A 72089-nucleotide genomic window follows, 5' to 3' on the forward strand; every position below is an offset into this window, starting at 1 on the left:
ACGATGCTGATGTTCCTCCCGGTTTTGCTCCCAAACTTGGTGCCACTATGTATTCTGGAAAATCCGGTAATGTTGCTTCAAATGCCACGAAAGGTAACTGTGATGCTAATAATGCGTCTTCTGGTTTTCTTCTTAAACGCTTGAAAACTGTTCCTTCTGGAAATTCTGCTCAAGATGGTTTCAAAGATAATGAAAATATTGATGCTGAAGCTCCTACAAGATGTAAGAATTTGTCCGACCAAAGTTCTTCAGCCTCTACCGCAGATTACGAAAATGCTAAAAGGATATCACCACAGGCAAAACTGGTTGGAAAAGATACGGTTGAACCATTGCTTTTGGAGGAAGATACTGAAGATGCAAATGGGAGCAAAGAAGCAAGGATGTCTAGTGAGAGAGTAAGCCTATCTGCGACTCAAGGTGAAAGCTATAATTGTGTATCTGGAATGAATGTAAAGGATCTTGAAGAGAGAATCAAAAGACTGAAGACAGTGATTAAAAAATTAAAGATAGAAAAATTTGGTCACCGTTGAAAAATTTAGCTGATCAAACGAAAACCTTACTACAAGGTAACATGTATTACTTCTTATACATACAAAATTGCATGACATCAATGTTCAGAAAAACAAGTACAACATGATACCATAGGATGTTAGTTAGCACTGGTACATGGTATTGGACAGATTTCACAGCATTACAGGGCCAATGCATATAGACATAATTTAGCATCAATCTGGCTTTTTAGACTGAAAAAACCCTATATATGAATGCTGAAGATGAAAGAAACATCTCTAGATAATGTGTTAATCTATCCATTGCAATGCCATGGTAGATTTTACAGATTCTAAAATGTTCATATTCATTGCACACTGTTAGAATGTATGAGATGCTTAGTAACTTGAGTCAATGTAATGATTGCATGGTTGAATTTTTCTGGTTGTGCTTGTTACTAATTAGAATGCACTCTACTCTTATATCTCTGTCCAAACCAAAACTGGTGTATATGATATGGGTGTCTTTCATATGGAGATTATAGTTTTGGTTTATTTAGACAAATTTCTTCACCAGGACTTCTAAGATAGGAAAATAAGAATATATATATATATATATATACATAAATTACTTCACAGAAGTTCTTTAAATTTTTACCTTTTAATTTTACTATGAATAATTTTAACTTAAAAAGTAACTTTTTAATTTTTTTTAAATTCTTACAAAAAAATTGTTCGAAAGCCAACTTAAATAGCATACAGCATTACTACTTTCATGTTTTTTTACTATAAACATCGTAGGGCCAACTTATCATTGGTACAGAATGGATATTTTACATCTAATTATGAGGTTATGCATGTTACTTTTCCATATCAGATTATGCCTCAAAGTGTGTTAGTATTTTGTTTATTTTTTTAATATCATATTACACATCTCTATGAAACCTTAAGTTCGTAATTAGGTTGGTAACTTAAAGTTTTATCAATTATATATCACTACATTTGAACTATGTAGCATAGACATTGACACGGATATTGATACGGACACGGAGATACGAATAATTTCTAAAATGTTGGACATAGACACACATATCCATATATTATATAATTATGAATTAAATAAATTGACAATAAAGATTTATGTCTACAAACATGTTTCAGATATTTTTAGAACATAAAGATATTTTTCATGACTAGTTAAAAATGATTTATTTCTTATTTTTATAATCATAATAAAAAATTATACAATAATTTTGAGATTTTAGAAAATTAATGTGTTTTTCATTTTTAAAATTGTGTTAGAACTCTACTAAAATTATAAAAGAATTCAACAAATATTTTTTTTTGAATCGGATACTTCACTGTCTTACGAGTTTGACACCGACACGTCGTTAAATAGGAGTGTTCGAGTCTCATAGCATGAGAATTCTATAAAAGTAAAATTAAATTAAAAAAATAGAAGATTAAACCAAAACTCATTCAATTAATAACTAGCTTCCAAAAGAACTAATACAACTTTAATTTTTAAACTAATTATATCATTATGCATAGATTTATTTAGAAGAATTTTTAAACATCATTTAAATATTTCATTGCACCAAATGAAGCATAGAAGAATGTTTACCGGTCCTCATGATATTCTATTAAAGAAATGAACCACCAACCCAAAAATGATTAAATCTCATTATTTCTAGCTTTCAAATGATGGGAAAAAAATAAAGGTGAGAGTATTTTGGTTATTTGGTGTTTGTGGTATTTATATAAATGGTGTGCAAATTTCCAACTGCTGAACATGCCAAATAATAGGTGAATGTAACTTCTCAATGAAGTCATGAACTTTGTATCTTGCTGAGATAAGTTTTGCACTTAATAACATCTTTAGCCATCTATTTCAGTAAAATTACCATTAAAAGATGATGTGCTGTTTAAATCATAAGCTCTTTCGTTCCAAAATGCAATTAATGATATTGAAGAATTGGATACAAACGACCTACTTCACTTTCCTATAAATACTGACAGAAAGTGGCAAAATTACAAACTCAAATATCACCATCATCAACTCATGTTTGTGCTACTTCGTGATCTATCAACTCACTATCAATTAAGGCCTTTCTTTTTCGTGTTGCCTTGAAGATAAAAAAAAATAGACCCCACAAATTTCCACTTCTGAAATTCTGAAGCAACTATATCAAATTAACAAGGGTCAGAGTAAAACAAGCATAAACAATATTTGTTGTCACAAAGAAGCAAGATAAAGAACTATTCATTACATTGTCAGATTTTTTGACAATTTTGATTACAGTTGATGAACAAAAAAAGTAACTATGCATCGACTGATAAGATGTATTATTTCAGTCTTTGTTAAACGTTAAATTTTTACAAGAAAAGTGTCTGATTCAATGATAAGTTTTACATAAATCTCCAAATTTGTACTTGCTTGGAACAAAGTACATTAAACCAAACTCCATCTTCAAGATATATGAGCCACAATCTCAATAGTCTTATAGTTATCAGCTAGCTATTCATCCCAAGAAATTGGGTAAATGTGGAAAGTATGTAAAAGTGTGTTGTATTGCAAAACAGATGTGATATTTCATAGACAAGGGATTGAGAAGTGTATACACTATCAAACAAATTTAACCTTGCTGTGTCTACTTGGTAAAAGAGTTTCATTTCCTTTCATACAACATGGGGGAGAAATGTTTTTGTGACTGTATTCAAGCTGAAATGCTTTTGAGAATTCTTCAAGCAAGGATTTATGTGTAATATGAATAAGACTAGCATCATCCAGATGATGCAAACCAGGTCTTCCATGACCAACACATGGCTTACCCTCTCTCACCAACTCCTTAATGCTTCCTACTTGACGGTCTCGAATTCCGCATGGGATGATCCATTTGAAGGGAGACAAATCTGTTGTGACATTAAGTGCCAACCCATGATAGGTTATCCAGCTACACACTCTAATACCAACAGCTGCTAGTTTCTCATTTCCTGTAATGCATTATTACTAAGGTAAAAGAAAAATGATTTGAATCATGACAAACTCACAAACATAATAAAATGTGTTGTATAATCTTATTTCACAGCAGCAAGTCTCATCCTTATTGCTATAAAACTACTTATCTTCTCTTTCATGAACATTTGTGAGCTGAAATATATAATCTAAACCCCAGAAAAAAGCATTCAGAGACAGGAACATCTAAAATGTTAAATATGATCGAGATTCTCAAATTAGAAATAAAAAATAATCCAACATCCTTTAAAATATGCAGAGAGTATCAATAATACTAAAAGTGTAATGTCTATAATGTTGATTTAATTTGGAGATTTATGTATGAAACTAAAACTTGTCATCTCAAATAATTTCCTCAAATGTCACATGAAATGAACACAAACGTTATAGCTAAGAGAGAAAGATCATATTTGAAAATACTTTGATTAAAACAAGATAAAGCCAAGGCAGTACAATTATTATCTGTTAATGTGTAATAACCAAGATAATTCTAAATCAGGGCAAGTGGTGCGGAAAAAAATATACCAAACTACAAGGGTTATATCAATAGGATTTAGAGGTTTACCAACCCAAACACCAGTTAAACCTTCCACCATAGAAGCCTGAATTGAAAATGTTGAAGAAAGAACACGAATGACAACCTCTTCAAGAGTCCTTAGGTACCAATGAAGATCCATCTTGTGCTTTCGGAGGTTGATAATTGGGTACATAACTAGCTGTAATGCAAAATGCAATTATGTTACGAACTGCTGTGCAAAATAACTCAAAATAGGAAGTTTCCAAACTGTAGCAAGTGATTTAGTGCAAGCACCTGACCCGGGCCATGGTATGTAACCTCTCCACCACGCTCAGTCCGATAAATATTAAAAGGAGCATTTTTCATGTCAAACTTGACGTTCTCCACAGTACTAGCAGTGCCTAACGTATAAACAGGAGGGTGTTGTAGAATAATAAGGGTGTCATTACAATCTCCTTCCTTTGTAATCTGTGACCTCTTGTCCCTGACAATTTCTTTTTGCCAAGACCATGCCACTTCATAAGGGACTTGCTCCTGGTGCAAATCAAAGAGATCACAACTGCAAATTTAGTTTAATGGTTAGATTTTTCAGAGTTAGGAAGAGAGATGTTAATGGAAAGGGAAGAGAAGAACAATGCAACTTACATCCTTCTGTGGCCATTGATTACAAGCGAGGTGAATTTGGATGGTTTGGAATATAGGAGTGCCTTGTGCAGATCAAAGTAGGGCCCTAGAGGTAGAGAAGGATATGCTGGTGTTATTGATGGGACTGTGCTGAAACAATATGCACCTAACAAAATCATGTCTAATTTGCTATAACTAAGAACATTGCCACCTGAGTTCACAAAATATGAGCCTGCAAACAGAACATGAAAAGGGAGGGGGAGAATCTTTTAAAACGCCCTTCTGCATATGATAAACGTACTAATTTAGGATTTTTTAAAATTAGTTCATAGTATTTCCCAACACAAAAGATTAAAAAGTCAGATATATCAATATCAATGACTCATAATTTAAGTTTAGAATAGAAAGGACTTCCCCTCTCACATATCTAATTGATTCATCAAACGTAACTTTTGTATTTTCAACTAAAACAGAACTAATAAAAGTAAACACAAAGCACCAAATCAGTCATCAAGGTACATGCCACCAAAATATGAAAGTGTCATTTGATGTAAGTGTTCCCACTTTCTAGCTGAGACATTAATCAAGAACCAAAGAAACTGATCCTATTTGTTAAATCTTATGAGACAAGAAGTCATTTCCAACAAGATCAACAGTAACAGGTCCGATGGTAAAAAGAGTCTATGCCTCATTAATATATGAATCAAGTGGAGGAGAGGAGGACCCACAAGGAAAACCCTAATGGGAAACTCCATAGTTGGTAAGTTGATTTTGCACAACTATGACTCGAAACGCTTCCATGGTAAGAATTAAGGAAGGCGATCTTAAGGGTCGTGCTTATATATGCTATAACAGTTCATGACACAAATGAAACCAAACTAATTATGACACAAAATACTTCACAAATTGACAATTGAAGCAGTAGAAATTTATGCATTGTTGTCTAGACGCTTAAGACTCATAATGGATGCTATATGGCACACTACTTCAAAACAAAGTGCAGAAGAACATCCCTCAGATTTCATTTCTCCACAGGGAATTCAGTCCACTACTATATTATAAATCATTATAGGAAATTCGATTCATGACAATAAAGAGCAATCGTGGTCACCCAACTTATGTGATTCATATATTTAGAAAGCAATGGAAACAAATCCAAAGTACAAAACAGAAAAAAAAAAAAAAAAAAAACAGATTAGGCCATCGAGAGAAGCATCCACTTTGTAAACCCCAACCCTCACCTACAAATCCAAAGTACCAAACCAAAAAACAACACATTATACTCCCCATAGAAAACAAAAAAAAGTAAAAGCGACATCGAGCTTGATTATAAGGGTCAATATTCCTATATCCCCAATGCATAGTGCCCTCCACACCAAAACCACTTGTGACCCAGTTAATTTTTCACTATTCAGAAACTTTAATTAAAACAACCCTATTGAAAACAAAACAAAAATTGAACCTTCTAGCTTACAATACACAAGAACCCAAACACAACAAAAACAATCAATAACAACAAAAGTCTTATTCAAAGGGCACAACATACAAACGATAAAATAATCACACATTAACAGAAATTCTCGATGTATCAAAAGAAATTCGCAATACATCAAAACAGAGAGTATGGGTAACATACCAATCCCCGTGTCCCTCTTAGAAGCGGCACAATACAAGTATATGTAAATGGTTTGGTTAGTATTTATAGATTCACACAGCAAGGGGCATAATTTCTTTACTTTCCAATTTAGTCCCTGAACATTTATATAATGAAACTTCAGTCCCAGTCGACTCGGGCGTTGGACTTAGTGTTCACCTATTGTGTCGGTGGAAATATCAATGCACTGTTAGAGTTAAAAGAAAACTACCCATAAACTCAAAAACAGAGTTCTCTTGAGAAAGGTGCCATTTTTTTGTTGTTTTTCTGAATCCCAATCATGGAAAAACAGAAGACAGTGATGGGTTTCATTCTTTTGCTTTTTGTTGTGGGTGTGCGTGCTTGGACTGGTGAAATCCATGGAAGAGTTGTTTGTGATGTTTGTGGGGATTCTTCTCTTGGACCTGAAGACCATGTGGTTGAAGGTTTTCCTCTCACTCTCTCTTCAATAGGCGTTTTGTTTCAATTTTTGTCGTTTTGATGAGTTTCTGAAATGGTGTTTTCCTTTTTATGATGAAAGTTGTTTGCTTTTTGCTGTTGTAAATAAACCATATCACTCTCCACCGATTGTTTAACTGGGTTGAAAATTTGAGCTGTGCGTGTTGTTATCAGTGGTGTAGTTATTTGTTAGCGTTTTAACCGTTTAGCCCTTCAAATTTTTTTGTTTGATTTTCTGGTTGTTTGACCCTGTTGAGTAAATTTGTCATAGCAAAAGAATACCAAGGTTTCAAATTGCGGTAGCAGTTGAAGTTTTGTTGTGATCTTTGATATTGTAGGAAATTGCGGACAAATATGGTTACAATTGCAGTAACGGCTGACCCAAAATCCATATAGTTGCAGTCAAAATTTTGGTTGCGGATACTGTTTTTGAAACCAGGCATAGACTATGCACTGTATTGTTTAGTCATTATTAGCCAGTTAGACCTGGTGACACATTGGATTGATTGAACAAGGAAGATGTTTTCAGGATTTGTTTGTTGACATTTGATGATGATGATGATTACAATGACTGATGAATTGTTTGTTTGTATTTTGTTTTTACTAATCAACAGAAGGAGAATGAGATGACCCTGATTGGTATGATCAAAGTATTTGCAGATATTCATAAGAATGCATTGCCCTATTAGCCTCTGTTGGGAGTGAAATTATTTTTCTTTCTTCAATCCCAAGTAGAATTTGGTATCTGAAATATTTGTGTTCCTGACCCAGTCGGATATATTGATTTTTCCATGATAGTATGACTAGTTGAAAAGATGTTTCGTGACATTCTCTTCATTCTGCTCACTTTGCCTTTCCATTTCTTGAAGTTTATTTGTATCAATGACTATTAATGTCTAATCCTTGTGAAGATTTCTATTTTTCTTTCTTACCCTTTCATCGTTTCATGTATTGTGTTAGTTGATTTATGCTTGCGGGTATCTTGTATGTTCAAAGCTCCTTAACATTATTTTTGTTATGACCAGCTCCCTTTATTAGTAGGTTGCTATCAGCGTGTCTCAAACTAAAGCTCAAAAATAATTGAACATCTCTTTGCTATTCATTTTCTATGATAACCATATTTTACTCCCTAACATTTTTGTTCACATCCTTGTGACATAAACAAGGATTAAAGTAGTTTGAAGTGTTATTCAAAAGATTTTGGTTAAGAGAGATATAAGAGATGCAGGTGTTCGACTAAATTCCTGGAGTCCTTGCTAGTGCCTCCATGAGAGAATTAGTATTGCTGTCCTGGGAGTATTTTAGAGTAATGAAGACCAAACTCATAGGAATAAACTCCTAGCTGTCTTTCTATGTTTTTGTAGGAGATAAGTGTCTCTTAAACCCCTTCTCTTAGTTCCAGCCTAATTTAATGTTGTCTCTATCAGAAACAAGCCTTCTTTCTTATTCTGTTGTGTCTGGTTTTTTAAGTAATCCCATTTTCAGATTTAACCTTTGGTGATGATTCATAGTTTCAACTTTCATATCATTCCATTCTATCGGGTGGTGGTTTAGTTTCGAAATGTAACAATCATACAAAAAACTGAACGAAGGAGATGTCCCTGCTCTCATCTTGCCATCCTCTACAATTGCTATGAAGCTGAAGTATATTCATGCACATTCCTCTCATTGCTTGGAAGCTTACACTTTCATGTTCTATTTCCCTTTCTTATGGGTGTTCTTTTCACCATTTTCTAACGGTACTACTTAACTATCGCTCAGGAGTATTTAATCTTGCAACGTGGTTGATGTTGATTCACACAGGATTCCTTTTGCTAGTGCATTTTGAAAATCTTGCTGCAACTCAAAAATCACAGTGCAATTTCCATATATCAATTTTAACTCTAAAAAACACACTGTTAGACTATTATCTCCTTTTCTTAACAAAAGATAATTGACTTTATTGCTCTAATGTAGGTGCTGAGGTTGCTGTTCTTTGCATCACCAGGTCTGGAGAAGTTCTAAACTATCAGGCATTCACAGACGCCAAGGGGATATACACAGTGGCCGAGACAATGCCGGAGAGTGATCGTTGGGATGCGTGTCTAGCTCGACCAATCAGTAGTTTCCATGAGCAGTGCACTCAACTTGGTGAGGGCAGCTTGGGAGTCAAATTCAGTTACAATCACCCATCAGGATATTCACACAATGTCAGGACCTTTGTGTATCGACCCACCAGTGTTCCAACTTACTGCATATGATATATATGGTCTTGCTCTGAATCTGAGAGTGCTTATGCTTTGGTTGAACTAGTTCAAAACTAATGAGTATATAAACATATTCTCTTTATACTATACATGTAGGTGAAAGTGGTGTTCCTAGAGCCTAGACATAGTAAGCATGAGACGTTTGAGTAATTGTAAATGGTAATATTATAGATAGCAAAGCAAAATCATAGTAAATGGTACTGTCATTGAACTGTGCTATGAATCTCATGGCTTAAATGCATATTTATTCACAAAGTTTATATAACTGGTTTGTTTTAAACATTATGTATGAAGAAGATTTTGTTGGATGAGGTAAAATTCCTCTGATTGATATGAGAAAATAAACCAAGTAATAACTATGTTTATAAAGAGACACAGCCATGCATGTTGATAAAGTATATTAAATTTATAAAATTTCACAAAATTCAAAAAGAATTAATATTAAGTAATGCAAGTTATGTTAGGGTGTATCATATGTTAATTAATACATCTGAGTTTCTCTATAAGCATTTTTAGAAGTGAAAAATAAGGAATAATAAATAATTTTCTTATAGATTAAAATTAATTTGTGCCCAAGTTAAAAATTAAAATGTTAAGAAATAATAGGAAAAGCTTTTCTACATTAATCTTAGTTTATGAAAAAAATTATTGATATTCTTCTCTTCTATAAGTGTTTAGGAAGAAATTTGTCCAAATAAAATTTAAAACATAAATAAGTAGATGCTGATGGATTACATATAACAAAATAGAATAATGTATTATACTAGTCAATTTAATTACAAAAAGTATATATAAATCATTATATTAGTGAATTTAATTACAAAAATTATATATCTAGCATGTAGATAAACACATTGTAGAGAGAGATGGTAAAATTAGCATGGTTTATTCCAATAAGCCAAATAAAAACAATTGTGTTAGTCTAGCTTGATATATTTCTTAAATAAACTAAAAAAATGGACTTAGGCTAAGCCTGCCCCCAAGCTAACATAACCAATCTTTTTTGCCTAATTTACAAGAAAATAATTTTTAAAAGATAAAACTTGTTTTTTTTTTAAAGTAACATACTTGCTTTCTAAGTAAGTTATACAACTAAAATTAATTTCAATATTTAGTAATTTGATTTATAAACTTTAATACATGTATTTGAAAAGAACCTGTCAACATGAGAACAAAATGTAAAAAATAATTAATTTAAAATAAATTATATGAGAAATTTAATTATTTTTAGTATGTGTGTAGCATATAATTATTTAGACAAGTGAAAAATTACATAAATAATTTTTTATAAATTATATATGTTTTAAAAACTTTAAAATTAGAAAAAAATTTAAACAAGAAAATAAAAAAAAGGAAATAAAACATATTGTAGAAAAGGAATGGAATGTATCGGATCTAATTGAATGGATTGAATTGTAAAAAATATAGTAATTTTAAAAGATAAGTTTATGTAATATATCATTTGAGAGAACACAAATATTTGAAGAAATAATTATTTTAAAATACAACTAGCTAAAGGAAATAATTTTGTTAGAAAAATGTAAATAAAATAAATTTATGAAGAAGAAGAAAAGAGAAAGAATTGTAAAAATATGGTAATGGTTTAAAATGAAATGCACTACAATAAAATCATTAAATAGAAATCAACTTTAAAGATAAAAAATAATTAGTTGTTATATTGATAAATTAAATACTATTATAATTACTACAAAAATTATTAGTATTTAAATTGATTTTTATTATTGATAAATAATTTTTAAATTGATATCTAATTAGCTGTGAAGATTTTAACTACCAAGTTCTAAAATCTTTGTAACTAATTAGATTCCAATTTAGAAGCTATTTATCAATAATAGAAACTAATTTAGATATCAATAATGTTTGTATTATCTAATTTAGTCAATATAACAACTAATTATTTTTTGTTTCTAAAATTAATTTCTATTTAATGATTTTCTAGTTGTGATAATTTAAGAAAAAAATGTATAAATATAAAAATTATTTTAAAATAATGATGAGAAAGGAAAATATATTTAATAATACTATTTATGGGAGAAAAAGTAAGAGAAATTTATATAAGTTAATTTAGCATGAATAAATAATTTTGAGCTAAGTTAAAAATAGTAATTTCAAAAAATAATTGAGAATAATATCAAATTATGTAGTATTTTTTTAGAAAAAAAAGCTTTAAATTTTAATAAATTATTGAATGTAAAAAATGTTTTATACAATTTTAAAAAAAGTGTAAATGTGAAATACTGAATAACAAAATTATCATGGTGGACCTGTTTAATTCAAATGATATTATTATTATTAATAAAGTAAGAAATAGAATTTGAATTTGAGTATAAGTGAGTAGATAATTTTGGAATTAAATTCATGAGAAGTGTATAATCAAATGACTTATTATTGATTGTAATGAAATATTAGTAACATAATTAATTATAGAAAGTTAAGGTAATAGTTTTTTTTTTGTGACTAGGAGTCTGACCATAGGAGCATCGCTTTGATCGACCTTCTTTGAATATATCCATTTTAGTTATAATTCTTTATGATTTTGGACATCTTTTGGAACTTCTTCTTATTGTTGAATTGGGGCAAAGTTTGTTGACCAATAATCTTTATGTCTAAGCTCCCTAAAAGAGTAATGGAGAAGGTAATGGTGATGTGTTTACATGAGTGAGGGAGGGCAAAGATTTGTTGTGGGTAAACCTCTTAGAAGTTGGGTGTAAGATTGTATATCGGCTTCCCAATCTCTTAAATACGTGTTGTTTAAATCAAATAATTGTGGTGTGGGTTGTGTTTGTGAGTGTTGATGTTAGTGAAGAAGAACTTTTTCTTTGTGTGGTTGTGAAGTTGAGTGTAATGAATTGAAGAAATACCTTTGTGGTAGGTATGTCTATCTCAGTGTCAGACAAAGTTATTGTTAGAATGGATGGTTTTAAACTAGAGGGGGGTGAATGGTTTAAAAAGGGTTCTCGCAAACTTTTAAGCCAAGAATGAAATTACTTCAAGAAACAATTGATAAGGAATCCAGTTTGTCAAATCAACAAGCAATCAAACCTAGATCACTTACAACACAACCAAGAAAGTGACCTTGATCCCCTCAAGACACACACTTCTCTTGGCCAACACACCAACACTAAGAATGCTGATCTTGATCCCCTCAAGAACACACAACACTTCTCAGCAAACACACAAACAAACTTGTTCTACAGAATACAAGGACTACACTTGTTACAGAAGCAAATCTGAAATCAATACAAGCAGAAATCCTATCTCACACTCTTTGATCAATCACAAACTCTAAGCAATCTCAACTCTTTGAAAAACTCAAAAACTTGTATTCAAAAGATTGTTACTCAAATATGTTTTTTTGAATTTATTCAAAGATATTGTTTGTTATCAAATCTTAACAAACTTATTTATTGCATTTAATGATTGGTCAAAGCATTTAAAGACTGGAGCGTAAACAGTTAAAGCATTTAAAGCTCAGTCAAAGCTAAAACAGTTTTTCTGTTATGGTACCAAAACAAACAATCAGTTGTTTCCTCGAATCAATCGGTTGTTTTGGTTTTAACAGCTTAACCATTTGAAAAACAGTTTTCAACCTTTTCTCAAAACATCTAAGTATAAAACAATCGGTTGTTTCGACAAAACAATCGGTTGTTTTTCACTTAGCTTGAAAAACACTTTTTCTTTTAAAAGATTGAGAATGTCTATGCTTTGGATTCAATCTAGAGTGGATTACAAAACTCAAACTACCCCTGATCCTAACTAAGACAGCTCAGCAACAACAAGCACAACCAAGCCTTCAACATCCTTCAAAGGGTTTGGATTCTTCAAAGCTTGAACACCACTTGGTTCAACAGTTATGTTTGTGTTTTATGTCGATGAGCACATCTAAATCTTCCTCATCTTGAAGTTGAGTTGTAGTGTAGTACGCATTTTCGCCAACAATTTGAATAAGGTATTTGCACATGATTGTGGAAAGTTCTTCATGTGGTCCTCGACTGCATTTCTATAAGAGTTCTCTTTGAATGCCTAAAATATCATTCCTATGTGAATCCCCACCATCACGACTTTCACTTTGGAAGAAAACCCTAATTTATGACAACTTGTAAATTAAAACATGATTATGAACGCATGCATTTATGTTCACATATAGATCTTATCACATCATGATTCTCACACATATTCATACAATCAAGAAGAAATAGGCACTTACCTTGATCCATGAGTGATCCTACTTTAGCAGTTACTTTATCTCCTTTTTCCCAATCTATCTCTTGGCAATTACGTTATTGTCACACACTTTCTTGATGGCTAACAGTGACACAACTATTATTTGCAGAGACAAAACCTTATTGTCCTTAAATCTCAATCTCCATCAGATGTAGGTTTTCATTAGGTATCATCATATATATATTCTCACGTTAACCAATGGGCCCTTTATTCTATTATTATTATTAAATCATATTCGGTCCCTAAGCCCAAACCCTATGTCATATGAGTCACTTTATAGAAATCAATTTACATAATTTCTTACATTCTCCCACTTGACTCATATGAGTTATAATACTTTCATGATTTAATAATTACATGAATGTGCATTTAAAAGGCCTTACGTAAATTGGTTCTATCATCCATCAAAATCAAGTATATATAAATAATAAGAGTCATGGCGGTTACATGTCATTTCAATCAACACATTTCCTTTCATGTACTACTATATCATTTTTTCTCCTTAATATGACTTTATAGTGAAAAAATCCATAATAGGTTCAAACATAATGTCATTTTTCATCAATAACAACATAATTTGTTTTCCACAACATAATTTACATGCATATACATAAAGTAGAAAACATAAATTTCATAAACTTTATTTACCAATGAGCTCAGAGTGTCAAATAAGCATTAATAACAACATTCATCATTCACTAGTAGACATAATGCCCATATTTACAAAATGACCAGTAAATGTTTTGGGTGGTAACCCTTTTGTTAAAGGGTCAGCAATCATAAGATCAGTGTTAATATATTCTATTGACACTCTATGTTTCTGAACTTCTTCTTTAATGACAAAGTATTTCAATTTCATATGTTTAGCACCTTTGGAATTCTTGTCGTTTTTAGAAAAGAAGACAGATGCGGAGTTATCACAATAAATTCTCAGCAGCTTGGCAATACTGTCAACAATTCCAAGTCCTGAAACAAATTTTCACAACCAATTAGCCTGAACTGTGACCTCAAAGCATGCCACAAATTCAGCCTCCATGGTGGATGCAACAATGAATGACTGCTTCGCACTTTTCCATGAAATTGCTCCTCTGGCTAAAAGATACACATAACCAAATGTAGACTTCCGTGTATCTAGACAGCCAGCAAAATCTGAATCTATATATCCAATCACCTCAAGATGATCAGATCTTTTATAAGTAAGCATGTGATCTTTCATTCCTTCTAAGTATCTTAAAACTTTCTTTGCAGTTTTCCAATGATCCAATCCTGGATTACTCTAGTATCTACCAAGCATACCAACTACAAAACTAATATCTGGTCATGTACAAGTTTGAGCATACATTAAACTCTCAACAATAGATGCATAAGGTATATTCTCCATTTGTTTCCGTTCTAAATCATTCTTTGGACATTGCATGAGACTAAATTTGTCTCCTTTCTATATTGGAATAGGAGATGAACATTTATCCATTTTGAATCTCTCTAAGACTTTATTAATATATCCTTTCTGAGACAAACCTAACAGTCCTTGTGATCTATCACGGAATATTTCAAATTCCTATCACATAGTATGCCTCACCCATATCTTTCATCTCAAAGTTATTAGAGAGAAACTTTTTAGTCTCACTTAATAGACCAAGATCATTAGTTGCAAGCAAGATATCATCAACATACAGAATCAGGAATATAAACTTGCTCCCACTGACCTTTAGATATATACACCGATCAATGATGTTTTCCTTAAATCCAAAGGACACAATAGTATCATTGAACTTAAGATACCATTGTCTAGAAACATGTTTAAGCCCGTATATTGATTTCTTAAGTTTACACACCATGTGTTCCTTTCCTTCTTCAATGAACCCCACTGGTTGGTCCATATAAACATCCTCTTCTAAATCCCCATTCAAAAAGGCAGTTTTGACATCCATCTGATGCAACTCAAGATCATGATGAGCTACTAATGCCATGATAATTCTAAAGGAATCTTTCTTAGAAACAGGTGAAAATGTTTCCTTATAATCAATGTCATCCTTTTGAGTAAAACCTTTGGCAACAAGTCTGGGCTTGTAACGTTCGATATTGCCATGAGAGTCACGTTTAGTCTTAAAGACTTATTTACACCCGACTCTCTTGCATCCTTCTCGCAATTCTATAAGGTTCCATACATTATTCTGTGTCATTGATTTAAGCTCATCTTTCATGGCATCTAACTACTTATCAGAATTATCATTATTTATGGCGTCTGAAAATGAAACTGCATCATTATCAATACTTAAGTCATTTTCTGACTCTTGTAGATAAACCACATAATCATTCGAAATAGCAGACCTTCTCTCTCTTTGAGATCTTCTTAATTCTATTTCTTGTGGTTGTTCTACTACAGGTTCATTGTTAACCCCGTGATCATTAATTTGTTGTTTTTCATCATCGTTGAGTGATTCAACTACATTAGGAACAACAATACTTGAAGTTGAAGTACTAGTTAAAGGAACTTATACTCTAACTTCCTTTAATCTCCACATTTTGTGAAGTATCACTCCCACTGGTTTCACCATTTTCAATGAATCGTGCATTTCCAGATTCAATAATTCTTGTGTTATAGGTAGGACAGTAAAACATATACCCTTTTGACTTTGTTGGATAACCAATGAAATATCCACTGATTGTTCTTGCATCCAATTTCTTTTCTTGCGGATTGTATATTCTAACTTCTGCCTAACATCCCCAAACATGCAGGTGTCTCAAACTGGGTTTCCTTCCTGTCCACAATTCAAAAGGTGTCTTTTGAATTGCCTTACTAGGAACCCTGTTCAACAGATACATGACAGTTTTTAAAGCATACATCCACAATGAAACGGGAACAGTTAACTTACTTAACATGCTCTTAACCATATCCATTAAGGTTCGATTACGCCTTTCTGAAACACCATTTTGTTGTGGTGTACCTACATTGAGTATTGAGCACAAATATCACGTCTCTCACGGAACTTAGCAAATGGACCAGGGTGTTTTCCACTTTCATTATACTTTCCATGATATTCACCACCTCTATATGACTTGACAATTTTCACCTTTCTGTCTAATTGCCTTTTCACTTCATTTATATAAACTTCCAACGCATTCACTGCTTGCGATTTTTCATGCAGTAAATAGACATAACCATAACGTGAATAATCATCAATAAAGATGATAAAATACATTTTTTTATTGAAAGAATTTACATCAAAAGGTCCACAAATATCAGTGTGTATAATTTCAAGGAGCTGAGTACTTCTTGTGGCTCCCTTCTTTGTGTGTTTTGTTTGTTTTCCTTTAATACAATCCACACATACATTTAGATCAGTAAAATCTAAACTTGGAAGAATTTCATTCTTTACCAATCTCTCCATCCTTTCTTTGGAAATATGTCCCAAACGTTTGTGCCACAGAAAAGCAGAACATTCATTCACTAAACTACGTTTAGTGTCAACATTATGATGCAAGGTCATAAGAGTTTCAGCATATAAATTATCAAGATTCAATCTATATAATCCATCATAAAGAGTACCAAATCCAATCAAATAGGTACGCTGATATAAACTGAAACATCCATTCCCAAATTTAAAAGAGTATCCGGCAACATCAAGTTTAGACAATGAAACTAAATTCCTAGATATACTAGGTACATAAAAAGTATCCATCAGTGTCGAGGATTAAACGATAAGTCTCGACTGCTTCCATTGGAACCTTCTCTCTATTCCCCATGAAGACAAACTTTTCATTTGGCTTTATGGTTCGAGTTGAAAGGAATCCATGCATCATATTAGAAACATGAGTTGTGCATCCAAAATCAATCCACCAAGAATTATGTAGAACTTCAGTTAAGTTTGATTCAAAACATACATAATAAGCATTATGTTTACCCTTATTTTCAAACCAAGCCTTACGTTTTAGAAAATCCTTTTGGAAATGTCCAGATTTCTTGCATAAATGACATTTGTCATTCTTCTTCTGGAGCTTAGTAGAGGACTCATTTATCTTTAGTGGTCCTTTACCCTTTCCATGTTTCTTGAAGACTTTCTTTCCAGCTCCCTGATTGTTCACATAGTGTATGGAGTGGTTTCCATGATTCTTTAGTCTAGTCTCTTCCTAAACTAACATTTTATGCAATTCATGCATATTCCACTTATCTTTCATAGTGTTATAGTTCATCTGGAAAGGACCATACTCAGACGGTTAAGAGTTCAAAATGAACTGCACGAGAAAATTATCATCCACTGAATTCTTTTGCATTCTCGGTTTGGGGAAGAGCAGACTTAATATTGTTTGCTATGCTCATTCGTATAAACATTAGGCTAAGTCTGTTTGACTTTTCCCAAGCCATATATTGAGCTTTCTCCTTATTGTTACTATCATCAGTAATAGCAGCATGTTTCTCGATTCGAATGACCAAATCAATATCCAATACACCTAAGTGAAATTGGACTTTTTCACTTCAGTCAGAAAAATTTAGACCATTAAAGACTGGAGCAGACGTAGCTTGCAAATGTAAGGCTACAGGAACAGATACTGCAATCACACATGCTTAACATTAATATTTCGAGTCATAAACTAAACATACAATACAGATTTAGAAACACATTCTATGTATATTAATGTTCTCCTTTGGCAGATTCATTAATACACAAAACATAATGATGCTAATAGTATTAACTTTATTTGGCAAGATATATGCATTAACTAGAAACATTTGTTATCTTTGGATATACAAGCAAAACTAATAACGCATACTCACTACCAACAACCATATATATTAATTATAAGGACAACTAATCAACCTTTGGGTGATCTGAAAATGTCTTATAATAATGAATTTCCATTTACCCATATTTAAATAATTTAACATCCATTCTATAGGTAATTGAAATAAAATTTATCAGTAATCTAGAATTAAATAAAACTTAAAGATTTGATCACTTTGGTTATTAACAAATCTATCATACAAATAATTCCAAAAATAATATCATTAATTGAAATAAAATTCATCCATAATTTGGAATTAAATACAACTTAAAGATTTGATCACTTTGGTGATTAACAAATCTATCATACAAATAATTCCAAAATTTCAATTTAAAATTGAAAACATAAAGCAGAAAAATTAATTTTCTATTCCTCACTTTCAATCAATTAACTAAACTTTAATTTAATGCAAATTGAATTACATTATAACATAATAAAAATTAATTTTAAAAAAATGATGATGTAATGTTAAATTCAAAATTTGAACCAAATTACTACCCCACATATTATTCAATTAAAGGTGCAACCAAACGTAAGGTGCAGGGAAAAATTAATTGACGTAATTCATTAATTAAATTCAATAGTCTTTTCATTAATATATATTATAATATAATTCCGTTTCAAATTTATCATGAAATCCTAATCCGAAAACTGGATCCCCACTCAATGAACCAACAACAGCGCCTTTAAGGATCATGTGGCCAAAGTTCTGTCTATGGTGGTGCACAACGACATTGTTCTTCTGATCACCCTCATCACAACCACCGGTGACCCTAAGCCATGAACCACCGTGTCGTTAAGGGTCCAGGAACCTTCATGTCACAGCCACAAACCACCGCACATAAAGACCTACTACACGAACGCAAAGTGTCGCACCAGCACCATGCTACGCGAACCACCGCATCGCATCAGGGTTTATAAAACACGAACTGTCGTGCTTGGGTTTCGATCTTGATCCTTAACGCCGAACCAGGTCGCGGTCAACCACGTCATCGCTGCAGGCATAACCAGCAACGGATATGGACGAGCAGCGACGGCTTGCGGTTCCGTTAATGGGTTCGTAGAGTGTTAACACCGTTAATGGCGTTGGGTGTTAACACCATTATAGGCACTTACCTTGATCCATGAGTGATCCTACTTTAGCTGTTACTTTATCTCCTTTGTCCCAATCTATCTCTTGGCAATTACATTATTGTCACACACTTTCTTGATGGCTAATAGTGAGATAACTATTATTAGCAGAGACAGAACCCTATTTTCCTTAATTCCCAATCTCCATCAGGTGTAGGTTTTATTTAGGTATCATCATATATATATATATATATATATATATATATATATATATATATATATATATATATATATATTCTCACGTTAACCAATGGGCACTTTATTATATTATTACTATTAAATCATATTCGGCCCCAAAGCCCAAACTCTATGTCATGTGAGTCACTTTATAGAAATCAATTTACATAATTTCTTACATAACTAACAATCTTACAATCATCGTAGACCATTACTCGAATTGAAGAAGTCATTTGAAATGAAAAGGAAGATAACTTTTGTAATTATTAAAGAATAAAGAGAATTCAAAGAAAGTAGGAAGTATGAGTAACTTGTGTGGGAAGTTATTGTAATTTATGTCTTATTTGTAAGCAAAATTGGCACGAGAGTTTAGACGATCTTGTGAGTGACATGACAGTTTAGACATTTATGTCCAATTTTGCCCTGATTTATTCCATTTAAAATCCATTTATTTAAATCTGGTTTTTTTTCTAATCCATATTTTATGGATTTTTCAAATCAGAAATCCATTTTGATTAAACGGATTTTAAAAATTGGAAAATCATAATTTCCAATCCAATTTTTTTTTCTCTCTCTCTCTGATACCCTTCCTTCTGTTTCATTCCCCTTTTTGCTGCAACCCTAATCACCGTCGTCACCTCTTCAACGACGCCTCTTCAATTCGTCTGATCACCGTCGTCACCTCTTCAATTCGTCTGATCACCGTCGGCGCCTCTTCAGTTCATCCTATCACCGTCGGCATCTTCTTTTCGTCCATCCACCGTCGTCGTGTTCAATCACCTCCTCCTTATCCAGGTTCGTCCTCCTCGAACACTTATTTGGTTGCACATTATAATAAAAAGGGCATGAACTGCCTTAATGGAGAAGTTGGTACTAAGAGAAATGGAGGTGAGGTATATGGAAGTGAGGTGGGTCTGGTTTAGTTGTAGGTGATGCTGGTAAAGGAATAGGGGTTTTGGTTGGGGAGCAGAGATGGGTTGGGGAGAGAGGCTTTGAAGCTAAGTAGTTGTTGAGAAGGGTCTTCGGTAGGAAACCCTTACTGTATTTGCATTTGATTTTTGTTTATTATTAATTGGTGCAAATTGGTTATGCAAGTTGGCATTTGTGCACACTCTTTTTTGGCATTTGAAAGTCCAGAGTTGTGTTGTATGTATATTATAGACTGTAAATTGAATGGGAAAGCTTCACATTAAGTTATGCCAGTAGGTATTAGGCACACTACAAAATGACTCATTGTTGTCTGAAATTGAAGTTGAAAGATAACAACGCAAAATGATGCAACTTGGTTATGTAATTTTCTTGACCTAGATAATTTTTAAGACATACATGTCCTTAAAATGCGTTGAATGTATGTTGTAGATTAGTCATGTTGGTAGTACATTGGATGCAGCAACATATTATCCTCAGAGTTGCCTTTTGCAGTCTAGTTTTAGTTTATTTCTTTTGAACATATATTTTAGTTCATTTTGACATCTCAAATGAAGGGTTGTACTGTAGAATTTTACTTGGTTGATTCATATTCTACAAGCAATGCACAAAGATAGCAAGTATTGAATTTGTTTGTTGTTGTTCTTTTTTAAGGAATTAATTATAATTATTATGGTTTCAGTTCCTGAAGTTATGGTTCCTGATTTGGATTTGACCTTGCCAATGAATGGAGGCAGTGAATCAACCATTCCAAGCAACCATCATTGATGAATCTGCCTCAACAGGAACTAACCTCTCCTTCACTCCCTCTTCAGCCAAACCAAATCCTCTGCCTTTTCACAACCATTGTCCTGTTCAGATATCCATCATTGGTGGGTTTTGGCAGGTACTTTGCTGCTTGGAAGGGTTCATTTGATTAGTTGCTTGTTAAACATGTGAGATGATCTGTGATCGTGGTCTGGTTTGTAGTCTCAATGAAAATTATGTTGTGAATGATTAGGTGACAGAATTATCTGATTTGATTTTGTTATTGATTTCTTTGCTGGTTTTTATTCTTTTTGTTCTTATTTGTTGACAAGGTTAGCTTCAAGAATTGGATTTCAATATGTTATTTGACCACATAAATTTATATATTGGAGGTTTATTCTGTCTCTAGTATTTTTTTTTTTAATGCTTCCAATTTTTCTTCTTGCAAGATTGATTTTAGAATGATATGAACAAAATTAACTAGTTTCAAACTTTTCAAAAATAGTCGTTATAATTTTTGGTATTATTAAATTATTATTTTATTATATAATATTATTTTTTTTACATATTATTATATTAATATTATGTTAGTTTTTTAAAAAAAATATAGATTTAATTAAAATCCAATTAATTTATTATTATATTAATATTATGTTAGTTATTTAGAAAATATAAATTTAGATTTAAAATCCAATTAATTTGTTTTATAAAAATATGGATTTGGATTTGATTTGGATTGGATTTGGTTTTATAAAAATCCAAATTGGTTTTATAAAAAATAAGGATTTGGATTCCAAATTACTTTCATAAAAAAATATGGATTTGGATTTAAAATCCAATCCACATATTTGGATTTGGATTGGATATTCCAAAATCCAATCCATGACCACCCTTACTATAAGATAAGTTGAACTGAAGTATAAACCCTCAAATGTGAATGGTAATCGGCCATTGAAATGGAAACTTGCTACAAATGAGTTAGTATTGTCCAAAGCAGTTAACATCGTCATGTATCACAATGTTAAGGTACAAAGAAATAATTATGTTTTCTAATTGTACATTAAAGGGATGACTAACATTAACTCGAGAGCTAGTAAATTTATAGATCATCTGTAGGTTTTGGCTGTGCAGGATTGAACGTCACACTGAATGAGACTTGTTATGCATTGATGACATTTTCTTCCTTTTGTAGAGTGACATAGGACATTTATAATTATGCCAACTTTTAATGAAAGGTGAAAATTAAATCCCTGCAAACAAGTGCATAGAATTGAACGTCACACTAAAGAAGACCTAGTATGCATTCATGACCTCTACTACCTTTTGCAGAGCGATGCAACACATTGAGCAGTGCATTAGCTTTTAACAAAAGGTATAACCCACAAATTAGTGCATAGGATTAAACCTCACACTGAACAAGACCTACATGCATCCATGACCTCTTCTTCCTTTTGCAGAGTGACATAACACATTGAGTAGTATGCCATTTTAACATAAGGTGAAGATTAAATCTCCAAAAATGAATGCACAATATTGAACGTCACACTGAATAAGATTTGACATGCATTCATGACTCCTTCTACCTTTCGCAGACGCAACACATTGATAAGTGCACCATCTTTTAACAAAAGGTCAGGATGAAATCCCTGCAAATGAATGCACATGATTGAACGTCACACTGAACGATACCTGACATGCATTCATGACTCCTTTTGCCTTTCATAGAGTGATGAAACATATTGATAAGTGTGCCAACTTTTAACAAACAATGGAGATTAAATCCCCCTTGATGAATGCATAAGATTGAACGTAACACTGGACGAGACTTGACATGCATTATGACCCCTTCTACCACTCCAAAAACAACCATGTGGTAACCTCCTACTTCCACATTCTTCTATATATTGGTCAAATGTTCATGTTACACCCTCAATACATGATAAACAAAACTTTCAATCGAACCTAAATTTGCAAAGTAAAATCTTCATTCTTCACAACTTCCTTCAATCACAATAAAATGTTGTTATGGAAGCAGTAGGAACACATATTTGCCTACATCACTTTCATGGTAGATTAATTTAATGTATTGTCTTAGTTGTTTAAAGCTTTGACATTTGAAAGTTTGGCTAATTTTGTTTGCACAATTAGGACCTGAAAGGAAGCATTATATTGGCATATTGTTATCCAATACCTGAGTCGTACCCTCTAGTAGTTCTCATACTAAAGAAAACAATGTTTGGTGAAATTACAAAACTCAGGCATCTCAAGGGTGATCACGATTTGGTGACAACATTGGTGGAAAGGTAGAGACCAAAGACACATACATTCATCTCCCAACTGGAGAATGCACAATAACCATACAAGATGTAGGACTGAGAGTGGATGGAACCCCTATGATTGGACCAACTTGTTTGAGTGGAAGAAATGTGTGCTACATTTTTTAGCATAACTCAAAGGGGGGAGTCACTAGCTGGATCTATGATAAAATTAAAGTGACTAAGAGAAAACATGTTACCACTCAAATAACAACCATATAGAGGAACCATGTCCATGCTAGGACATAAAAACATAAGGATAAATTGGTGGGGTGTTAATGTATGAAAAAATAGGTAACAAATACTTATACTTCATGTACTTGTAAATTTTAATGAATCTTTGCATAACCTTACACTATAGTTAAGTTTCTTCTTAATTAACTATTATGTACATGGAAATGTATAGGATCACCCATACTGTTAAATTTACTCATTATACAAAATGTCCAATTTATTTACATTAATAAACCTCATTATAATAGTCATAAATTATAAAACTAAAATACAACAATGTTACTTTGAAAATTATTAACCTTCAACTTCATTTATAATTTTTTTTCATATTTTTTAATTTATATTTACTTAAAATGTTTGTATTTTAAAATAATTATTTGTTCAAGTATTCATTTCTCAAAATTAATATATTACATACACTTATTTTTATAAACTATTATATCTTTTAACAATTGAATAAATTCAATTATATCACATACTCAATTATATCACATACGCTGCGTTACTTTGTTACAGCTCTTTATTTTCAAAAATATTATTTTTTTACCTTATCTCTAAATTCTTTATTTTTGTTCACAAAATTTTCTTGTTTAAATTTTTTGCTAATTTTAAAGTCTTTAAAATATATCTATTTATAAAAAATCATTTCTGTCCTTTTTTACTTGTCTAAATAATTATATCTTACACACATACTAAATATAATTAATTTTCTGAAATTATTTATTTTAAATTCATTAAATTTTACAATTTTTTTCAAAGTTTCGCCCTTTCATATTATTTTAAATTGAAAAATGGAAAAAAAATAACCACTCAGAATTTGGCTTCCTAGGAATCGAATTTTGGGTGGCATTCCCGTTAAATTTAACTAATGATAGATAAGTTGGAATTTGGCTCTCTGAGGACCCAATTCTGACCTTATAGGAAATTCGTGCTATTGATGTAATGACAAGGCACAATATGATATCCGTGAAAATAAAATTGGGAAGCATGTTATGTCAGTTGAAAATTTCTATTGTTGAGAGATATCTTCACATAAGGAAAATTTTACGTTTTTTTTAAGCAAAGATTAAATTAATTAAAGAGAAAATTTGAGAGGTGACCCAATCCTTTTACAATTGTTAAAATAAATTAAAAAAAAACAACCAAAAGCATCTCAACAAACTGAAAAACTTATAAGGACCAATGCTTTTTAGAGCAACAACTCTGCATTTTTCAGCAGTATAGAAAAAACAAAATAAAACATAATGTGCAACAAATCTGCATATTTCCAGCACAATATACTTTAAATTGCTTTCCTCACATATTCACTTCCAAAACCATTCCCATAAAGACCTCTAGTGATGGTCAAAAAACCCTTCAAAGCTGCTAAGACAATCTGCATTGCTTTCACTTGCACTAACATCAACTATTTTGCTGCAAAAGGTATCTCAATCTACACTTATTCTACACTTGCTAGGAAAAGCTTTACTCTGATTTTGCCTTGTTGCTTCCATCCTAAGTTGCAGATCCCACAGTCCTTTTGTTGTCTCATACACGTCTCTTTCTGCTGCATCCTTTTTTAACCAAATGATATTTGTTTTCCACAACCGTTGTCGCCATCACAAGGAGTTCTAACACACCCAGTGATGCTACACCACAACCTGCACATAGAACAAAAACCTTCCACGCCTCTCAACCAGCACAAGAAAATTAAAAATAAACACTTGGAATGCATAAAAACCTTGTAATGTTTTTACGCCTGAGTTAAAGCATAGAGACAAAGAGCATACATTATAGTCATTCAGACACACAAATATAAACGAGTACATTTTATGCGAGCAAATTTATTTAGTTGCATGGTAATGCAAATTACGGAAGACAACAATCAGTCAAAAAAAGAAAAGAAAATGACATTCCTTACTTTATATTTCATCCAAGCCCAAGACTGGACTTGAGTCATGGATAAGATTTCCTCTACATCAACCTTTGCTTGACTAAAAATAGACCTATTTCTATACTTTCAAAAATTTCACGTAACTGAGGAAAAGTTTTACTCATATAGTGTTTCTATCTATATCATTTATAAGACAAATTATGATTTAAAACTTAATAACTTAAGCAAACAACATATAAAAAGTTCGCTCATATTTTACATAAGAGTGTTATTTTTTTTTTAATGACAAAACTTCTACTTATAAACATTTTGAATAAGAGTCTTGTGACTTGGATGCAAAATGCAAATCTTATATTATTGTGTGAAAGTTATAAAAGAGGTTAGTAGTCTTTTGGTTAATATATATTTGTTGCATTCAACTTGTTCACTAAACATCTCTTTTTGGTATTGACAATGTAATTGTAGGAAAGTTGCTGTATTATGTAAGATGTTTTATTGAGATGTATGAATGTGTTGTTAATAAATTTTGTTTTAAACCTTGTATCTACTGTTAGATTAGCATCGTCCAAAAATCTATTGTTAAGTAGATAATCTAAAGACTTAAAAAAATCAAAGTTGTTTTCCCTTAATCAACTAATTATTCTGTTAAATAAACATACATATTCAACACAAAATATTTTGTTTATTAAAACTTGATATTATTTGTTATCATCTCATAAAGTTTTAGTTATTCTAATTGATAAGATTAGATTTTTATTAATAAACTATTAAGATAAGTATTATGAAAGTGGATTTTAAGCCTAACAAACACAAACACTCGTTAGGATAGACTCAAAATGACTCTGATACCATATTACAAAGTAGACTTTAAGCCTAACTCAATCCCATAAAACCGACTCATAGAGTTGAGGTTTGCACCCACTTATATACAATGAAAGACTCTAATCTCTAGTCGATGTGGGATCTCCAACAATAAGATTGATTAAATTAAATTAAATTACATCATCCGGATTTAACAATATATTTTAATAAAATCCTAAATCCATTTAAATCACGTGTTAAACAGATTTTTAAAATTAACAATAATTTTTTTAATTTGATTTAATCTATTGAAAAATATATATCCATCCATTAAAACCTATTCTACGAACTTTCTCCCAATGTATAATCAAATTATTATTTTAGAGTTCTTCTAACATTTATTTATTTTTTCTTGCATTTAGTCATGTCTTAAACTTGTTCACATTTTAACTTTGCCTTTGTCAATAAATTTTGGAAACATTAGTCCTCCTGTTTTTTTTATACAACATATCAATAAAATTGACATTATAGTACCGGTAAGAAAGTATTAATACCTTTAAAATAATTAAAACTAAAATATATCACATTAACATTATAGATAATTTGAAAAAAAAAAGCATTTAATTTTTTTTGGAAAATTAATACCTTTAAATAAAGTAGCCAATTTAGCTAACTTTTCTAATTAATGGAGTGTTACAAAATATTAAAAATAAAATTTTAATAAATATTGGAATTCATCTACTTGTCCCTAGCTTGTCTTATAAAAAGAGCATTCATTCAACAAAATTTAACATATATGGAAATCTTAACTATTTTTATTTAAATTTAAATTTGATATAAAAAATATTATATACTTTTAATATTATTTATGTTTAAATTTAAGATAAATGCATATTTTTTTAATATGTAATTTTACCATTATTTAAATTATTTAACTTATTAATTTAATTTTCTATTACAACCTTGCTTCTTCTTCATACATTTATTCCTCTTCATTCTTTCTTTCTCATTCCCACCTCAGTTCTTCCAATGGCGAACCGCGACACAGGTTCGGTCCACTCTCAGCGACCCGACTCACGCGGACGGTTCGGCCGGTTCGGCGGCAAGTACGTCCCTGAAACCCTTATGTTCGCCCTCACCGAACTCGAATCCGCGTTCCACTCCGTCGCTTCCGACGAACATTTTCAGGTTCTCTTCTCTCTCTCATTTCAATTCCCAATCCCCACTTCGTATTTCTCTGAACCTTCAAAATGGTATCTCCCAAAACCGATAAAGTTTTCGTCTTTCGCAGAATGAGCTTGCGGAGATTCTGCGGGACTATGTGGGTCGCGAGAGCCCACTCTACTTCGCGGAGAGGCTCACGCGCCACTACGCGCGTGACGGCGAAGGGCCTGAGGTGTATCTGAAGAGGGAGGATCTGAACCACACGGGCGCGCACAAGATCAATAATGCGGTTGCTCAGGCTTTGCTGACGAAGAGGTTGGGGAAGAGAAGGGTCATTGCTGAGACTGGTGCTGGGCAGCATGGGGTGGCCACTGCCACTGTGTGTGCGAGGTTTGGGTTGGAGTGTGTGGTATATATGGGGGCGAGGGATATGGAGAGACAAGCTCTTAATGTGTTTAGAATGCGGCTTCTTGGTGCTGAGGTGTGTTGTCTAATGGCTACTTGGTTGTTCTAAGCTTGTTCTTGTGTTTTCTTTTGGTGGGGAATGGAAATGATTAATGAGAATGTTTATGAGAAAACGATCCTATGTTGGTAACTTTGGTACTAGCACTTCCCTATCTTATAGGTTGATGTTTTAATACCATCCTTGGTTGAGTCTAGTAGATGGGGCTAGTGCCCTGCAACGTGGGGAACAAAGAGAGAGACGTTCACCTTTGGGGGTGTTTATTTGTACTTTGATTTTCTGTTTCCACTTTTTAATTACAAAACTGCCATTTTAACTTGTTTCATGTTTTCAAAGATTTGTATAGGAAACAAAAATGGAAAAGTTGTTTAAATTGATCCCTGCACAAATCTTTGAGAAGAGGAAACCGATTGAAAACTAGATGACAATTTTGTGATTAAAAAGTGAAAACAGGAAACAAAATGGCAAGTGAATGCCTCCTTAATGTGTGAGCGTGTAGAGTATAATTGTGTTTGAATTGAACATAGAAAACTAGAAATAAGGTTGATGTTTTAACTCTTTTTTTAAGAAAAGATACTATTGATGTTTTAAGATTCCAAAATGTTATTACTTGTTTTTTTTACTTGTACACTTGTTTGACAGTTGCTGCAATAGTAATTTAGAATTTATCACAAGTAATGAGATACTGAATAAGAGTATATTAGTTCAAATACAACAATGTTTTACATTCATGTTCCTTAATCTATGTATATTAATCTTAACCATTGATAGATATGGAATGAAGTAGTAGTACTTTGTGAGGATGAATGAATGATTGATTTTCTATGTTTAGCGTTTTGGCTTTTTGTTAGGGTTGTTTGTAGATGGTGTAGGAATGAAAAAATGGTGAGATAGTGTTTTTATGTCAGATGTCAGTTCACATGAATTATAATCCAATCCAATTAGTTGCTTAGTGTTCAAGACTAAGTTTGAAGTTCAAAATGAGCATGGGGAAAGGCATCTTATTGAGGATGCAGGGTTTATCTGATGCAAGACATTTTCTTAATAGTTAAATTTTTAACATAAATTAGGCATTGATAGAGCAGCTACTAGTTTGTCAATGTGTTTTCTCATTAGTTAGGTAATTTTGTTATGTAGGTCAGAGCAGTTCATTCAGGGACTGCTACACTGAAGGATGCCACATCAGAAGCTATAAGGGATTGGGTGACCAATGTGGAGACAACACATTATATTTTGGGTTCTGTTGCCGGGCCACATCCCTATCCAATGATGGTAAGAGAGTTTCAAGCGGTGATTGGTAAAGAAACAAGAAAGCAAGCATTGGAAAAGTGGGGAGGGAAGCCAGATGTTCTTGTAGCATGTGTTGGTGGTGGTTCAAATGCCATGGGACTTTTCCATGAATTTATCGATGATGAAGATGTTAGGCTGATTGGTGTGGAGGCTGCAGGGTTAGGCCTAGATAGTGCTAAGCATGCAGCTACATTAACAAAAGGAGAAATTGGGGTTTTGCATGGAGCTATGAGCTATCTTTTGCAGGATGAAGATGGGCAAATAATTGAGCCTCACTCTATCAGTGCAGGGTAATTCATCTGGTTAGTATTTGTTTACTTTTTCTTTTGTTTATCCAGGTTTTGTTCATTCCAGTTTTCCTTTTCCATTGTATAGGTTGGACTACCCTGGAGTTGGACCAGAACATAGTTTCTTGAAAGATGTAGGGCGTGCTGAATACTATAGTGTTACTGATGAAGAAGCACTGGAAGGTAGGACTATCTTATATTTATTGCCTTGTCAAATGTATAGTGATATATCTTCGGCAGAAAATTAGTCACACTAAAATTTTGTTTGTCATGGTTTTCTATTCTTTGATTTGGTCACTTTTCACTCTCTACAAATCTTCAAATACATAAGGATTTAACTAAAACATAAAATGTGACAAGTGAGAAAGAGAAGACTGCCGTGTCTTGATAAGATAAAGTTGTAACGATTGATCTTAATAACGGTGCAACTATTTTCCAACTTTATCATGATAACATATTGTTGGCTTAGATAGAAATATATGCTAATAATGGCCATTGTTAGCATGTTATGAATCAATTCCAGGTTAACTATTCTTTTCATTATGCCATTACAAAATTCTTCATTTATTGTTTCCCTTATTCATCTGATCTGCTATATAGAGGCAGTAGAGCTATTAGTTCTTATCTTATATTTTCCAAGATCAGAAGCTGAAGTTGCTTTAATCCTTGTATCTTGTTTCTGTGTCTCACGTTGGGGTGTTCTGTAATCTGCAGCCTTTAAGAGAGTATCTCGGCTGGAAGGTATTATTCCAGCTTTGGAGACATCTCATGCTCTTGCTTATTTGGAGAAACTCTGCCCTACCCTTCCGAATGGAACTAAGGTTGTGGTTAATTGCAGTGGCAGAGGGGATAAGGATGTTCAAACTGCTGTCAAGTACTTGAATGTTTGAAAGTAGGGGTCCTGTTCTGCTAGACTGCTGCTGCATTGCTATGACATGATTGAGTCTCCGGCATAGCTCAACAAGTTCTTGGGTGGCTTTCTTTCTTATTGAGATTGCTATGTAGAATTTGAGGCCAATTTCTTGGAAAGAACTGATTTGTGAAAACAATTGATCTTGGAATATTCCACTTTGTGAAAGCCAACATGTGATTTAGAAATTTTGAAAATGTTACAGGGAATTTAGGGATGTTGTTTTTGTTTATTTGTTACAAAAAAAGAAGAAAAAGGAGTGGAGTCATGTAGTAAAAGTATGTATGATAGATGAATAATAGATGTTGTTCAGTTTTGCCAAAATGAAGCATCTACTTATACCTAATTCAGCTTTGTTGTGGTCCATGTTAGATCTACCTATGCCTAATTGGTATCTAGAAACTAATTTGAAGGTTAATGTCTTATTTATTTAATAATCTGTGTCACAGAGAAACAGCTTTGTAAAGTGCAATGGAAGCAGTGAAAACTACCATTGATATATGATATGGAATTTGATTATACAAGGATGGTTGCTCGTGTAAACACATATTGGTTAAAATTGTTTAAGTTGGAAAGGGGAAAAAATTAACGGAGAAAAGATTTCATGTATTAACATGTTGATTCATAAAATTAAATTATACACCCACATTATCAATATTAATATTTGGATGAGTTGTAGTGTATGATGATTTAATTGGCAATTGGCAATATTAATATTTTAATGAATTAATAGGAATGATGTTTAAATTTGTGACACCGACACAATTACAATAAATAATAATGTAATTAATTGGTGTTGTTTAATTTAGTTTTTAAAATAAATTGTTGTTTTTATGTTTTATGTAGAAAAGTAATAAAAATAAAATAAAGAGATAAAAGAATATATCACATTATAGTTATTTATGAAAAAAATGTAAAATGAATATTTAATATATTGAAAAAAATCATTAGGAAGTATAAATATCTTATAAATTTAAAGTAATAATTTCAAACATTATTAATTATAGTTTAACTATTTACTAAATAAAAAATTAATTTTTTAATAAAACTTAAAAAAGTATTATTATAGCTTAAAATATAAACCATGTAATTGAGAATATTTTTAAAAATGGAAAAAATATATTTAAAAAATAAATTAAATTTATAATTAATAGACATTTAATTACTATAAAAGGGTTATTTAATCTAATATACTTCAAATATATATATATATATATATATATATATATATATATATATGCATTTGAAGTATATTAGATTCATCGGTCTTGAGCTCGGTCTCAGCATCGAGTTCCTAAACCTTGTTCTCCAGCATCGAGTTTTTGTGGGTGGTCTCTTCCAAAGTCTTCTTCAGGCGAGCCACTTCAGACGCCATCTCGGTGGCCTGCCGCTCGACTTCGACATCCTGTCCTTAGCAATCTTCCGCTCAGCCTCAGCCCGAGCGAGTCTCTCTTTGTATTCAGTGTTGACCGTGAGAGATTGCTTCAAGTTGCCCGAAGCCTCGGACAACTAATGCTCTAGCCGAAAGACCTCCTCGACATAGCGACACCAGTCTTCACAACCCAGGCGGGTCAGGGCAAGGGCTCGACACATCATTTCAATGCCGCCTTACAACAGGTCCTCTGAGGGCACTGTTAGAATGGTTTCGCAAACTTTTAAGCCAAGAATGAAATTACTTCGAGAAACAAATGATAAAAAATTCAGTTTGCCAAAACACAAAGCAAAAATAGCAGCACCAAAAAAAACAATCGGTTGTTTATACCAGTTTGCAAATATCAAAACTGAAATTAAAGAGATTAAGGATAGAGAGAATGCACACAGATGTTTATACTGGTTCACTCTAAACTCAAAGCTACATCCAGTCTTCTCATAAACCACTGAGGAATACCACTAAGCAATCAAACCTAGAGCACTTACAACACAACCAAGAAAGTGACCTTGATCCCCTCAAGACACACACTTCTCTTGGTCAACACACCAATACTAAGAATGCTGATCTTGATCCCCTCAAGAACACACAACACTTCTCAGCAAACACACAAAGTTCTTTCAATAGATACAAGGATTACACTTGTTACATAATGAATCTGAAATCAATACAAGAGATAATCCTATCTCACACACTTTGATCAAACTCAATCTCTAAGCAATCTCAACTTTTCAAAAACTCAAAAACAGTGAAAAACTCAAATCTGTTTTTCTGTATATATCAAAGTTGTTATTTGTTATCAAATCTTAACAAACTATTAATTGCATTTAAAGATTGGTCAAAGCATAAAAACTGGAGCGTAAACAGTTAGAAAATCATTTAATGCTCAGTCAAAGCACAAACCATTTTTCTGTTATGGTACCAAAACAAACAATCGGTTTCCACGAATCAATCAGTTGTTTTGGTTTTGACAGCAAGTCAACCATAAAAATAGTTTTCAACCTTTTCTAAAAACATCTAAATATAAACACAATCGGTTGTTTCGACAAAACAACAGGTTGTTTCGACAAAACAACAGGTTGTTTTTCACTTAGTTTGAAAAACACTTTTCTTTTAAAAAGATTGAGTATGCCTATGCTTTGGATTCAATCAAGAGTGGATTACAAACACAATCTACCCCAGATCCTATCTAAGACAGCTCAGCAACAACAAACACAACCTAGCCTTCAACATCCTTCAAAGGGTTTTGGATTCTTCAAAGCTTGAACACCACTTGGTTCAATAGGCACCCCCCGAATAAGCTCCCGGGTCAGCTCCGGGAGGCTTATCTTAACCCCTATTGAAAATTGTAAGTCACCCCCAGTACCGACAGGGGTGACATTCAAACCTCCTTAACACGTTCGGGAGTTGACGGGGGGATGAGACACTTAAAATCGTTTGTCGACAGCGAGTCCAAGCAGATCAGCGACTGGAGGGGAGGAGGCGGCACCAGCATCTCCCCAGGAGACCGGGTCATCTTGGCTATGTTGGACGCCTCCCTTGACCTTTTCTTACTTTTGTTGAAGGGGCCAACACCAACAAAGCCTTTGCCAGCAGCCAAAGACTCGATACTTGGTTGTCCCTTGTGACTGACAGCTCTCTCCTTGAAGGAATCCAGCAATCCCTTCGAGCGAGGGGCATCTTGGACCATGATTTCTGAAACAAAAAGAAACATTGTTATTTAGACAAAGCAATTACCGACCGATGATATAACAAAAAACTAGCATACCATAAAAGGCCACCCAACGAGCTAGCTTAGAATAAACAGTCATCAGCCTCTGCGTAGGGAACTTCCTCGGGAGCCCATCGAATAGATAAAGTATCTCTAGCTCCTTAGCACTCCCGGTCGATCGAGGCCACTCTGAAATTTTTAAAGGCTTCCTAGTCCAAGACATGGAAAATCTTGACCGACCGGATGCATAATTGCCCCCATGCAGTCAAAGACCTTGAAAAAATGCTCTTTTTATCTTTTGTACGAGGCAGAGAAAGGGGAAAAATTATATTACCCGACCGATTGATCAATGAGTACCACAGAACAAGTTTGGCCGGGTGGGACGTATAGTAGCTTAAAAAACAAGAGGGAGTGGGGTAAAAACACAAAACATCGCATGTCAAGCAAAAGGTTTGAATGGACGCCCAGGTATTGGGGTGAAGTTGTGTAGGAGCCACGTTGAGCATCTTAAGGATACCCACCGTGAAATCGTCAAAAGGCAACGACACATGCAAGTCAGCGAATAGACAAGCATACATATAGAAGAAGGGTGACTCAGAGGGAGACCAACTGAGACATATGGTCTCGGCTGACGAACACGGCTGGACCTGAAAGAAAGAATGGTTGGCATCCGCCTTTAAAACTCGAAACTTGTCCAGAAACTCAGCAACAGAGGTTGCAGTCGTATAGACGAACATAATCCTGGTTACCCGAGGATCTACTAGTAAATCTCTGGTGGGGAGACAGCCTGCTCGTGAACGCCCGAGCAGTAAACAACACCGCTCTGGTTGTCATCCCTAACTACCTCCTCCGGGGGCAACACTTGGATCTCCCCGACTGATAGAGGTTTGGTCGTGGAAGACTCAGAAGAAGAAGAAGTAGAAGAAGAAGAAGTGAAAGATGATGAACGTATAGGACGAGGGGAGCGAGGAGGACGAGAAGCCAAAGAAGAAGAAGAAGAGGTAGGCCGAGACAAAGAAGACATGACTAACTTACAAAAGCAAAAGCACAACAACCTAAGAGGAAGACAATCGTTCGGTTCTCGAAGCAAATGTCTGAGTAATAGTGAAGTGTCTCGACATTAATGGGACCACTATTTATAGCCTCCAAGCGTCTCGAGAGGCGAAACGTCGCAACCATATCCGTTAGATCTCTTCAATCCAACGGTCCTTGACAGCTCCCGCCCAAAAAACCCATCATCAATGCAGGTTATGTCGCTGTCGACGTCACATCAATCATCGATAACCGCAACCGTCACACCCAAACCAAAAGACCAAACGACTTAGAACTCCTTCAAGACTCTTCGGGTTTAGATACCCTCGAGCCTGAGGGGCAAGTGCACTGGTATGGGCCGAACAACCAACTCCATACCTAGGCTCAGGCGATGGGCCGATCGAAATATGCACGTCCGAGCAGGACGACCAACACTTTCCATCCATTAACGCTCAATTAAGGTCAGTAAAACTAAACCACCATTAAGAACTAGTCAATACACCTCTAAGCAAGGTCCACATCACTAATTCGGCCAAATAAGGTAAACCCATTAAAATAATATAAATAACGCATATTCCAAGAACAAGGTACATCATTAATTATTGTGTTCTGACAACCGAGTGTCGAACGCCCTTTGCTGCTTAGAGTGTCTTCTCTAGGTACCCTCTTATTCGGCATTCTTCCCTGAGATTGAGTGACCAGGTGACCGAAACCTAAAAAAGTAATACGAAGACTAAAGGAGTAAGCTGACCGACCGATAGGAAAAAAGAAGACGAAGCCAGTCAATCGTTCTATAGGTCTCATCTCCCTATCATAAACAATTAATATTATTTATAATTAAGAATTTACCTCTCTAATTAAATTTTTTCTAGTTTTTGAACATCTATAATGCTATTTTTACGTTGTTTATCCAATTTTTGTGAACTCGATATGAATGTGGTAAATGATGATACTACATATGTTATTTGCGGAATTATTTTTAAATTGAGTTTATTGCTAAACAATCAATAAAACTTAAAATTAAATGTATTTTTCATATTTGTATTATATAGTGTGAAATTAATTTTTGTTTATGATTTAAATTTTATATTTTTTTGATATTTGCAGTAAAAAAATTATTAAAATAAATATTTTTGGAATTTTATTTATATAATAAACGAATTTGTAGTATAAATTATATAAGTGGGAAATATTTTAAGATCCTAATTCATAAAAATTAATTTGAAATGTAAATTTTTTTTGACAAAAACTCATTTAAATAATTTTCTTATTAGAAATATTTGAAGAATTTAAAACTTAAACTAAAAACAAATAATTTCATATAAAAGTATAGAAAGAAAAAGATATTTAACTCTAAAATATATTCAATAAACAAATAAAGAATAATTAAAAAGGTATGATAAAGTGGGAGAAGTATAATTTTCCACCAAAAGTCAATACAATTACGTTGACCAGGCCATTTTCAGAAAAATAGTCAAACTGTCACTGTCATTTTCCAGTGGGTCCCTGTTGTAAACGTGGCAAAATCTGGTTCGCTTCATGAACGTGTCAGCCATACAACTAAATTACGGAGATAACCCTGTTACAGCCAACTTCGAGACCGTAATAGAAAGGGATAAAACCGTCAAAAGATAATAACTCCCACCACTGTTGAAACCGTTGCGAGGGAAAACGGAAATGTTTTCTTGTCCCTGCTCCGAAACACAACACTCGAATGAATCAGCACCATCTTCGTCGTGAGAACTGAGAATAGACAAGAAAACACACGCAAAAGGGTTCAGAAGAGTGAGGTTTTGAGTCGACAATGATCCAATGGACGAAGCAGTTGAATGCTGCATTTGGGACTGCCTTCCTTTGGCTGATTTGCTTGATTTACTTCACCCAGGTCTCAATTCTTCACCCTTTGTCTGCTTTTCATTTAAATTTTGAATATTTTTTGGATTTGACGGTGGTTTTATTTTACTTCCCCCTTTTCTTTAAGATCTGAATTCTGATGCTCTCTTTTTGGTTTTGTTAAAATGGGTATTATTGGTCAATTAATTTGTTTTGTCCTTTTTCTGCTGACAAAATTTCTCTGAACCAGGGTTTTTTTTTGTACGTTTTCTGAGAAATGGTTATTTTATAACTTTATCTGCTGATATTAGATTGCTGGAGTGACATGATGATATAACATTATATAAGGGTAATTACTATCTTGCATTTTTGTTTTACCCTTTCAATTGATTTATGCAGGGTTTTAGGTCTTTTGTATGGACAGCGATTTCCTACCAGCTTAAAGATAATCTAAAGTTGTCACCTTCAGCCTCCCAATTTGTGTTTTCAGTAGCATTTTTTCCATGGAGCATTAAACCATTATATGGGTATGGATCATTGTTTTTTTAAATTGATTATTCACACGTAGAAACACCTAACACACAGGGAGATTTGTGCATGCATAGAAAGTAGTAACTACAAAACTAATATATTCTAATCTTAATGTGGATTTTGTAATTTATTTTTCATTTCATTAAAACAAGAACTCCAGGTATTCAAAAAGACAGATATACACATTAAATTGGAAAAAAGTGACACAATGCACAAGAATGCAAGATCCTAAACTCTGGATAAATAAGTAACTTTTTAATTCAGCATGAAAAGTACCTTCATCAGAAATTTTACTATTGTTTTTACGTGACTCTCCAATCTACAGAACTGTGTTGACTGTTAAAAGCTGCAGTTTAATTAGCCTTTGTATATCTTTAACTGTTTGTTTAGTGAATCAATTTTACACTATCTCCTTGCAATCTGATTTGGCTACTGATACACACAGAATAATTTCTGATTGCATTCCAATTAAAGGAAGAAAACGGAGTCCCTACTTAGTGATTGCCACTGTGCTTTCCCTAGTGCCATGGTTGATTTTAGGCTTAAATTCAACCTTGAGGGATTCAACATGGCACCTGATGGTATTGTTGACTGCACAAAACTTGGGCTCAGCCATGGCGGATGTTGTTGTTGATGCAATGATAGCTGAGGCAGTAAGATTTGACCGGTATGTTTGTATCACAGGTTCCCGATTCTCATTTTCTGCTGACAAACTTCATATTGAATAGAGTTCCTACTTATAGAGGTATTGGTAATTCAAAAATATGGGACAACAAATTAACAAAAATGCAGAAACAAAAAGATGCACAGAACATTGGAATTGTAGTTCAAAATTTGTAGCCTATTTGCAATTTTTTCAATCTTCAGAACAAGGATGTAGGATAAAATCAAATACTGTATGACCAATGGTGAACATGTTAATGTCAATGGTGTGCGAGTTGATTCTTAATCACTTAAAAGCAATGAAATTTTGAAAAGCAACAGGGAATGAGTGTTTGCTTTTCATATTTTTTTTGTATACCTCTCTTATTGTTTGCTACCGTGTTCAATTTACAAGACATTGTGAAATATTTTTTGCTCTTTTGCAAGAAATTTTTATATTGATTTGATACTAGCATGTCACCCTTCTCACTAAAACTGAATTATATATATTTTGTTCTTTCTGAGAACATACAAATTTGTAATCTTTCAATATAATGGATTAATGAAGGCTGTTTCCAAGACAGAGTTAATTTTGTAACGTTTGTTCATAACCTTTAACTTAGACATAGTTCAGTTATCAGACCCATAGATAAGGTTTGACCTGGAGGGATTCCCTTTTCTGAACCTTAATGGTGGATATTCTATATTTTGTATTGGTGTCTAACCTTGGGTTTGACTCTCTGGAGTATGATATTTGTTCATGTAATATCTCTGAATGCTTTTCTTACACTCTGATTAAGTGCATGCTTTGTGGGTCAGGGCCTCCTTTGCAGGAGATCTCCAGTCAATATCTTGGTCTTCTATGGCTTTGGGAGGAATATGTGGGAGTTTGTTAGGAGGATATGCATTATCCAATTTACGGATAGATGCTATTTTTCTTCTATTTTGTGTACTACCATGCATACAGTTATTATCATGCTGTTTTGTGGAGGAGAACTCAGTAAATAGCAAAGTTTCACTAGAAGATTCACATATGAATGGTAGTACTCTGGATGAAGGTAGTCCTTTAACCAAAAAGTCCCATAGCAGCACAAGAAGAAGAAAGAAGGGCAAAAAGAATGCAAAAGGAAGATCAGTAAATAGCAGCAAATCAAAGACTTTGAACAAAGAAGACCCCCTGGCATTAAAGTGGTTCCATTCTTTGAAAGAAGCTATTTATGATTTGTGTCGTGCATTTAGACAGCCAATGATTTGGAGGTAACTAATGTAATATTTAAAGTTTTTGTCTGGTGTGAATATTTTCAATTCTGATAGCATACATATAAGATTATGAATGATTCCTTATTGAAGTCACATATTCTCTTTGAGTGTTTTATTTATCTGTATAGTTCGAGTAAACCTGCATCCTGCATCCTCTTACCTCTTCTTAAAGATGGTACTTTGCCTATTAAACATGTTCATCCTAGTTCCTGCAAACATCTAACTACATAGACACGGAAGGTTACTAATGTAAACTGCAGCCTATTGACATGATTATCTCTATCTTTCTTCACATGAAAACCTTTAAATGTTTGAAAGAGGAGTACTAGAAACATATTCTCTAGCACACTTTTTCCATTGACACTACAAACAAAGAGATGTTACCATCAAATCCTTATCTGCAATGGTTCAGAACTGCGAATATATTAGTTTGGCTGAATGATTTGGTGAAAAAACTGAATATTTGATATAACTTTTATCCTAAATCTCTAATATAAGGTACCCTGGACTATATACAGAAATGAATGGTAAAGAATCTATGAAACAGAGAACCTAATAACTCTACAATATTTAATGAACCAAGCAATCTGCACATGGTAACCTGAATTTTTTTTCTATACCAACTAATAATTAAACAGAAAACTAATAAAAACATGTGAGATATTTATGATCTTCATTTTTATACTCCTCTATATGCGTGTTTGTGTGTAAGGCCTTACAGAGTGAAGCTAATTCATTTCATGCATATGCTATAACATGGTCATTGGTTACTAATAATCTTTGTTGTATGTTGGTGAGGACAGGCCTATGTCTTGGTTTTTCCTTGCTCACATTACCATTCCGAATCTTTCAACTGTCATCTTCTACTATGAAACCGAGGTTTTAAAGTTAGAACCATCTTTCCTTGGGACTGCACGGGTTGTTGGTTGGTTGGGACTTATGCTGGGAACCTTCATTTATAATCGTCACCTGAAGTATATGACCCTACGGAAAATCCTCATGTAAGAAACTAAGGATTATTTTTCTTTGGTGGATGGCTATTTTTTGAATATTTAATATACTGATATGGTTTCATCCTCATAACAGGTGTGCCCATATTGGGTTGGCCTTCTTGAATCTTCTGCAAATTGTGGTAGTTTCTAGGAAAAATATTGCCTTTGGTATCTCAGACAAGATTATGGTGCTTTTCGGCTCAGCTCTTGCTGATGGAATCAATCAATTCAAGTTAGTTATTGCTTCTCTTTTTATTTAGTTAAAGATGTAAATGTTTTTCCTGCTGGAATCACAATGATTTGATCCATTTTTTGAGTTACACACTTAGTTTCAATTCCTAACCATAATTTTTTTCTGGAAAAAAATAACTGCAGGTTTATGCCTTTCCTGATCTTATCTGGACAACTATGTCCCCCAGGAATTGAAGGGACTTTATTTGCCCTTTTCATGTCAATAAACAACTTTGGAACCACAGTGGGGTCTTTTGTGGGTGCTGGTTTGGCTTCTGTGTTGAACATTGATTCAGGATCATTTGACAATCTTCTCTTGGGCATCATAGTTCATGCCTTGTGCAATTTCATCCCAGTTGCTTTTCTGTTTCTGATACCAAAGGAAGCTACTGGTTCATCAACATAGATTATGACCATTGGCTTAACTTCATTAGATATTCTAGGACTACCATAGTTGATAGTTTACACATGTAAACGGGAAAGTTGCAGAAGAAATGAGGGTAACATATTAATCTGGTTTATACAAACTTGGATCATAGTGATTTTGTATATACTATGGTACTGCAATTTTGGTCAGCAAGTCCATTTTACATGAAAAATTGGAAAGGTGGTTGGTTGATACTCATACTTGTTATTTTATATGAAAGCTTGTAGATGAATCATGAGTTTGCTTTTGGCTAATAATCAATTGTCAAAATGCTTTTCATCTGAATGCATTTTGCTGAAACATACTATTCATTTTTGTTAAAGTCTCAAAACTCACCTTTGGAATTTAAAAAATATAATTTTGTCCTTAAAATATATACAAATACGAATTTTGTCATTCTAAATTTTCTTGACTGCTTCCATAAAGTTTAACACAAACGACGAATATAATATATAATTGCAATTCAACACTACAATATGTAGGTACTGTTGTGTGAAATAGGTTAAACAGATAAAAAGTTAAAAAAATCAGAAAAATCAAACCTTTTTATATCAGGCAATTTTTTCCTGCACCATATCAGTTCCATCCTGCATCCTATTATTTTTTTAAATTTCCAAAATTACCCTTATTCTGGATTTAAAAATCTGAAATAGTAAATATAATTCAAAAATAAAAATGGTCAGTGTTGAAGTCAAATAAGAGTATTGAGTTTAAGTTTTACATATTTTTACAATATTCTCTTATAACAGTTTTATTTCAACATTTTTAATTTATATATATATATTAATTTTTAAATCAAATATTTATTTCTAAAATTTAAATTTCAAAATAAATATTTGTTTCTTAATTTATAGATCAAATAATGAGATAATAACTAATTAGAAATGACTTTAGATGTAAATATTAAAGAACATATTGCAAAATAATATATTATTTTATTAGATAAATGAATGTTAATAGTCAACACATTATTTTTTGTCAACATAATGAATTATTTTAATTAATACTTAGAATATTCATGCAAATTACAATATCTATTAAACAGGGTATTCATTTAGTAGGGGTCAAGGACTAGTTTTCTAATTTACTAATGTATATATATAATTAAATATTTTAAAATGCATAATTAAATATATTTGTATATAATTAGCGTAATAACTTTTTTTATACATACAGAAGTTAAACTAAAAAAAACACCATTCATATTTAGGGATTAATTTCACTATGGATCATTTCGTCTAAATTAATTTATATAATTTTGACTTTTGTTCTAAAGATAATTATTTTAAAGCTTAAATATGTTTTTAACTTTTATAAAATAAAAATATTTTAATTTTAGTTCTCATATAATATTTTTCTTTGTTACTAATTGTTCTAAAACAAAAAAGTTATTACCTTTATCTATCACATTATCTAATACTTGTTAATTATATATAGATTGAATGATAAATCAAGTTATAATTTTAGTAATGTTGATTATTAATGTGATATAATATAAATATCTGACACTTTTAAAACACGTAAATTATATATTATTTTCATATCTTAAAATGAATGCTAGGACTTAAAATCACTAATTTTAAAATTTAAAAGAATGAAAGATAAAATAAAAAATAAAAAATTATATATTTTACAAAAATCAAAACTAATTACTTCAAATTTTACCGGGATAAAAAATTAAAGATTTTTTTTAAAAATAAAAATCAAAACTCACCTTTATTTTAATATAAAGAAATAAAAACATGTTTAATTGTTATTTTGATTCCTTTCATGATCTTAGAAGATTCGTCACTTCCTTCTAAATTTGATCGAAGAAATCAGTACCCAGAAAAACCAATTTGTGAGAAGCCATAAAATTGGAACCACGATTCGGCGAAAGATAAAGGGAAATGAGAAGAAGGCCTGGAATTGGAGGGTTGCAGACGCATGCTGCTGCGAGGGATCAATTTCGTTTGCTGGGTGAAAATGTCGCAAAGATCAGAACGGATTTGATGAAGGAGCAGCTTGCCACCTTTCGCTCTCAGCTCGAAGATTTCGCTCGCAAACACAAGGTCCCTTTTTCCTTTTGTTTTTTTTACCCCACTTTTTTTACCCTCTTGGTTTTTGCTGTGGACAGTGAAAGCCATCTTGTGGTGCTACGATGAGTTGGTCTTTTATGCTGCATATGATGCTTAGTTTTCATTTTTGTCTCGATATAATTGGTATAGTTTGTATGATTTGTCTTATTTATCATCGAGTTCTTCGTGGATTGTGTGTCAGATTGTTTCATTCTACAGCGCCGTTTTTTATGATGGGGTGTTGGGAAAACTCATTTGGGTTGTTGGAGCTGGATGGTTTAAGTGGAAAAGGAGTTGCTTTTGATGTTTTTAGGTACTTAATGAAGGACAAAACTTGTTCTTCAATTAGGATTACAGTAATCTATGTTGATCTTTAATAGGACCAACAATACTTTGAATTCGTTTTGTAAAATGCATTAAGTTTTTTTAAGTGTCGTTAATAAAAGTTGGGAAATGCTCACAACACATCCTCTAGAAGGGGACATAGGAATAGGATGAATTTGAAATATTTTAGCTATGTTGCTTGCTGATTGATGACTTAGCTGTCGCTGGAATTCTTTTAAAGGGCGTGCTTGACTAATTTGTTAGCCTTGAATATTTTGGGTTGTGGTTACCTAATGAGTACCAATACGTATTGTTCATGGTTTCTAGTGTTGGCCTTATGAAAAATTATCACTTATTTTGCAATTAGATTAAATTTAATGATTCTAATGGTTGATTTTATTTGTTCAGAATGACATACGCAAGAACCCTGCATTCAGATCACAGTTTCATGAGATGTGTGCCAAAGTTGGAGTAGATCCCTTGGCCTCAAACAAGGGTTTCTGGGCAGAGCTGTTAGGAATTGGTGACTTCTATTATGAACTGGGTTAGTGATATATCCTTGTTTCAAATAAGTTTGATATGCATGCATGGAACTTTTATGTACAATTATTCATATTCCATTGTGATAATTAACATATAATATCCGAGAAAAAAAATAAAGGAAAAGAGCAGCAATGCTAGTGTTTGTATTGTCTGAACTATTCAGATAGGAATGCCTGAATTTAGTATTGGAGATTTTATTCCAGTAAATAAGAATAACACTGGGAGGAAGGATAATAGAATTTGTCATCCTATTTACCAAGTTCACTTTTAGGGAAGAAGACTTAGCAATAGGAAGATTTTTAACAAATTTCAAAACTAGCATCTGATATAGGCATAGATATCATACTTAGCACTGCACATGAATACGATACCTTGATTGATCTGAATTATATTTAGCATATGTCCCTTTATGTCTGCTGACAATACCTGATTTTCAGCCTTAACAATGTTTTGATATTTAGTTTGTTTGGCATCCTTAGCTGGTCAGTTATCATCAATATCATATCACACACATATGGGGTGGCAGTTCTCATTTAGTTTTTTGTTAGGTTGTCATGGGACAAGGAGATGCATAATGTAATGGAAACTAACGGATTATCAGAGCCTAAATCACATTTATGTTGTTTCCCATTTTTGGAGGGGATCTCCATTGTTTTTATAGTTTTTGGTGCATAGTGCTGGGTCTGTCAGGCATCTACAGAGGGGGTGTTGGAAAGTGCTACATTACCATCCTCAATTACTAGGGGTGCGGTTTATATATACGTTGGGTAAATTCATCTAATGCCAATTGGTTTTAAGATAGAGTTTATCGCAAGAAATGCTAGTAGAACAGCTGTGGTTTGCAGAAGTAATCTTAATATTATGAAGAAATGCATGCCTGGAAAACTCGATAACTAATCGGACATTTTATTGTTAATTAAATCTATGACTGTCAAAGCTTGGTATTCTATGGATTTTATCCTTTAAGATGTTCCTTATGAACATGGTGGTTACACTCATGGTTATGAAACTCTAGGGCTAACCAATAAATCCTTATGAGTTTACGAGTCTAGTGACAGGTTTAGGGTTTTAGGTTTCGGCGGGTCACAAGTGAACTCGTGTGTAACTCGTTTTTGAGCAAACTCAGGCCAGACTTGGATGAACTCGGTGAATTCGGTACAAACTCGTGAGTCAAAAGTCGAGTGAATGGGGGTGGAAGAAAATCCCAAAATGACCCACACATAGGTTGTTTTGTTTAGTGTCACGATTTAGGTTTCATGTTTCATACTTGGAACTGTTTTGTGTTTTGTGTTCATCGTTGTCATCACCATGCTCTCCTCCCCTTTCACCTTGGCTTGTTGTCATGTTCTGCTGTCACCATTCTTGCCTTGGGTGGTGTTTTCGCCTCACATTTTGTTATCGTAGTGCCATCATGACGTCTTGCCTCATGCCGTCTAGTTGTTGCCTAGCCTTGCCTCGCCATCGCATCTCGTCAACTCCTACTCCTTCAGTTCTGCTTCTGTTTTTGCGTAGGGTTTTGAATTTGGGGTGTGGTGTTTTGTGACTTAATTTAATTAGGGGATTTTTTTCTGTTTGGGTTTTTATTTTTATTTGGGGTTTTATTTTTATTTGGGGGTGTGGCTTCATTTTCATTTTGGGTCTATTTCGATTTGGCTTCATTGCTTTCTTTTGTTTCATCCCTTGGTTATGTCCAAATGCAAGTTTTAAGATGTCTGGAAGTGGTTCAAATTCTACTGATGTCAATGCTGTTACATTCTCATTATTATTTTCTTTTTGTTGAATTTCCATATGAAATAGACTCTTACAATTCTACAAGTCGAGTTTACAAACTTCCCATGAGTTTGTGTAGACTCTCGAGTCTGATAGCCTTGGTTAACTTATGGTTTTATTCACAACACATTTTAATTCACCGTGTTACAAATTTATGATTGTTGAAGTCTTTATCTTTTTAATTTTATATATCGTTACTGATTTATATTTTTAATTAAATCCAACCTGCTTGATTTTACTATTTGCTCAGCATGTATGCTAAGACAAGCTACTTGACTAGACAGGAGTTCAAATAGTGGATATTTGCTTGGCTACTAGAGCCCACAATGGAGGACTGATCAACCTGCAGGAACTCTGCCATCTTCTTCGCCAGAGAAGAAAAAATGACCGTGGAGTTGTTTCAGAGGATGATTGCCTGCGTGCTATTAGTAAGCTGAAGGTGGTTGCCCATAAACTAGCTTATGACTATCACTTTTCGTGAGTTTGATGTAGATAATGTATGCTTCACTCAGGAAATCTTAAATAAATGCCAAAGACAATCTGAAATCAATGTGCTTAAGGTTTCTGTTATCCCATATGTTTGCACATCAGTGCATTTTTCAATGTAAACGTGCTACTAATTTTACAGCATGCCTTCAACTCTTTCCCATTAATTAGTTCTGCTATGGAATGACCATAACTGAGCAGCAATATCTCATTCTTCACAATCCCATTACATTGAATTCTTGATTTCTTTTAACTGTTGTACACCTTACAACATTTGGGAGTTGGGACAAGAGTTTTGATTCTCCCCAAGACTTAAACTCGATGATGGTATGAGCTGAAATCACCAATGCTAATGGTCAAACAGATGTATCAGAAAAGCATAAGAAACGTTATAATATTTGGTTAAATTGGGAAACTGGGATTTTGGGATGTGAAAGGGTTGCTTGTGGGAGGAGTCCTCTTCTTTTGACAATTTTGGACTTGCTTGGAATTATGGCCCTAAGTTGTAAGAATGACCTTCAGTTTTCTGAGAGTAAACTAGGGAAAAGTTTAAGACAAAACTCTTCCTTAAATCTATGAATTGTAAACAGAAGATAAAACAACTATTGTTTATTGATCTTTATGTTTTGAAGTCCTTCATAAATAATAAATAATTTTTGAAAAAAAAAAACTATATTGACAGGATCTTAGCATCTGTGTAGCCACACTATTATTTACTGACTATCCAGTAATGGATCACAGTGCTTATCTAAAGACGCCAGTGTTATAATTAAACGCTTTTTATCTTTATTGTGTCTTTTTCAGTAAAAGATGTCGACTATTCTTATAGTTGGACTAACTAAATTACATATAGTGAACCTAACTTGCATGTATATGTTGTAAGAACATTTGGATTGTGGAGTGAATGTGTGTTTGAGCTGTGTATATTTTCCTTCTTTATAATTTTTTTTCGAATATCTTTGATACACCACTTGTTGAGAGATTTATTACACGTGTCCTTGTGTAGCCCACGGTTTTTCATTCTGATGTGTAATAAAAAATTCAGGTGCTGGGTAGTGGTTTTGAAGTTATTTCTGTTGGAAAGAGAAAACTTGTTCGTTCAGTTCCAACTGAGTTGAACAAAGACCACAACGAAATTCTAGAACTTGCCCAGGTAACAACTATTTCTTCCTTTTTGGATTATGTATGTATTTTTTTTCATTGGATCCTCACGTCTATGACCTTTGTTTAACTTTCAAGGTGTCATCATCAGTCACTAATGTTACTTGTCCCTTTCATGTTTTCTAAGAGCTGTGAGCCTGTGAACTTACTTGATCTTGCGTTTTAATTGCTTGTTGAGGATAAGACTGAATATTTTCAGTGGCTTAGAGTGATAGATCAAATAGGAAGATACCAATCTAGTTGGTTGATGTTCTCTTTTTGGCTTACAAAAAAGCAGGTTGCTTACCGCTTTCAGCTTTAGTCTGTCTGGTAACGTGTAATTATCTGTGGTTTATTATTAATAGAAAAAGAAGTTGTCACTGAGCAAATGTAGGTTTAGTCCCTAACAATATATATATGATCCTTTATTTAAGCTTTCAATCTATGCTTTTAATGGTGAGGGGTACTATGATTTAATTTTAAATTTGTTACCACAGCACAATTCATCATATAATCAAGAAACTTGACGCATGGTGTGTTTTAATTTGATAGACATTAGTTAGAACTTAGATTCCTAGTTTGTGAAGAAAAGACTTCCTCTGTTCACTTATCTAATTTAGCAAAAGTAACCATGCATCATTTTGCTATTTGAACATAACATTTTCTTTATTGCAGGCTCAAGGATTTGTGACAGTCGTTGAAGTAGAAAGACGATTATCTTGGAGTTCTGGCCGAGCCATCGATGCCCTTGATACATTACTTGATGTAAGATAACCAAAAGTTTTACAAGAAAACTCTTTTCCTTTCTCTTAATTGATTGAAACACTCCAATTTCAAATCATATGCAATAATGAAACTCTGTTGGCTGATGCAGGAAGGACTTGCAATGATTGATGATGGACATAGAGATGGTAGACGGAGGTACTGGTTTCCTTGTGTGTCTCCCATCTCATCTTCAATAGCAGTTGATTCCTAATAAATTTAGTGGAAAGGAAACTTTGGTCTGAATTTTAAAGGCCCATGTATGTTTAGATTGTTTCAAAATTGGTATTTATAATTGCTTTTGCTTTCTTGAATTCTGTCCTAAAATGTGATTAATTGTATTTTCATCTAGTGTACACATGTATGTATGGTGATCGGGAACTGGAAATATATACTTCATTTTCTGTAATGGTGCTTGCATAAAGCAGTACAATTATTTGGACTTTGTTCAGTTTCTTTCCCCATTTTTTCCACTTACCAAAATCATGGAAGCATTGATCATGTGCATACCTGTATCCAGTTCCGGCACAAGAATTTGTGACCCACTTATGCATAGAATGTCTGGTTTGCAAACCAGTATGATGATTAGTTTTGTTGAATATACTTTTCGTTTATTCCATGACAAATAGCTTCATGATGTTGTAAACCATTGCAAATTGAAGCTAATGTTTTGCACATGTTTCATAATACATAATAGGTTCCCAGTTAATATTTCATTCCAGGATGTAAATGACATAATAGAATCGATTGAGTTTTTTTTTTTTCTTTCTCTTAAGTTAAATATAAATAATAAATAATTTCACATCAATTGCGATAGTAAATTGATATCATTTAATTTTACTAACCTCAATTCAAAGTAGTTTTACTAGACTTATCATAAAATACAGAGTGAAACAAATTATTGGAAACACATGTATTGTCATCAATTTGTACTTTTAATACAAGTTTTTGAAAATAAAACAAAGTGAAACAGATTACTTCTATAATTAAGAAACTAAGAAACATTAAAACATTCTCAATAACTATCTTAACAACATTGGTTCGACTTGCAACCAGAGAGCAGATGTTAATATAAACTGACATAAAGAAACAGCATAAACATCCCATTGTTTCATATATATAACCTTTCAAACACTATAATTTGAATACAGAGTAAATTACATGAGCCAAAAGCTACACATTCACACATATGTGCAATAAAAGATTTAAAAATTAATGGGAAAGAGAATAAACATCACTGGGCTTGGATTTGAGAAGAAATCTCAATCTCCTCAATCCACTCAGGGGCAGGTTCAGTCCATGACCTAGGCCTAACCCCAGTTTTAAAATACAATACCATTTCCATGACTTCAAACACCTTGTGTTTGTCCAAAAACTCATTCCATACTCCACTCACTATACAGTAGTTGTTGTTATAGGGTGGCCGGTGGTGTGCAGCATGCTGTGACCGTGACACGAGCACACCGGCCTCTTGCAACGCCACCACGAGTGGCGGAAGCCGGCTCTTTGTGCCATGTGCCCATGCATGAAACTGTTGGCTAAACATGATGCAACCTGAACACACTCCAACAAATCCCTGAACAACTGGGTCATGACAAACTAGGACTATAGGAAGCACAGTGAAGGTCACTGCTCGTGCCAATGCATGCAAATTGTTAGCAAATTCACGTCTGGTAATAGTCCAAGGCCATTTGTGATGACCTTGGAAAGCTTCAATTTGAGCTCCAACAATCGGAGTTGAGCCATCACCATAATTGTCAATAGCCCAATGGTAAACCCCAGATCCTAGATCAGCTAAAATGTAACCAACCCAACTTGCTATAATGGGTTCAACCCACATGTTCAAATCCATTGCACCCTTTATAGACTCTCCCAAGGAAACGAGCAAAGTTGTACACCCAAATGTCACCCATGCTCTATGAGACCATGTTGATTGCAAACTAGTGTCATTGTTCATTGGACGATGGTTGTCAATGGTGGTAATGACCCTTGGTACTACCGGCACGAGTCCAGGCTCAATGACCAATGGCTTAACATTGGATTTGGGTGTAGAAGTGGTGTTAGTGGTGGTTGAACAATACACACGAAATGGGTGAAAGGGTGAGCTATTCTTGCAAACTTTATGGTGCAAGTTTGGTGTATACTTGTGTTGGGGTAAGGAATACATTGGAAGTGCTGAGAAATGAAGAAGAATCAAATTGTTAAGTGAGAAAGAGCAAGATATACAAAATTTGGAGTTACTGAACAGAGAGGTTGTGGGAAGAAATGGTGATTTTGTGGAAGTAGGAGAAGGCTAAATAATGTGGTGGGAAAGAAGGAAGCGTGGTGCCATTGAATTCTCAAGGAAAACATTAAATTTGTGTCACATATTTGACCATGGATTTCCCTCTACGTTTCTTGTGAGCCAAAAAGCTTGGTGGAGCAATTTCGAATACTTTGACTAAAATAATTGTTATTTTTTTTGGTGGCCCCTTATTTGAGTAGATGCTGTGGCTAGCACACAAGTGGAAATTTTAAGTGTGTGGAAAATCTACTTGTACACCTTTTTGTCCACTTAAAAACCTTTTTTTGGAGGCTAACGTAGAGATAAAGATAGACGTGAGGATGGGTTTCTTCTACAAATAAAAACTTGTAGAAGCATCTTCTTACAGATAAAGATGTTTCAATGACATTTTACATAATTATTTTTATAATAAAATAAAAGAAAAAAAATTAACTTAAGTTTTAATGAACGCGTAGAAATTCTCCTAAAAAAAAATTCATCTTTAAAAAAAAACTTATAGAGAGAAGTTATCTAAATAAATCTAAGTCTAATCCATACATTACAACATTTTTATTTATTTATTTTATATAACATTTGCTTTAGGTTCAACTTACACACAAATGAAAAGTTTGTTCGTTTATAGAATTCAATATTATAATATTTGCTAGAATTTACAATCTTTGTATGATTAATATAATTTTTTGTCGATTTATTCTCGCTCAATTTTGATTGTTTAGGATTCAAATAAAAAAAAATGATTCTATATTCATAAAATTGTTAAAAATGACTTTCAATCATAAATAAGTAAACATGATTTTTTTTTTCTTGTTAAATATGTGATTTCATTCTTAACATTTTCTTCCAAACATATATTTTTATTTATCATACAATTTAAGTTCCATATATATATATATAGATAAAAAGAATACAGTTTTAGTTATGTATAAATTTTTAAAATTTATTGTGAGGATCAAAACTAATAATTTTTTTTTTTGGCAAGCAAGTATAATTTTGTATTAAAATCATTTTTATAGACAAAGGTACATAGATAGAATGTAAAGTTTCTAAGTATGATCAACTAATTCTTATATGGTCTAAGCTATGGTATATGTGTATTACATCATAAGCTTGTTTCTACCCATGTAGCATTGATACGGATACAGACACGAAGATACGTATAATCTCTAAAATGTAGGACACAGGGACACGAATCTATATATTATATAATTTTGAATTATATAAATTGAAAATAAATATTTATGTGCAAAAGTATGTTTGAGATTCTTTTGGGAGCATGAAGATATTTTTTATGATTGGTTCAAAAAAATTTGTTCCTTATTTTATAATCATAATAAATTTGAGTTTTTAGAAAATTATTGTATTTATACTTTTTAAAATTGTGTTAGAACCGTGCTAGAATTTTAAAAAATCCAACAAATATTTTTTGAATTGAACACTTTACTGATAATGTCCTACGAGTGTCCTACGAATGTTGACACCGATACGTGTGTCCGACATGAATACGCCATTTAAGAGAAGTGTCTGAGCCTCATAGGTTTCTACTTAATTATCTAATTCCTTTTTACACAGCACTTAGGTACATAATTTACATAATTAGCATATTACATACCTCTTTAATCTGTTCTACTCAGTCTTGGAGTCACTATTGCCCCTATCTTTGTTCTTATTATTGAGCATTGTAATGTTGTTACAGTTGAAAATTGTTTTTGAGCATTATATTGATCTTGCCTTTGCTCTTTTTTCAGATTTTTCCTTTCGTCACTTTTCCCTCAATTCATATTTTGTCTTTGGATCAACTTGTTTCCTTGAAAATGTCTTGACCTGGTCTGAGAAATTCATGCTTTGCTTCACTCGTATAATTTTGTTAATGTCATGTTTTCTTCTGCGACAGGGAAGAATAATCCATATATACTCTCTTATTTTCTAAAGAGATAATTATATTCCTTTGTTTTTGTATTTTCCATATAATAGTCACTCACATACACCACTAGATTCTGTTTCTTTCCCTATTCAACATCAAAACTGCAAACTGCTTAAGATAAGGATTAGATAGGTTATGATGTGTAGTTGTATCTCCTATTTTTATTTAATAATTTTTTTCTAGTCTTAATTCTCCTAGTTTTTTAAATGATTTATAAATTTAGACTATCTAGTCTTTAATAAAACAATAAATTGTTATAACAAAATTATCATTAAAAAAAATAAAATAAAAACAATTAACATTACTAGAAAATCATTAAATAAAAACTAATTTTTTTTAAAAAATAATTAGTTATTATATTAAGTAAATTAGATATTATTTTATAGACTACAAAATTATTGGCATCTAAATTAATTTCTAAAAGCAAACTCTACAAAAAAATCCAAATTTTTAGGAATCACAACATACAACATGTATTAAGTCATAGTGGAAAGGGGAAAGTTGAGAGAGGCGGGACTATACATGCAAAAAATATAGTAGAGAAGTATCTTTTGAGCCTGTTGTTCACAGCTAGAAAAATAAATTTTCTAATATAAATGATAATGCTTAACATATTTGAAGAAATATATTTGGAATGTTAGTTGTTATTAACGTCTAATCGTAATGATAAGGAGCTTTTATATAAATATACAAGGAAACAAAAATTAGGAGACTCCTTAATAATTTTATGTGTGGAATCAGTATAAATTATTTTTATACGTATATCAATATCAATCAAATGATAGAATATTATTATGTTAATCAAAATACAAGTGCGACCCGTCAAATGGATGGAAGCTTTGTAAGTCGCGAGTTCAACTGTGTCCCTTTGGTCAGTTTTGGAGGAACAGGCTCACAACCTCGAGCTTTGTTGGACGTTAATGTTAGTCGTGAGTCCTATGTTCCTCTCAGCGAAGCATCGACAGTGCTGTCCAATATGGATCTAGGCTTATCGATTGAAAAACGATAACTTTGAAGCTGCTAGAATGTGGAGCATAGGAAAGGAACTCGGGTTCTCCTTTATTGGTGACGAGGAAATTGTTATTAGCAAGTTAAAATCTTTGGAAAACCGAGACAGTGGTAAGCAGAAACTTGTTGGGAAGGAGAGCAGTGTTTCAGATGATGAAGGTTGTTAGTATGAATATAAGAGGGATAGGAGGGGGTATTAAACGAAAATATATTAAAGATCTGATCAGCAAAGAACAGACAGATATGTTATGCTTACAGGAGACTAAATGCGACAAGGTTAGTAAGGAGTTGATTTTTCATTTGTGGGGATCTAATGATATTGGGTGGATTGAAGTTGGTGCTAGAAATAATGCAGGAGGGATCATAACTATGTGGAGAAGCAACCAATTCCAACTCGTCAATTTTTTCAGAGGTAACAATTTCTCTGCTGTAGAAGGGGTGTGGAAGGGTGGTGGAGGGGTTCAGGTTGTTATAGTTAACGTTTATAGTCCAAGCTTGTTGAGGGAAAAGAAGGTTCTTTGGGAAGACATCGGTGAGCTTAGACGACGCCAGAACAATAGGGTGTGGTGCGTGATTGGAGACTTTAATTCTGTTAGGTGACAGGAAGAGAGAATGAGTCTGTTCTCCACGTTTGATTACAACAGAGATATCAGAGGGTTTAATGACTTTATTGAAATTTCTGAGCTTGTGGATGTACCGATGGTAGGGAGAAAATTTACTTGGTACAAGCCAAATGGGTCAGTTAAAAGTAGAATTGACAGGGTCTTGGTGTCCAGGGAATGGCTAGATGTGTGGCCGGATTGTAAACAATTTGTTATAAGTAGAATTGTTTCTGATCATTGCGCTTTAGTGCTTAAGGTCTCAAAAGTGGATTGGGGTCCGAAACCGTTCAGAAGTTTGGATGCGTGGCAGAGTGACAAGAGGTTTAAAGATTTTGTCAGGAGCAAATGGCATAGTTACGAGGTACAAGGCGAAGGCATGTTTGTGTTTAAAGAAAAATTGAAAAAGCTGAAGGCTGATTTAAAAATATGGAATAGGGAGGTCTTTGGTTATGTGAACCTTGAAGGGGATAATTTGGTCAAGAAAGTTCAAGAGCTGGATGAAAGAGATGATGAAAGTGATCTAGACGAGCAGGGTAAGAAGGAGAGGCGGGTGCTGGCAGAATACAGTCGGTTCCTTTTTAAGCAAGAGGCTATTTTGAAGCAAAAAACTCGTCATCAGTGGTTGCAACATGGGGATCTCAATACAAGCTTTTTTCATTCGGTTGTTAAGTGGAGGAGGGCGAGAAATGGCTTAAATGGAGTTTTTGTGGATGGCCTGTGGTGTGATAATACAGAGGTGGTAAAGGATAAGGTTAGGAATTTTTTTAAATCTCGGTTTGATGAAGTTGAGGGGGTTCCTATAAGGTTGGATAATGTTGCTTTCAGTTCAGTTTCTGGGGAGGAAAATAGAATGTTGGTAGAAGATATTTCCGAAGAAGTTAAATTTGCAATATGGAGTTGTGAAAGCTCGAAGAGTCCCGGTCCTGACGGGTTTAACTTTGGTTTTTTAAAGTTTTGTTGGGAGATCTTTAGAGAGGATGTTTTGAAGGCAGTGAATGAGTTTGCAGATAGAGGAAGTTGGCCCAGGGGGTCAAACGCGTCTTTCATCTGTTTGGTTCCCAAGATGGACAATCCGCAGCAGTTAAGCGACTTCAGACCTATTTCTTTGGTAGGTTGTTTATACAAAATTGTCTCGAAGGTTTTGTCTCTCTGGTTGAAGAAAGTGATGAGTAAGTTGATTGATCCCAAGCAATCAGCTTTCTTGGAAGGAAGGGGCATATTGGATAGTGTCCTCGTGGCAAATGAGGTTTTAGAGGAGGTGAAGCGAAGGAAGAAGAGTTGTGTTTATTTTAAAGTTGGTTACGAGAAGGCCTATGACTCTGCAAGTTGGGAGTTCTTATTCTACATGCTTGGAAGGCTAGGCTTCTGCGAAAAATGGATAAGATGGATTAAATCTTGTTTGGTTTCTTCCTTTGTGTCGGTGCTTGTAAATGGGAGTCTTACCTCAGAATTCTGTCCAAAGAGGGGTCTTCGTCAAGGTGACCCTCTTGCGCCTTTCTTGTTTCTCATTGTGGCAGAAGGATTGGCAGGTGTTGTAAGGATAGTTGTAGAGAAGAATTTGGTGGAAAGTCTGGAGGTTGGGGCACAAAAGGTTAAGGTGAACATGCTTCAATATGCGGATGATACTCTGTTTTTATGTGAAGCGAATTTTAAATCGGTCTGCAATCTGAAGGTTATTCTGCACTGTTTTGAATTAGCCTCTGGTTTGAAGGTTAATTTCTCAAAAAGTAGAATTGGAGGGGTGGAGGTTGATCATACTATGATTTAGCAGTATGCTGCAATCCTTAATTGTGAAGTGATGAAAACTCCCTTCAAATATCTGGGGTTGCTCGTTGGGGGGAGTCACAAGCGAGTCTCGTTTTGGGATGGTGTATTAGAAAGAGTTAAGAGCAGGTTGGGTAGATGGAAAGGCAGATTTCTCTTGTTGGCAGGGAGAGTGTGTCTTATTAAGTCGGTGCTTTCTGCCATTCCGTTGTTTTATTTATCCGTGTACAAACTGCCTGTTGCTGTGTTAAAGGAGTTTGAAAAGGTACAGAGAAGGTTTTTGTGGGGATGGGGAGATGAAGGAAGGAAAGTAGCGTGGGTCTCGTGGAGAAAGGTGTGCGAGCCTAGAGAAGCTGGTGGTCTTGGAATTTTGAATTTAAGGTTTTTCAATGCAGCACTGCTGGGAAAGTGGATTTGGCGTCTGGAGACTGAGAAGGATGGTTTGTGGAAAGAAATTCTTGAATCTAAATACGGAGGCTGGAGAAATTTGCAAGAACAAAGGAGTAATGCTAAGGATTCCAGCTGGTGGAGAGAGACTTGAAGGGGATTTGGGAGATGGAGGATTGGGGTAAATCCTTTGAGAATTGTTGCGAGTGGAGAGTGGGAGACGGGAAGGATATTTTGTTTTGGAAAGATGTTTGGGTGGACAACGAAGATTTGAAAAGTAAATTCCCAAGATTGTTCTCTTTGTGTGGTAATAAAGAAGGTAGTTTACAGTCTTGTGGGGGTGGATTAATGATAGATGGGAGTGGAAGTTAATTTGGAGGAGAGGTCTGTTTGATCGGGAAAATGCCAGGAAGTCCAGCTGTTACAAGAAGTGCATGGAAAGACCTCTATCTTGAATTCTGCACATAGTCGAGTTTGGAAGGCTGGTAAGGATAGTGGTTTCTCGGTAAAATCTGCCTATGATCTTTTAAGAGGCCCTGTTGAGGGAAAAAGTGTGTTTGTCCTCCTCTGGAAGATTACTGCTTTGCCCTCAGCGCAGATTATCGCTTGGAGGGTGTTGATTAATTCGATTGCCACAAAAGCTAACTTGGAGAGGCGTGGGGTTTTGGTGGATACCAATCTATGTAGTTTTTGCAGGATGGCTGTGGAGTCGACAAAACACATGTTTCTTGATTGCAGGATTGCTTGGTTAGTCTGGAATCAGTGCTATACATGGTTAGGGATTGCGTCGGTTGACCATGTTGTCCCAACAACTCACTTCTTGCATTTTATTTTGCTAAATGCTCCTGTCCAAGTTAATGTAGTTTGAAATTGTGTTTGGATAGCTGTAGTTAGTGAATTATGGAAGCACAGGAATAAACATATTTTCCAAGGAGGGGTGATCGATCCTTCGGAAGTGTTCACTTTGACACAATTAAAGGTTTGGTCTTGGGTAACTTCTAAAACTGTTTCTGCTAGTTTTACTTACTCTCTAAGTGGTGCATTGATCCTAAGGCTTGTATGTTTTCAATAAATTGAGCTTTTATAAGAGTTACTCCTTCAGTTAGGTTTTGAGTTTGTATGTTTTAGATTTGAATTTGTACAGGTTAGTTTTGAATTGGTACGAGTTAGTCTTGAAAGTGAACGGGCTGTACGGGTTTTTAGTGGTAGATTTATTTGTCTCTCTATTTGTTGGTTTGAGAGACCAGAGAAATTGTCTCATATTTTTTAGGTATGTATAAGGTTGAACCACCCCTTAAGTGGTTCCTGTTATTTAATCTTTTTGCTGATAAAGAAAAAAAAAAGAGTAAGAGAGGTGACCCGAAACCCAATTTTCTCAATTGAATCAACTAACTCTTTACTTTGTTTTTATTTACATTTCATGCAAGCTATTGACAATATCAAATCAAATTAAATTATTGTACGGATTTTAAACAACTATTCCTTATGAATTCCATATCCGTCCTAAGGAAAAATTATTACTTCTACCTCGATATACTCGTCATAAAAGAGTCATCAATCGACTTGGTTGACACATAATGACGTTTCTGATCCGCATTTCTGATCCGCATAATAGCGTTTCTATGTGTCATGCCCGCTTGACCCATACAATTTTCGTCACTCTCGCTTGTTGATGCACTTTGTTTCAACGCTTTTCTCATCGACTTCTGGGCTGATGCAAATCCAACATTTTGTCGTCAATTTTCATTAATTTGGATTATTTTTGACCGAGAAAAGCACGGTTTCTATTGTAGTGAAAAGTTTCGTATAAAAAGCATCTTAAGAAAATAAAAGCAAAAACTCCAAATCCCCTTCCACGAAAAATAAAATATATTAATTGGATAAAAAAAATTCTTTAATTTAAACCTTATATATAAATTAAGTGATGATGCTACCAATAAATATTACACATTTTGCTATTTCTCAACCTAGTAGACTAAATTAAAAAATTAATCCAATAATCATATTGAATATATGTTTTGTTCGACTGAAATCAGTATAAACTAGATGCATGGGTGTCGATAGGTTGATACCATTAAAAAGAAATATACACTCATTTCACAGCTCAATATTTTATTTTAATCATACTTTTTTATATTTTAATATAGATTATAAATATATATTATTATATTATTAAAATAAGTTGTAAGTGGAAGTGTTCTGTTTTATATGGTGTGAAATTAATATTTTCCAAACCAGATAGCATATTATTGATCGAATGAAGAAACATTACAATCATTTGGGAAATAGAAGACTAAAGGGAGACACTAATAGGTCAATAGACAAAGGTTTATTTTACATGAAACACTTTAGGAACATTTACCTTATATAAAACACTCATAGTTTAAACATTTAACAAGTAAAACAACGTTAACTCAAGAATCTTAACCATCATCACCTTTGATAGAAGGAATACAAACAATTACATAAGTAGCATGGTATAATTGAAATAACACAAATGAATTGTTTCATGGCATGGAGTTACTTTCACCCTCACTCTTCAAGTCTCCATTCCGGAAAAGACTGGTTCAGGACCATTGTTCTTTCTACATACCTCAGTGAAGGAAACAACTTGTGCAATTTTCGCTCCTCAATTTGAAGGTGCTTTAGGTACTTGAGACGCAAAATCTCCACATGCCACTTATGGCATATCTCACCATGATCCAAACTTTTGAGTTTTCCTCCCTTTATATATAGCTTCTTCATAGCTCCCGGTACCCTACTAGGCTTCAACCACTCTGGAATTCCTGATCCAGGAAAACCTTCAAGGTCCAACTTCTCCAAACTTGATGGGAAAAGGACCTGAATATCACTGTATTTTTCTCCAGACACACCCCATGATATTTTCAGACAGTTAACTGCTGTCAACTCCTTAAGGCTTTCAAATTCCATGTCTTGTATCACAGCCTCACTTCCAATATGTACACTGAATCTCTTTAGTTTCTTCAGATTTGCAAGATCTGATATTCTGCATGGTGACTTGCTAGAACTGCCTATTACAAACCCTTTGAGTACTTGGAGCTGAGTGAGCTTCTCAATCCCCCTTGGCATGCTGTCCAGCAAGTAACATTCAGATACATCCAAATGTGTGAGACTTTTCATTGATGCAATGTTTTTTGGAAGTGCTTCCAAACTGTGGCAAGCTTTGAGATCAAGGATTTCTAAGTTCTCAAGTTGTTCAATGGAGGGTGGCAACTCGGGTATTCTTGATATCCCGCGCAGACTAAGATACTTCAATTGCTTATGATCCCTCAACTCCTTCAGGAATTCTTCACTCCCCACTTCAATGTGATGTGAAGGTGAATCTTGCCAACGACCAAGTTGAAGTACTTCTAAACTCTTCATTTTAACCAACCATTCAGAATCAAAACTCAGATAGCTTGCCCCAACATTGAAAATACTTTTCCAATGGTTAGGTTTTAAATGATCATCACCTAGTACAACTTTACGTTTCTCAAGTACTAACCAAGCTCGTTGATTGGAGAATATTTGGAAAGACGATCCAAGATGTGGTAACGTTTTTCTTGAATCTAACGTCACCAACTCACCACGGATGCGAGGATTGATTTTGAAACTTTTCACAATGGGATTCAAGCCATTACCATGAGCTACAATCATTCGACAATTCAGAAGCTCATCAACCACTCCCTCCCCTACTTCCTCTGCTGTTTTCTCTCCTGCACTTTTCACAAAACCCTCTCCAATCCACCAGTAAATTGTGTGTCTTTTATTTATAACAGCATCTTCAGGGAAAACTAGGAGAGAAAGCAAGCAGGGTTGTAGATGTCCTTCGAGTTTTTCATAGCTGACCTCAATGTTATGACTCAAGTTTTCCTCATGCAACTCATCCTTGTGTTGGCTTGAAGAGGGAGCTGAGTGCAACTTTCTAGTCTTGTGATCCTGAGATGCTGTTACTTTTGATGAGACAGATGTTTGTATTTCTCCTTGACTGGCCCAACCCTTTGGCAGCAACTTTTCAGTTGAGTCCTTGATTCTTCGGAAAATGGTGTCGATGTCACTCTCAAACTTCTCTTTGTCTATGTTATCCTCATCTATGCTGCGAAGATGGCGATCTAGGAGCGTTAATGTGTCAAGGAGTTCGTCTCCATTGCTCTTCACTGCCATGAACAAATCCTTTATTTGGTCTAGTTGGGAAGTCAACTTTTCCAACTTTTCATCAGATGATTTGTCCAGTGTCTTGGTGGTCCTGGTCATCCTCAGACGCCTCAGCACAAGAGGAATTGCTTTCTTAGGGTTTGTTCGAATAGACATTTTTGACCAATGAAAGTGTTGCAAGATTTTGTAGCTTCAAATTGATGTTTTGGGTGAAAAAATGACTGCGGCAGCTAGAAATCCATTTGACACCAAACAAGACAAAGAGACAGAAGAGAGAAATGAGACACTGAAAAGTGATTAATGAAGTGTTTGTAATAAACGAGTTTTAATAACGTGTTGGAAGTGAATGAGTATTGTTGTATATAGAAAGAAAGAAAGAAAAAAGTACTCATGCCAGGTTTGATTAACTATATGAGATTAACATAAACTTTGTATAGTTTGCAAGGAAGGAATCAATCAACAAGATCTTCACGTCATTCTCTCTAGCGTTCAATTATTTGATGTATTCTGCATATGCTTCCAACCAAAGTTAGGTCATATGCGTAAATTCTCTTAATTTAAATTTAATAGTAAGAAATTGATACCTTCAATTTAATAAGGGTTAAATATATGTTTTTTTTAATGTGAAATTGATTTTTTTTTTCTTTTACATTTTCTGGATAATTGTATTAAAAATATTATTAGAATGATTTATTCTCAATATTATTTTTACTTCTAAAAAATTCACTTACCGTTAATATTATAGTATAATACAATTTATATTCTGTAAGTATCAATTCCAATGGTTTGAGGTTTGGTCTCAGGGACTAAAACCAATTTTACCTTAAAAGTATAAAGATGAAAAATATATTTAACCCATTTAATAATAATTTAAATTAAGTTTATGAGGTGAAGATGGTATGAATGAAGTGGAACATTTTTCTGCTTTAGATAATGTTGGAAGGGGGGTATATTTCGTTTAATCTGTTGAAATTTGACATTAAATCGCATCTATGTCAAGCAAAGAACCCAGTGACAAAAGTTTCACATTATTCTTTTCTTCCATCAGAAGTTGTCCAAAGCTATCCTTTCTTTCACAACTGAATTCTATTTATTTGCAATTTCAGAATCTTGTTTTCAATTTGTTAATTTTGTAAGAAGAAAATAAGAAAAAGTTATTTCATAATTCAGGTAAACTTAATTTATGCACGTATATAATAACGAATATTGAGTTTATCTAAAAACTAATTTAAACTTTATAAAAATTAATTTAACTTACAAAAAAAAAATGGTTTGCATAAGAAAAGAGGATAGACTAGATGAGAGAGATAAGTGTTTTCATGATTGGTATAATTCGGTTTTAATCAACTCGAAAGTTTGTACTGAATCATTTAAATTGGTTCAAATTTTTAATTTATTTGATCCAATTTGAAACAAAATCAATAATATTTTCTAATCACTAATGCTGGTATCAGATTTGTAATTTAACTAATTCAAATCAAACAAATAATATGTATTTTTATATTACTAATTATTACACAAGGAAATTTTGTGGCATAATCTTATAATAATTACATATTTTATTATAACTTTATTACTAATTATTTAGTTTATGTAAAAAAATTGTAATAAAATATCTTTTTTGTGACATAATTATATTTTTTTATAATCGTGACATAATTATATATAAATTTATGGATTAAATTATTTTTTTTAAAACAAAATACATTTGTATATGAAACCTAATCCAAAATAAATCACGATTTTTATCGGACTGGTTGGTTTGAAAGAAAAAAAATTGAAAAATCCAAATCAATCTAAACCATACAAATTGTGAACATATTTATTATAGGGATATCTGTATGTCCTTTTTCCATAAAAAATTTAAAAAATAAGAAAAAAATTAAATGAATTTTATATACTAATTCGACAAGAAATAGATCCAAGAGAAATTTCATACAGAAACAAAAACATCTTATACCATTTAGTTCAAACTTAGACGCAACGCAAATCTAAAAAATTTAGTTTGGAAAATAATAGTATATGTACTAAAAAGGAAAAATAATTATATAAAGATTGTTGCAATATCAAGTAAATTAATATAGTAATTCTATTTTGAAATTCATATTTTTATATTAAAAAATATATCGGTAGATTAAAGAGAGGATGCATGTAAAAATTATACTTTATGTTTTTATTTTTAAGTAATTTGAAAGTACTAAAACAACCTTTCAATTGAGAGATAAGAGATTAGTTAGGAGTGAAACTCTCATTTTGTTATCATAGACTAAGTTAATAATTGTTACATGTTCTCTTTCGAACTTAATGTTTTTTTTGTCGGCCTTTCGAACTTAATGTATATAATTTTATCTTTTAAAAGCATTTTGGTGAAGTGAAGGATGAGAGTGTATGAGTTATTATTGGTCTCGGCTCTAGACAATATAAGATTTATGGATGTATTTTTACGGGCAAATCTCTAATATAACAAATTTTCTTCATGTTTCGCACTATCTCTACATAATCTTTATAATTGCTACTGTCTATACGTTTTTTGTTTTGCACTGCACATTTGAGTTAATACCTGCATAAAGACCAGCTCACACAACATAAACATAGATAGATCATCCTAGTAAGACACTGAATTGGGTTAATGTGCCATTCTCCTAGGGAGTAGTTGAAGGACTATAGTCTTCCTCATCAACTACCTCTTGTTTGAAGACTATTATATTCTTTTGTTCCCATAAACACCTTACTACCGCCATCCACATGCCTTTTCAAACACAATTCTGCTTGTGGTTGATCTGGAGCAGACAAAATTGTTCAAAGTAACATGGTAAGTCATTATGTTGTATAGACAGAATTCCCACTCTGAGCAACTTTACATGCCATAAAGAGATGTTGTGTTGACTCATTGTCGCTGCAGCACATCACACATAGTGGTGAGGAAACCGTTACCCCTCTTTTCAAAAGGCATACTCTAGTTGGTACGTAGTCTATCTAACAGAACCCTCCATGCTGTTACCAACACATTACGAAAAACTTTAGTCTGTCATAGTAGCTTAAACACCGAACTTGGTCTGGTACGTTTATTGAGACACTCAAACGCTGCTTTTACCGAAAACATGCTTGAGCTGTCACCAACCAGCTCAAAGTATCCTTGGTTTCCATTCTGAAGCGAACTCTATCTACCGCTGTTAACATCTCACTTTCTAGTGACTGAGAGAGTAGAGGGAGTGACTGATAGAGTAGAAGTCTTTATTGCACATCATGGATGTTGGAGTTGGATAACAAATAAACATGCCAAGACAAAGTTTTTCTATTTCTATTGATGTATACACCTCTTGGATTGTCTCAAAACATTATGATGAGAATATGACCCTTAGATTTTGAGGCATGTTGTTATTTTCTGTGAGGAGCCAGAGCCAATGCAGATTTTATATAGCTGCATATTGCTCTTTGGTTGCAGCTGTCAAATTATGCAGCAAATTCTTTAACATGCACTGCCAAAGTATTTTTTTTATTCATTATATTATTTTTGTTGATAAAAAAAAAATTATGAGGAGAATATGAATCTCGACAACTGTACATATAATATGTATCAACACTGAACTGTATCAGTATTTTTGTGTGTTTGGTACGTAAACCACAATGAGTTAGTGACCTAGGATGTCCATCTAGGATCCACTGGAACTATCTAGGTTATACTGTAACATTGGTTCTTGGTGGTGGAAGGGTTATATTGTAAAAAACAGACACTCACTCACTCTTTGAATTCTCTCTAAAAGAAACACTCTTCTTTGTAATTCTCTTTATTGTATTTCTTTCTGTGGTCCTTCTTACAAATGAGAGAGCATCCTTTTTATAGGCTTTAGGAAGCTCTTCTAGAAAGATCTACATTATGACCTTAAAATCCCACTAACACCATAATTAAAATCACACTTACAACTTTTGACCTTTCACCTATCCAAATCCTCATTCTATAATATTCTAGTAACTTCTAATTTTAAAACCCACAAACTAACATTTAAAGTTTATTCAACATATATAAGCTATATATATGATGGACTGGCTGTTTGTAGGGCTTTATGCAGGTCAGACAAGACAAAAAAGAAGGCAGAGTCAGGATACTAAAATACACACCATTAATCATTCATAAGCTGTGCATTTTACCATCTGAAGGTCGAGCACATGATAGTAATACTACAACTTTTATTCCAACCTCAGTTTAACAGCTGTAACATATAATCTTCTTCACCTTTTTTTGGGCCACATGTATTGTCCCAATCATGAATTTGTTTGTTGTTTGCTATTCTACAACTTATCTAAAGGTCTAGGAGTTGGTTATCTAGGATAAGGGGAGGTTTTTTGTACTCTATTTGTTTGAGTATTGTACCGACCAGGTCATCAGGCGTGATGACGTGTCTTACACGTGCTCGGGTGGGGCGTGCTCAATGGAACACGTAGGCTAGAAAAGATGAATGGTTTAGAAGTGGGCATAGTCGCCGATCGCTGAATTGGCGTTCTCCGATCTCTAGTGTGCGTAACCGGCGGTCACCAGAGTTATGTCGTAGTCGCCGATCGCTGAATTGGCGTTCTCCAATCTCTAGTGTGCGTAACCGGCGGTCACCAGAGTTACGTCATAGTCGCCGTATGAGAGTGCTAGGAGAACGGATGATCAAAGATCGCCCGGGAATGCTAGGAGGTCGGGTGGTTTACACGCCGCCACAAGGAGCACATCGCCGGATCTCCCAGCAAACTTAGTTAAAGCTGTTGAAGGCTCAGAAGGCTAACTTCAAGCGTGTAAGTTCAGTAAGGCGATTGTGGCACCAGCATGGGGCATGAAGGCTGAGTGGGTTGGGGGGAAAACCTTGCTCATCAGCGACAGGATTCCCAGAGTGGACATTTGTTGGTGGCAAGGTTTCCCCAGCTAGAACATGCATGGCGTAGCAGTAAGGAGGGCGCCATTCGCGATGAGCGATATCACAGAGATGATGCACTTTGTTGCATCCGATACTCGCCTTGTCGGGTGGTGTTTCACAGCGCATTATGTGCTAGGTTGCTCCTTGAGTTGAAGACTTAGCTGTGCGGCCGGTTACTACACAAGAATGACGTTCAAGTTGCCCTAATCCAGATGACGACACGTGTAGGGTTGGATGTCACCAGTTACTGCAACCTAGATGATGACACGTGTAGGGTTGGGGGCAATGGAGAAATGACGCTCAAGTTGTCTTAGCTCAGATGACGACACGTGTAGGGCTGGGCGCTACCTGCTATCCCAGCCCAGATGGCAGATGGCGACACGTGCAGGGCTGGATGCGCGCCACGCGTCCAAAAGCATAACGACCTGGAGAGAGAAGAAACCTAGCTATAAAGGTAACCTTAACAGAATTTGCAGAGGTACGTTTTTCATTACGACTGATACTGCTAGGGTTGTGTGCCTATAGTACGGTCCTACAGAGCATATTCTCTCTTAGTTTTTGGGTGTTCTTGCCACTGACTTGAACGTCGGAGCGCCACCGGCCGCAGAGGCGCCACTGTGTGTTTTTCAGGTTCTCAGAGAGGCTATCTGTGGAGTGGACATGGAGGGCACGTGGTGTCAAGCTGGTGAGGAAGATCGTGACGAGGCAACACTCTTGCGCTAAGTCAACCGGCAGGATCAAGTATTGAGGTCATCATGAATCATAGTTTTTTTTTTTTATGGAGATTGGAGTATCCTCAAATGTTCCAATTTATTTATTTATTATTTATTGATAAAAAAATAGCATACCTTCCATATGAGCATATGCATCTCTAAGTGAACCTCTTCGCAATTTTCTTTTCTAGCACACCTCCTACACCTATGCGAGTCCAGCTACATTTATGTTGTTGAAAATGTTTTGACTTTAAGTTTCTTTTCTTGAGCATCTCCCATTCGTGAACGTATGCAATTTCTATATTAGTGTGCCTCTTATACCCATCTAGATAGAATCATACCTTTGTAGGTGAACTTTTAATGTAATTTTTATACTCTTACGCATGATAAAATGTTACTAAGTTACTATATTGAAACTAATTTTACGTTCATAATGACTTTGACAAGCTCAATAATATCTTGAATATAAAAGATAGTTGAATGAATTTGTTCTCAAATATTCCAAATTTTATTTTGCCTTGTCTTTGTATTTTTTATTTAAAAAATATAAAATTGGTACATCACTTTATTAGGACCTCCTCATGTATAACAACTTATCAAATTGCCCATCCTTGGATTACTTGACCCTTAAACATCTATTGTTTGAACTTGAATCTTCAACTTTTTATCACATGCTGAAGGTGTGGAGGTGAGTTAGAGATATTCAAGGAAGGAAATCAAGCTAAGGATCTCTAAGCATGAAGTCGAGCTAAAATATTCAAGATTTTAGTTAAAGATGAAAATGCTCAAGGCATGAGTTGACCAAATATGCTAGACATGAGTTCTATTTAAAATAATTAAGGTATGAGATTGGGCTGAGCCAAATATACTTAAGACATGAGGCATGGTTAAAAATAACTAAGGTATGAGATTGAGTTAGAGGTATTCAATGTGTAGAGTTGAGCTAAAGATGTTGAGATTGTTATGTCGAGTTAGAAATGTTCAAATTAAGTCATAACATTAAACTATACCTATTAGAAACATTATGATGAAAACTCATCCAATCTTGAAACATTTGACTAAGAAGATTGGAAGCAGAAAAAGGATCTCAGAAGACTCTCATATCAGGGAGAATTAATTGTTGTTTGTTCTTCCATTTTTTATTCTAGTCTTATAAACATTATACAAAGTAGTATAGGCTTTATTTTGGGCTTGTATTTGGGCCATTTCATGGGTAATGTATTAGGCCAATTAGAGTGTGGTGTAAATAGAAAAAGAAAGAGTCTAGCTACAGTTACAATTGGGCCTCCTTGGACCCAATGCAACTCTACACCATCTCTACAAAATAAATCAGTATTATCTACGGATTTTTACCCACGGATCTGAGTCCGTAGGTAAATTCAGCATTACCTACGGATATTATCTACGAACAACATTACCTGCGGACATTACCTACAGATTCTGAATCCGTAGGTAAATTCAGCATTACCTACCAATTATTACTCACAAATCTCTATTATTTACGAACTATCACTCACTGATCTCTATTACCTACCAACTATTATCATAATACTTATATACATAATATTAAAAATATTAATATAATATGAAAAATTATAAAAACATAATTCATATTCATAAATAATAATAATCATAACTAATTTATACATATTATTAATATTAATATAATAATTTAAATAATATAAATAGTATTATATTAATAATAATAATATTAATGATATTAGTAATATAAAAAATTAATAATATCAGTAATAATAACATTAATAATATAAACAGTATTAATAAAAATATATATAAAATTAACATTTTTTATAATATTAATAATATTAAAACTATTTATAATATTAATAAATATTTAATAATATTAATAAATATTTATAATATTAATCATATTAAATAATATTAATCATATTAAATAATATTAATAATATTTAATAATATTTAATAGTTAATAATATTAATAATATTTAATAATAGTAATAATATTTAATAATATTAATAATATTTAATAATATTAATAATATTTAATAATATTAATAATATTTAATAATATTAATAATATTTAATAATATTAATAATATTTAATAATATTAATAATATTTAATAATATTAATAATATTTAATAATATTAATAATATTAATAATATTTAATGATATTAATTATATTAATAATATTTAATGATATTAATAATATTTAATAATATTAATAATATTTAATACTATTAATAATATTTAATACTATTAATAATATTTAATACTATTAATAATATTTAATAATATTAATAATATTAATAATATTTAATAATATTAATAATATTAATAATATTTAATAATATTAATAATATTTAATAATATTAATAATATTTAATAATATTAATAATATTAATAATATTTAATAATATTAATAATATTTAATAATATTAATAATATTTAATAATCTTAATAATATTTAATAATATTAAACAATATTAATAATAATGATGGTATTAAATATATGAAGAATGTTATTAATTTTTATTTTATTAATTATATTAATATTGATAATCATACTTATAAATATAATAATAATTATGACATGACAACAAAATTTGACTGGTGTAATGGTTAAAGCTTCTATGAACATATCAAGTCCCACCTGTTGCAATTGAGTTCTAACATTAATTATAATTGTCATGACATATATAATAATTATCAATAAAAATCATAAAAATTGGAAAAAAATAATATTTGTAAATAATAATTGAAAAAAAAATAAAAATTAAGTGTTTTAACATTACCTACGGACTGCAGTTGGGTAATGCTGTTTTCGTTACCTACGGACATAATATCCGTAGGTAATGTTGATTTACCTACGGATTTTGGCTGTTACATACGGATTTTGTCCGTAGATAAATTGGATTTTTCTTGTAGTGCATATGAAGAGTTTTTAGGGTTAAAACTTGCACCTTGGTTGTCCATAGCACTATAAATACAAGTGTTAGCCCCCTTATAAATCAAATTGGAATTGATAAAGAAAGGCTGCCCAAGTTGCTAGCTCATTTGTCTTCCAATTCTAACTCTCAAGTTTACACTTCTAATAGTGTTTTGCTTGAATCTTCTTAGGAGTTGGCCTAACCTCTCTTAAGCTTCATTATCTTTCTCCATACACCATTACTTCATAGTTTCTTTCATCCATTTTAACCACTCAATCTCACCAAATTTTGCACCCCAAAATAAAAAATAAAAGACTCATAGCAATGCAAGCTAGGATTGCATCGTATTATGTTTAACAAACATTGGTATTAGTTGATTTTAGGATTGAACATTTGAATTGGTTGCTCTTGTTTATGATTTTGAGATTAGAAATTTATGGTGAGAACCCTAAGAATATTCACACTGGACACGAACTTAACCAAATGGTTAAGTAAGTGTGAAAGTTCACTTCAAAAAGGAAAAGATAAAAACACAAGGATAAGGTGATTATGATGCAAGGGGCGAAGAGTAAGAACAATGGAATTAAAGGATGTATGAAGATGACCAAAAGAAAATGACACAAACAAGAACATAAGTGATTAACTTAAATGGCACAAGGAAGGATGGAAAAGAGATGAGAAGAAGGAAGTTTATGGTGAAGAAGGGAGAAGATGATCACGCCACTTGGAGGGTGGGAAACTCCAAGATAAGTGAAAAGAGCCGCCACTTGAAATGCTCACACACTCAAGATAAGACCCAAAACATTTAGGAGACAAAGCTCACTAATCACTCAAGCAAAGTTTCTTTACTATATTCAAAATCTAGTTGAAAATACATGAGACAAGACATCCTATTTATAGGAAGGGGTGCCTTGGTGGGCAAGATGGGTGAAGGGTAGAAATGGCAAGAGAGAAGGGTTGTCTAAGGTGTTGACCATGGTCAAAACCGCACCTTTAGGAATAGCTTCTAGAAGGTAGGTTAAAAACCCTAATTCTAGGTGCGTTGTGTTGAAAAGGTGGGTTTGGTACAAACCCATTTTGCTAAGTACACTCCCTTTTATGCTATGTGAACGTACTCTAACCTATTTTGCTATTTGGACCCCAAAAGTGAGCCCAAATTATTTACAAACATGTTTTTGTCTTTTAAGAAGACTAGAAGAAAAAACAGTTGATGTTCTAGTCTATGCCAAGTTCTTCTTCTAATGAGGTCTGTCTGATATTTGGTGGGGCCTTGACTTGATTGCTGAGATGACTGCTCATAGTGTGAATTGTCTCTTGAGTCCTTGGTTATCTTCTTGACTACTTGGATTGTATCACACATATACACATGCATGTGTCCACACACACCATCCACACACATGCACACATAGACACATACACACATGTCCACATACCCGCACACACACTTTAGTTACATTATGCATCGAGCCACAATGTTAAACTATACCGACATAAGCATCCAATTATACTAAGCATAAAAACATGCATTGAACAATAATTAAATATAAGTAAACATTGCAATACACTACTAATCAACATAACATAATGTAAACATCACCTTATATGAGCTTAAATGACAAATCAAGCTATTATTTAGTTTTTGCAATATCAAACAAAAACGTTTTCATTATACTAGAACATAATTTTTTAATAAATTCTAAAAATCGTTACATCCAAATTAAATTATGCACATAAGTTCGATTCCCTATAACATAATGTATACTATATCAATTTCATATATATAAAATATATCATATACCAAGTTGAACTATATATTTACATGAATGTTTTGTTTGATTGAGGGATTGGATTGTGGAGGATTGATTTGGATATAAAGGGAATGAAAAGTGATGTGTTTTCGGTAATTTGAGTAGAAAATTTATTGATATATGTAATTGATTTTATTGAATTAATGAAAGATAACAGTTATTTTCTAAGTTCAAAATTTTCTTTAGTGTATATTTTAAAATATAAACTTTTATTTTAAAAATATTAGTTGGAAAAATAAAAATAAATTATTTATTAAAAATTATTATTAATATAAATTTATTATTTATTAAATTAGAATAAAAAAGTCATTTACACACAATACCCAAAAATTTCTATACTTTTTCTCCATCTCATACATATTCCTCACTCCAAACTCTTTGTACAAATCCACTCAAATAAATCTACACCAAAAATCCAAAGTTCTTATAATTACAATTAAGATCTTTTATCATGAATGATTTCGATCACACACAGAGATTTATATTAGTTCACTCTTAACCAAGAGTTACATTCAGTCCTCAGCTAACCACTAAGAATTTACTATGCAATCAAAACTAGGTTACAAACCAAGAATGTTGATCTTGAACCCCTCAAGAACACACAACGCTTCTGGGCAACACCACAGTTTTCAGAAACCCTTTCTGAAACTGACTTACACACAATTACAAGATTCAAGGAAAAAAATTGAATACACATGGGATTTTCAAAGCAAGATAACAAAGAATAAAAGACCCAGTTCCTAATTCACACACAAGCTATGATCCAAAAACTCTTGATCCTCTCTTAAAATCATTTTTAATAAACTATCTTTCTTGTTCTTTTCAAATGATCACTAAACAATCTTTATATAAACTAAAAAAAAAGTGGTTAAAACTGTTAGATCATTAATCAAAAGTAGTTAGAAACATTTAAAATCAATTTAGATTTCATAACAAAATTCTTTTAGAAAAACAGCTGATTGATTGGAAAAAGAACTAATTGATTTATTTTTCTATTAAGGATTTCACACAAAACAACCAGTTGTTTTAATAAAATAACTTATTGTTTTTGGCTCACAGATAAGACAAAAGAAAACAAAGTGTTGAACAAGATGCTTTGATGTCTCCAAATCCAAGAGGAAAGCTTGAAGACCTTGTTGCTGGGTGTGTGTGTGTTGTCTAGTTGTTTGGAACTTGTTAATTCACTCCTTAAGATGATCCAAGTTCATTTGAATCTTTAACCTTTTGAAAAGATGAGTTTTCTAAAATGCTATTAAAATTTCAACAGGTTGTTTTTTAAAACAACAGGTTGTTTTACCTTAACGGTTTTTGAAAAGGTTTTGAAAAGCTTGACTTTGTTTCAAGTCAATTCAACCGATTGTTTCGACAAAACAATCGATTGTTTTCATGAAAACCTTAACAAAATTATGTTAAGTGGTTTTAATATGTTTTAAATAATCCTAACTAACTTGGCTCCTTTATTAAATGTTTTTGACCACTTGGTTGGTCTATATAAAGGTGGTTTTTTGCTCCTAATCTAGTTGTAAGAGAAAGAGTTTATCAAAACAGTTTTTCCAAGATTTTAAAGAGCTTTGGATCATTCTTAAGTGTGTGAAATAGGATTGGGTTGTAATTCTGAACTTTAAGCTTTGTAATACCTAGGTGTATTCTATTCCATTCTTCCTCGATTACTATATTTCTGTATTTGTGTTGCCAAGGAGTGCTGTGTGTTCTTTAGGTGTTCAAGATCAAGACTCTTGGTGTGGTTAACCAAAGGTAGTGTGTTTCTTGAGGGGTTCAAGGTCACTACTTTGGTGTGTGGTGTTTGTAATCTGGTTTTGATTGCATAGTGGATTACCCAGTTGCTTCTGGGGACTGGATGTAGCTCTTGATGTAAGAGTGAACCAATATAAATTTGTTTGTGTGATTCTCTCTTTCCTTGATGTCACATATATATGTTTTAATTTGTTTTTATTAACTGCTGATAAAAACAACCGATTGTTTGGACAAAACAACCAATTGTTTTTCTGATATCATCTTAAATTTTTTTTGGGTATTTGTTTCCTTGATTCTAATGAATTGCTCAAGGTGTCAGAATGTAGTTCTGCCAAAGAAATGTGGAATACCCTTGAAGAGTATCACAAGAATCCAAGGAG

The 72089-nt window shown here is 33.2% G+C and overlaps 8 protein-coding genes across 9 annotated transcripts in view; 5 read left to right on the forward strand and 3 right to left on the reverse strand.

The window, feature by feature from the left end:
- LOC137831179 (uncharacterized) overlaps positions 1-995 on the forward strand; it is a 2547-nt gene extending 1552 nt beyond the window's left edge. The window contains exon 1 of the mRNA XM_068638753.2: positions 1-995. This exon is cut by the window's left edge and continues 1552 nt beyond it. Coding sequence (XP_068494854.2) covers positions 1-530 — 530 coding nt within the window. The 3' untranslated portion in view covers positions 531-995.
- Positions 996-3041: 2046 nt separating this feature from the next.
- Positions 3042-6382, reverse strand: LOC137831177 (octanoyltransferase LIP2p, chloroplastic). Its single transcript, XM_068638751.2, is given in 6 exon segments — positions 3042-3186; positions 3189-3482; positions 4070-4220; positions 4316-4580; positions 4667-4877; positions 6282-6382. Coding segments are annotated over 5 exon segments (897 nt in total). The 5' UTR covers positions 4825-4877; positions 6282-6382; the 3' UTR covers positions 3042-3157.
- Positions 6383-6441: 59 nt separating this feature from the next.
- LOC137831178 (uncharacterized) lies at positions 6442-9263 on the forward strand. Its single transcript, XM_068638752.2, has 2 exons — positions 6442-6724; positions 8694-9263. The coding sequence occupies exons 1-2, from the start codon at positions 6580-6582 to the stop codon at positions 8975-8977; spliced, it is 429 nt and encodes a 142-aa protein (XP_068494853.1). The 5' UTR covers positions 6442-6579; the 3' UTR covers positions 8978-9263.
- A 17914-nt stretch (positions 9264-27177) lies between these two features.
- Positions 27178-30678, forward strand: TSB2 (tryptophan synthase beta-subunit 2). Of its 2 annotated transcripts, none has more exons than XM_068638750.2 (5): positions 27178-27406; positions 27510-27863; positions 28983-29425; positions 29511-29605; positions 30137-30678. In XM_068638750.2, exons 1-5 carry the CDS (start codon positions 27248-27250, stop codon positions 30310-30312), a joined length of 1227 nt encoding a protein of 408 aa, XP_068494851.1. In that variant the 5' UTR covers positions 27178-27247; the 3' UTR covers positions 30313-30678. The 2 variants fall into 2 exon arrangements, 1 of the variants encoding a protein (XP_068494851.1); XR_016521766.1 differs by having other exon boundaries at positions 27181-27406; positions 28983-29437.
- A 5469-nt stretch (positions 30679-36147) lies between these two features.
- On the forward strand, positions 36148-40618 carry LOC137831175 (Major facilitator superfamily protein). The gene is made up of 7 exons (XM_068638748.2): positions 36148-36389; positions 36737-36864; positions 37314-37535; positions 38330-38767; positions 39574-39771; positions 39857-39994; positions 40138-40618. The coding sequence occupies exons 1-7, from the start codon at positions 36309-36311 to the stop codon at positions 40397-40399; spliced, it is 1467 nt and encodes a 488-aa protein (XP_068494849.1). The 5' UTR covers positions 36148-36308; the 3' UTR covers positions 40400-40618.
- Positions 40619-42176: 1558 nt separating this feature from the next.
- Positions 42177-47953, forward strand: VPS22 (EAP30/Vps36 family protein). Its single transcript, XM_068638747.2, has 6 exons — positions 42177-42471; positions 43210-43345; positions 45399-45553; positions 46646-46753; positions 47416-47505; positions 47615-47953. The coding sequence occupies exons 1-6, from the start codon at positions 42310-42312 to the stop codon at positions 47714-47716; spliced, it is 753 nt and encodes a 250-aa protein (XP_068494848.1). The 5' UTR covers positions 42177-42309; the 3' UTR covers positions 47717-47953.
- A 637-nt stretch (positions 47954-48590) lies between these two features.
- On the reverse strand, positions 48591-49919 carry FADA (fatty acid desaturase A). The gene has a single exon (XM_068638746.2). It carries the CDS (start codon positions 49667-49669, stop codon positions 48737-48739), a length of 933 nt encoding a protein of 310 aa, XP_068494847.2. The 5' UTR covers positions 49670-49919; the 3' UTR covers positions 48591-48736.
- A 7784-nt stretch (positions 49920-57703) lies between these two features.
- Positions 57704-59968, reverse strand: LOC137833416 (uncharacterized). Its single transcript, XM_068641768.2, has one exon. The coding sequence runs from the start codon at positions 59777-59779 to the stop codon at positions 58001-58003; it is 1779 nt and encodes a 592-aa protein (XP_068497869.2). The 5' UTR covers positions 59780-59968; the 3' UTR covers positions 57704-58000.
- Between the last annotated feature and the right edge of the window lie 12121 nt (positions 59969-72089).

This window comes from Phaseolus vulgaris, chromosome 6 (assembly GCF_051622355.1).
Source record: "Phaseolus vulgaris cultivar YP4 chromosome 6, ASM5162235v1, whole genome shotgun sequence".
Classification (NCBI taxonomy): Eukaryota; Viridiplantae; Streptophyta; class Magnoliopsida; order Fabales; family Fabaceae; genus Phaseolus; species Phaseolus vulgaris.

Coding starts and splice junctions, on each gene's coding strand:
- LOC137831178 (XM_068638752.2), top strand. CDS start 6,580: ATGGAAAAACAGAAGACAGTGATGGGTTTCATTCTTTTGCTTTTTGTT. Junction 6,725..8,693: donor TGAAGACCATGTGGTTGAAG/GTTTTCCTCTCA, acceptor GCTCTAATGTAG/GTGCTGAGGTTGCTGTTCTT.
- TSB2 (XM_068638750.2), top strand. CDS start 27,248: ATGGCGAACCGCGACACAGGTTCGGTCCACTCTCAGCGACCCGACTCA. Junction 27,407..27,509: donor CTTCCGACGAACATTTTCAG/GTTCTCTTCTCT, acceptor CGTCTTTCGCAG/AATGAGCTTGCGGAGATTCT. Junction 29,606..30,136: donor TGATGAAGAAGCACTGGAAG/GTAGGACTATCT, acceptor TGTAATCTGCAG/CCTTTAAGAGAGTATCTCGG.
- LOC137831175 (XM_068638748.2), top strand. CDS start 36,309: ATGATCCAATGGACGAAGCAGTTGAATGCTGCATTTGGGACTGCCTTC. Junction 38,768..39,573: donor AGACAGCCAATGATTTGGAG/GTAACTAATGTA, acceptor TGGTGAGGACAG/GCCTATGTCTTGGTTTTTCC. Junction 39,995..40,137: donor GATGGAATCAATCAATTCAA/GTTAGTTATTGC, acceptor AAATAACTGCAG/GTTTATGCCTTTCCTGATCT.
- VPS22 (XM_068638747.2), top strand. CDS start 42,310: ATGAGAAGAAGGCCTGGAATTGGAGGGTTGCAGACGCATGCTGCTGCG. Junction 46,754..47,415: donor AAATTCTAGAACTTGCCCAG/GTAACAACTATT, acceptor TCTTTATTGCAG/GCTCAAGGATTTGTGACAGT. Junction 47,506..47,614: donor CCCTTGATACATTACTTGAT/GTAAGATAACCA, acceptor TGGCTGATGCAG/GAAGGACTTGCAATGATTGA.
- FADA (XM_068638746.2), bottom strand. CDS start 49,669: ATGTATTCCTTACCCCAACACAAGTATACACCAAACTTGCACCATAAA.
- LOC137833416 (XM_068641768.2), bottom strand. CDS start 59,779: ATGTCTATTCGAACAAACCCTAAGAAAGCAATTCCTCTTGTGCTGAGG.